We start from the raw sequence: 72,089 nt of genomic DNA, 5'->3' as shown, positions 1-72,089 counted from the left end.
AAAAATAGTCCAGCACTGGTACAAATACTCAAGCAAGCACATTGCAGCACTGTGAGCTGGAAAAGTACAAGAAGATCACTAATTTTATATAAGCAAGTACTTACATGTCTCCACTCTGGTCTCCAACTGGCTGCAGAAGCTGTGCCTGTTTGTTGAGAAAAAATGCTGAGCTAGAAAGTTGGATAACTCTGCTGCATCAGATCAGAGAGAATGAGGTTCTTCTTGATTCTATGATGACTGTGGCTAATGCTAATGTTAACACCTGTGCTCCCATAGCTGCCGTGGACACCACTACCCTGGAGCCCCACAATGCTCCTACTCAGATCACAGAACCTTGGCTTCAACTGGGGGTACAGCCAAAGCTGGTGAGCCACACCGGGTATGCTATAGACATGGACAACAGCCCGCAGAGGAAAGCTAGGTGGCAGATGTTCTAATCATCATCCTCATTTTCTGACCAAACCTCACGGTATTCAACTGGGGAATAGATTCTCTGTTTTTAGAAGACCATGACGATGATCCTATGTCTACATCTCTTCCTCCTGCTTCACCTGCTGCATGGTTGGTTGTATCCAAGTCCCCTCACAGAGGGGACTCACAGAGTTGAGTGATCGCTACTACTACTCAGTGCTCCCCATCTCTTGTGCTGTTACTGAAGGCCTCCCCTTCATGTCCTTCTGGGCGGAATGTCCACAAGGCTGCACCGCAGCGTCTCCAGCTATTTACACGGATCGAGAGGGATTCAGTTGTCAGAAACATCAGAAGAAGATTCACTATTGTCCACTGTTTATCAGGAGCCAAAGTTTCTGATATCATATATCACCTTCCCAGTTTACTCAACAAGTATGTATCTGTGTGAAACGTGATTATTCATGTAAGGTGTAACAACATCCACAACTACAAGTCTGAGATTTTAAAACATGATTTTAACGAGCTTTGCAGCTTTCTCCAGTCCTGTGGCAAAACTGTTTTTATTTCTGGTTCAGTTCCACCCCATGGAAAAGGATCTGGACGTTTTGAGTCTGTATAATTGGCTCCAGGTGACTTGCCCTTCATTAAATTTAGTTTTTATTGACAATTTCAATCTTTTCTGGAATCGTCCTTCATTTTTCAGGAATAATGTAATTCACCCAAGTTCTTTTGGTGCTCAAGTTTTAGCAGATAATATATTTTACTCATTGTTAAACTGCTCTATGATGTGACTGAGCACCCATGGTTTTGACAGTTCCTCATAATCGATGTGTTGATCCACTGCCTCCTTTACCTTCTGTCTGTTTTACCAGCTCCCCCTACTGTCAAAGTGATTCTTACGACAATCTGGAGAGCCTCCCTATCATCCTTGTTATAATCAAGACTAGATCAAATAAACGTTACAATGTAACACACAAAATGAATCTTGCAAAACCCGCTAGTCTCCTAACATCAAAAACTATAGTGCAATTCAGCTTGAAGCAGCTTAACTCTTTAACCTCGCATGCCATGAAGCTTGCACTATTGAACATTAGGTCACTCTCTAGTAAGAGTTTTTATATCAGTGGTTTTATTTCTCAATATGGTCTACATTTTCTGTTTCTTAGTAAATGTTGGCTCTCATCGACTGCATAAGCTATACTTATTGAGGCTTCTCCTCCAGATTATAGCTCCTTATTTTCTGCTAGACAAGGCAAGAAAGGGGGTGCACCTGCACTGATTGTACTGCTGGAGAGTCCTCAAGTTTTGAATACTTAGCTATGGTTATCAGAACTCAACAACATGTTCTTGTACTAACTATTTATAGACTCTCAAAGCATAACTCGAGTTTCCTATGATAAAGTCATTCTAATGGGTGATTTTAACGCATATAAATGACTATTCAGATTCTAAAGCAATGGAATTTATAGCTCTTATTGCGAATTTAGATTTTACCCAACATGTGAAGGATGTTACTCAAAACCATGGAAACACACTGGAGGTTATCTTCACAAAGGGAATTGACAATGATGTTTCATCAGTTTTGCAGGTTCCAGTTTCTGATCATTTCTGTGTCTTTTTCAATATACCTCTCTGTGCTACAATTAAGTGTCCCGAGCCTGGTACATATAATTATTGCCGTATTTACAGTAAAGCTAAGTCTATATTGAATGAGCATCTACCAGATATACTTGCTGCATGTAGAGCAAATAATCCGACAGATATTCTGAATAGCACATCGCTTAAATTGTTGCTTAAATAATGAGAAAATGTACCCAGATGAATTCTGTACCATGGTTTTCGGACGACATCCATGCACTCAAACAGACCTGAGCACTGGTGGCATATGACAAAGCAAGAGGGTCTTCATCTTGATGAGGTAGAAAGTTTTAAAAATTATAAATGTGCCCCTTCAGCTGCTATGACAGCATATTTCTCCTAATATGATTAATACTAATGGAAATAATCCACGTTTTTTTGTTTGATACGGTTATGAAGCTCACACAGAATGCTATTGCAAATAGCTTTCTATTCAATGCTGATGAATTTCTGAGATTTTTCATAAATAAGATTGACTTGATTAAAGATAAAATCAAGGGACTACATTCCTCTCAGAAGGATGACTATGATAATAATAATAATAATAATTCATTACATTTATATAGCGCTTTTCTCAGTACTCAATGATCTCTCCAGCACTTTCATGAATGCAGGTACTGTGGCTTGGACCTCTGGCAAGTTTTAAATTTGTTGCCCCTGAGGCTTTGTCCAGCCTGATAACTGCTTCCAAACGTACAACCTGCATATTAGACCCGATGCCGTCTTATCTTTTTAAGGGACTGTCTCCTGTTTTAATTGGTCCTAGTCTGAATATTATCAATAAGTCACTTTCCATGGGCTCTGTGCCCTCCACTATTAAACTGCCATTATTAAGCAATTATTTAAAAAAACCTAACTTGGATCTGAAGATTTTGAATAATTATCAACCAATTTCCAATGTAAAGTAAGCTGTCGCTGATCAACTTACTGCCAACTTGTCTCACAATAATCTTTTTGACAAATTTCATTCCAGCTTTCAGTCCCATCATTGGTGGAAACTGCTTTGACCAGAATAATCAATGATCTATTGGTCACTGTTAATTTGAATTTGATGTTAGTGTAGATGCTTCTTGACACCGTAGACCATGGCATACTTTTAAGCCGCTTGGAGAAATATATTGGCATCCAGGGGATGGTACTTTCATGGTTTCATTCTTATTTATCAAATGTCAAATAGTGTCAGTTACAACAATACAATCTCTGAATTTTCAGAAGTAAAGTTTGGTGTACACAAGGGATCAGTTCATGGCCCATTGCTTTAGTCCATAGATGTCCTTCCCATAGGCGATATCATTTGTAAATATGGTGTAAATTTTCGCTGCTATGCTGACAATATGCAGCTACTGTATATATACCTGTAAAGCCAAATGACCTTGCCCAACTGCTAATTTTAGTGGCATGTCTGTCAAAAATTAAAAGATGCTGATAAAACAGAATTATTAGTTGTTAGACCTGCCAAATATGGACATTTGTGTGAGAGCTTGAGTGTTAATATTGATGGCTGTTCTGCCTGTGTAAGTTCAACCATTAAAAATCTTGGAGTAATTTTCGGTAATTGTCTCACACTCCAGTCTTATATCTAGGCTTTTACCCATCTTAGTAATATTGTAAGAATCCAATCTCTTCTATCATTTGTGTGATGCCTAAACAATAATACATGCATTTGTTTTTTTAGACTTGATTATTGTAATGCCCCTTTCTCTGATCTTCCTAGTAGTGTTATTAGAAGTCTTCCGCTTGTTCAGAATGCTACAGCTGCAATCTTGACAAAAAACAAAAAAATGTGAGCATATAACCCATATTTTAGTTTCTCTTCACTGGTTACCAGTACAAGTAAGAGATGATTTTAAAGTTCTTCTTTTAATGTATAAGACCTTGCATGGACTTGCACCACCTTACTTAGCTGAGCTAATTACAGCAACTCGTACACTCCGGTATGTCTGCTTTGCTCTCTTAATGCTGGTCTTTTGGTTATTCCCACAGTTAAGAAAACATCACAGAGTATTTGCCTACTGTGCACCTATCTTTGGAATGGCCTGCCATTATGTGAGAGTTTTAAATCAGGACTAAAAACCTACCTTTACTGTCTTCGTTACAATGTGCCCTAGAATTCAGTCAGGTCTGTCACCCTTGAAATATTCCTTATTGTATTATTCCTTTGTTGACATACTTTAACTTTTAATGTTGCAATGTTATTTTATTTTAATTTTTTAATTATCACTCCTTCAAAATTGATGTTTTAATTTCTGTTTTTATTTGCTTATTTTGTCTTCTAATTTGTACAATGCCTTGGGACCATGCTGCAGAGTGATTTTAAACTTTAAATAAAGTTGATTGATTGATTGATTGATTGAAGTGCCTTTTATGGGTCATCTTGAGCTGCATATAAATGTGTTGGATCTCATTCTGAAATTTCTCTGTGTTTCTCTTTAAAACAGATGAAAATAAAATGCACATCCAAAAACACATTAGTGTTAGGAACTTAGTTGGGTTTCTTTGTTTTCTTGTGTTTTGTAGTTTGATCTCTCGGTTCTTTGTATTTAGACCATCTGCTTCACTCTGACCGCAGTCTCATTATTCTTCTCACCTTGCCTCGTGGGATTCTTACCTTCACAACAAATCACATATTAACACCAGTCATGTGGAAAGGTTTTAAACATCTGCAGAGGCAGTGGCTGGAATGAAGACACATTAACATCTGTTCTGTTGAAAGACTTCTCTTTCTGAAGAGTCACGGTCACACGTGTGTTCTGTGACCTGAAGTTAAGAACTTAACAGTTTTATTGATGTAGCTGTTCAGTTATGAAGTGACATTCAAAAATACATGAAGAGCAGTTGATTTGGAGACTCGGATCTTTCAAACTTGTTCTTTCAATAAACACAAGTTACTGAAGTTTGAGCCTACACACTTAACACACAAGGCACAGATGAGATGGCTACTCCTGTGGCTGTGTTTTTTTTACTGTATAGATAAAACATGTTTAATGAAGCAGTGTTGCAAATTTCATTCAAAACAATTCAGAATTTCTTGGTAAACTTCAGGTTCGACAGCTGGTTCAATGTGAGTTTCCCTCATTATTTTGGCATGTTCTTCAATGTTTTGCCATTTTGTGCTTTTGTCTTCCAGGATTCCAAGTTGACGATGCCATCGTGAAGTCACAGACATGGATGTTAAGGTGCAAAAGTGCATATGTACAGTGGATTCAGAAAGTATTCAGAACCCTAACTTTTTTCACACTTTATTGTGTTGGAGATTTAATTTTAAATGGAGAAATGTTCCATTTTGTCCATAAATCCTCACTCAATAACCCATAACAACAAAGTGGAGGCATGTTTTCAGATCGTTTTACCAATTTGTTGAAAATCAAAACCTCAAATCTTTCCTTTGCATATAAGTATCCAGACCATTCACTGTGGCACTCCAAATTATGCGTCCTGTTTGACTTAATTCTACTTGAGATGTAGTTAGAACTTGATTGGAGTCCACCTGGGGCAAACTGGATCAGTTGGACATGGTCTAGAAAGAGACACACCTGTGTATATGAGGTCCCACAATTTACACCGCATGTCAAGACAAAAACCAGGACATAAAGTTCAAGGAACTCTCTGTTGCCCTCTTCAATAAATTGAGGTGAGGCCTAGATCAGGGCAATGGCCTAAAACCATTTCTGAAGCATTGAGTGTTCCCAGGAGTACGGTGGCCTTAATAAATGTGAACTAGAAGACATTTGGAACCACCAGGACTCTGTCTTGGCTGTCCAGCCAAACTGAATAGCCAGAGAAGTCTTTGCTGAGATGAGAGAACCTGTCAAAAGGATGACCTCCTCAGCGTCAGTCTGTCAATCACTTGTTTATGACAGAGTGGCTGACTATCGCTTGGAGTTTGCCAAACTGCATTTAGAAGACGCAGAGAGCTTCAGAAAAATGATTATATGGTCTGATGAGACAAAAGATGAACCCTTTGAGCAGATCTTCAAGCACTATGCCAGGCAAAGACCAGTCACTGCCCATCACCTGCCTAATGTCATCCGTTCAGTTAAGATGGTGGTGGCAACATCATGTTGTAGAGGTGCTTCTCAGTGGCATGGATAGGGAGTGTGGTCAAAATAGAGTAAAGATTAATGCAGTCAAAAACAAAGAAGTCCGTGAAGAAAAGCTGCTCCAGAGTGCACATGGCCTCAGACTGGAGCAAAGGTTCAGCTTTCAGCACAACAATGACCTGAAGCATACAGTCAAGACAACACTGGGGTGGCTTTAGGACAAGTTTCAGACTGTCCTTGAGTGATCCGTCAAAAGTCTAGACTTAAACCCCATAGGACATGTTTGGAGATACCTCAAGATGGCTGTTCGCAGACACCCATCAAATCTAATGGAGCTTGCGATGATATGCTAGAGAGAATGGGGTAAACTGCACTATTCCAGGTGTGCAAAGCTTTTAAAGACTTACCCAAGAAGATCTGAAGCTGGAATTTCTGCTAAAGGGGCTTCTACAAAGAATTGAATTAAGAGTTCAGAAAGATACATGCACAAGAGAATTCATTTTTTGATATTTCTGAAAACATGTTTCAGCTTTGTCATAATTAAATCTACAGCACAATAAAGTGTGCAGAAAGTGAAAGGGTCTGAATGCTTTCTAAATCCACTGTATATTTCAGTGGTACAACCTGTGTGTGCATGTCCAAGAGGTATTGTGGCCAAGGTGAAAAGTAGTAAGACTATAAACCTTGAGATGAAAATGACCAGGGGCCTCATGTATAAACAGTGCGTACGCACAGAAATGTTGCGTACGAACCTTTCCACGCTCAAATCGCGATGTATAAAACCTAAACTTGGCGTAAAGCCACGCACATTTCCATGGTAACTCATACCTTGGTGTACGCAATTTCTCTGCTGGGTTTTGCAGACTGGCGGCACCCAGCGTCAAAGCAGTGCTACTGTTCCTGTGTGATCACCCTTTCTTTCTTAGATCCACATTCCTGACGCGGCTTTATAAATACACTGAAACTAACTGCATATTGTTTATTAGTGTAATGCATCTGATTGTAATTAACCTGTAGAAATATAATGGTCCAGGGAATAGCCATAGTATTCCAAATACCATAACTGCTTTAGCGTTGTTACTCTCACTGCATCTTCTTCTTCTTTCAGCTGCTCCCGTTAAGGGTTGCCACTGCGGATCATCTTTTTCCATATTACTCTCACTGCACCACTCGGAGTACAGTATTTATATCACTGTATCTGAGTGTGAAACACAGCAGCAATTGATCGGAAAGAGAATTATCGGTATACAGTTTCAAGTACACACTACCTCAACCACGGCAAAAATCGTCAAAAGCCTTTCCTGTACGGACCTCGCGTTTCAGAAACAGTTTCATCCCAAGAATTATAAACGCACTCAATCAGTCCATCAAGTGCCCCTTGTAGAACTGTTTGTACTTATAAGTACAATCACCTCACTTTAAACTGACACTACAGTTATAATATTGCACAACCTGCGCCACTTTATAAAGCGCGTATGATGACAATATCATTTTTAAGATGAAATGTAGCAAAATATGTTGCTTATAGTATACAGATAAAACTTTAACTTCATTTAAATAATCTGTATTGTTAATAATTAAACATGTGAAGACACGGTGCCGCAGCGCTAGCTAGTTCAGGGATTGTTCCTGCATTGCGCTGTATTCTTGCGCTGACGCAACACTGGAAGGATAGACGGATAGAATAATTAAACATGTACTACGAAGATATTTCAATGTTCCTTAAAAGTTTTGAAGAATCAGCGTTCTAAGCTTACAGATGGCTTAACGTCTATTACAGAGCTGATTGTGTGGCGATTGGGTATTTGGAGAAAGAAAAGGAAGGACAGGAATTGGAGATTAGTACGTTTGAAAGAGACAGTAGTGCTGTGATAAATTATTTCATTGAAGGTCTCGCATGGCGCAGCAAGCCTCTTGCGTGAGAAATGAACAATCACTGCGCCACCGTGTTCCCATGTTTAATAACATGCTTTCATTCCTATCATCATGAAAAAGATATCATGTATACATCTCAGTATTTTAATTATTCAGAGAGCTGTAATATCACAAATGTAATGGATTCTGTGTCCTGTCGGAGAAAGAGAAAGAACGGAAGCACGTAGTGATTCACACACATAGAGCACATAGAAGATCAAATACAGAACAAAGCATTTAATGTGCTACTTGAGAAACTAGTAAAATAAACGATTTTAAGATGAAATTTATGATGTTCTACTTTAATGTCAAAATAAACTATGTGATTAAAGTGGAAATTTCGAGATTAAAGTTGACATTTCGTGCTTTTTTTTCCCACTGTGTGCCTATTTTTTTTGTCTGTTCCCTAATAAGCTTTCATATGACACTAAGACGGTGGGCTACGACTTGCTTTTCATGGCGACTTTGATATGTGATTTCTTTTTTATTTCGGGCACTGTGCGACTTTGTGAATTTGATCTTTCGAGTTTCTCTGACACACTGTCACTCAATCAACTTTCTTTTGTTGATTATACCACTGTTTAAACCAACAAATAGTACGTTTTTCCTTTGCCTTCACTTGGTATTCGCTGAAATTCTTATATTTTCCCCTGTGCTTTTCCCATTGTCTTTTTCACAGAAGGCTATTTATATCGATTTGCATATTCAAAGAGGCGTAATTCTGGGAGGAGTTGGGGTGGGACAGAAGGCGCGTGCACGTGCGTTACTTTTCACGCTGATCGGGATTTATGTAGTGGAAGAACGTGAAATTTTGCGTGCGCACAGATTCCTGCATCTGGATTTTTCTGTGCGTACGCACAATCCCGCTTTTGTGCTTACGCCATGTTATAGTGTGAGTTCTACGCACGGCGTTATACATGAGGCCCCAGGAAACAAAAAGCTATTGTTGTTTAAGATAAACCCCAAAAAACTGAAACAAAGGTCAGTAGCAAAATAAACCTGAGAAAAACCTATGAAACAAAAAATAAGAATTAAAATAAATGCAGCCAAAGTAAACCCTTCTAAAGTCCTTTCCCTACCTAAAACCATCCAAATGACTATAGTACTGAAATATACCCAAAACTTGATACAGCTTACAAAGGGCCGCCATCTTTTATAGAGGAAGTGTAATGACATCACAAGGTTGCAGTGGTGTTGATGTTACTAATAATATGGCAGCACCTAAACAGCTACTTCTCAGAATGGTGATGCCAGTATGAAAAACAGCAAACGAAATGTGGTAGGACCTAAAGTAATGAACAAAAAGAAAGAGTGAGAGGCCACCAAAATGGCCATTCAGAGCATTTCAGAAACCTTTGGTGTTCAGCCCAGCTGAGGTTAACTCCAGATCCTGCCAGTCACTCACTACTACGTCCAGGCTTTGGCCTAGTAAACCCAGAAAAATAAAGACTGGCTTTTCAGTTCAAAAAATAGCAATAAAGTCTAAAGGAACAGTCAGTCAATATTGCAAAACAAGAGAGTGAAACTGTTCATAACCTTGGCTTGTTAATAAAAGGAAGTAAAATTTATTTACAAAAAATAAGAAAATGCACAAAATGCAGTGATGCCAGGATGTCCTGCCTATTGGGGTGCCACACACAAAAAGCAAGAAAAATAATCACATTTAAAGAAACACAACATAAATAATTTTAAATATAACAAAAACAATAATAAATTAAGAAAAGCACCTAAATGATAAATAAACAAAAAAAAAATAATCATAAAAATTACCAAAAATGAAAAATGAAAGGAAAAGACAAAGAAAGGGAATATAAACATAAGCCAGAGAAGGGATCCTGGGTAAAACATAACAAAATGGTGACACAATGAATACAGAAAAATAATAATTCAAGGTTCTTTGTTTATGAACTAGCGACCAGGTAGAGCTGATTGACTGCTAATAGGCTATATGCACAATCTCTTCCGTATTCTGCGTCAGCCGACTGCTTCAGTTCTGGTGCTGAAATCAAAATGGATTAGCGATGGCCTTTTTCACCCAATTGCTTCAAGACTTGCCCAGATTTACAGTAAACGACATAAGTCGCATTATTCAAACTTTGTGCCAAACATCAGGAGCTAAAAATGAGAAGGCTTCAAATTATATATTTCAAGCTACACCCATAATCACGAAGGTAAGATCCGGACGTATTAAAAACTTGTGTCTACTATGGACTTACATGGGACAAATATGTGATTACATTAGGCTTCTTTAATAAAAACGGAATTTCAATAATTAGTCATTAAACTAATGTATTTAAGCGTAATACATAATAACATGAGTCTGTTGGAAATCTTACCTTGTAAAAAAGCAAATGTCTCTGTCTAAGCCAGAAAAACAGTGAATGCCAAACCTCTACTTCATCATAAGGGTTTCAATTTGTTTTGTCAGCTGATGGAGCTCCTCTCTGAGAGACATGTTTTCATCAAGCGCCAGGTTGACAACTGCTGGATCCAGAGTCGAAGCGTAGTTATGCTCCTCAAAGATTTTATCATCCTCCTCCTCACCTGGTGTGTCATTCTCCATTGGTCGCTTTCTTCTTTCCCAAACCCCCAGTCTTGAAAGTGGAACGGAGTAATTATTCCGCTCAAACAACACAGGGGCCGCTCCTTTCTTCAACTGTCTCAGACCCTAGCTTTTGAAAATCCTCTATTTAAAAATGCTTGCTACAAACTCAAGTATGGCAACTAACCGTAAAGCTCTCTCTCCAGATAGCGACGATCCATTTAGATCAGGTTTTCACATCGGAGGGAAATGTATGAGAGCGAAGTACTTTGGTGTACTTACAGTAATCTAACCCCTTCCATCTCCCCCCCCCCCCCCCCCCCCCCCCCCCCCCCGCCAGCAGTACGCACTGTTGTGAAGAGGGGGCCTGAACGCATCCCAAGGAGAAGCAATTGCTTCTCTGAAACTCCTCTTAAATGGTGATACAATGGGAAACAAATAACAGTTGTTTTTTTACCTCCTCTTTGCTCAATCAGCTGCTGGATTGCATAAAGGTGCATAACAATGTTCAGCTGTAGAGCTATCTGTACGCTGAAACTTAAACTTCTTTTTCTTAGGCATTCTCACTACTAAACAAAAATTGCAACTGCAGTTTGGACAACGGATGTGACTGAGCTGGCTGAGATTTCACTGAAAGTATGTCGGCACTACTGTGTGCATATAGCCTACTGGGGCTGCTTAGCACTGTAGCTCTAGCAGGCAATAACCAGCATAAAAGATTAGAGAAGAACCTGTTTCGCATGATCTGCATTTCGTTTCTCTTCTCCCCCAGACATCATCAAACACTATTCAATCTCTTTTCACTGTTCCATTATTTCACCGAGTAATATTTTCCGTTTGTTTGCGCTAATGTGATCTTTACTCTCCTGTTTTTGAGACTTTCGAATTTTCCTACTTCCATTATCTCTAACCTGCTCTGCATGTGTATCATGGGACTTGCTTCTAAAGGTTGTAAGCATGACATGACTTGACTGTATCGCGGGACGTGAAAGTGTCCCTGTCTCTCTGTCTCTCTTCAAAAGATAACATCTCATCACAAGTTTTTTTTTTTATAATATAGAGATATATAAGGCACCACAGCATCTCATCAGAAAATAAGATTAAACTAACCAACAGGTATACCTTGCTCCAAAAGTCTGAAAAAATTCTGCCTTCAAGCCAAGTTAAAGAGAATGAGGGGCAGAAGAGTGAAGTACATGTTGCAGATTTAATCCTTTGAAATACCACCAGCTCAATATGTGCTAGACATCGGGAGTCAACCACAGTATTCTGCTTACCAGAAGTGAGAGTTTCTCACATAACCCAAAGAGTGGACCAGTTACTGCCGAGGACAGGTGAAGATGCTTTGGTTATAGCTCATACTGAAGCAAATAATATTGGAAAGATAAGTACATATTCTCTGAAGAATGCATTTAGGGAGCTTGGAGACAAGCTAATGACCATCAAAGTCAGTAATTTTCTCCAAAACCCTTCCAGTACCAGGAAAAAGACTACACATGCAAACTTAATATTCAGCCATAAGGCAGGGATGAAGGCATGGTGTGAACAAGAAGGATTTTCTTTTCTCAGCCACTGGAATGCCTTTTACCATGAACATTTCCTTACCCAATGAGATGGACTACATCTATGAGAGAAAAGGACAAACATTCTAGGAGCGAGAATCTTCAGGGAAGTGTGTCGACATTTAAACTAGATTATGTGAGGGGAAAAACTGAGGAAGACACAAATAAACAATCAATGCAACCTAAAGAAAACTCATCTGAAAACACAAAAAGCAACTTTCCACATTTAAAATGTTTACTTCTTAATGCGGGAAACATTTGGAATAAAATGCACGAACCAGAGGCAACAGCATTATCTTAGGACTAGGAATTACGAAGTCATTGCTAAATGAGAGTGACAGAGAGGAATATACTGTAATATTAGTGGCTACACAAGCTTCAGGAGAGAAAAACAGGGAAGAAAAGGTGGGGGTGTGGTGCTATATGTGAAAAATAATAATTCAGGCCCACCTCTTCAAGATGGAAGAAGGAAATGTGTCAGAATCACTGCGGGTTAAGCTAGTAAAGAAGAAATGCAAGATCTGATCACTGGTGTTTGCTACAGGCTGCCATACTCTGAATGTTACATAATAACATATTATTTAATCAAATAAGATATTTGTAAACCAAAAAGGACATACAGTAGTTGTCATGGGTGGTTTTAACTTTCCAAACATTGATTGGCAAGCCCTTATCGGTAATACAAATGAGGAGACTGAAATGGTGCAGATGGTAAAGGACTGTTTTCTCACCCAGTTTGTCTCAGTTGATGCCTGTTTAGATCTCATCTTTTCAAACAATAAAGATGGAGTAACAAGAACAGATGTTACTGATACTTTAAGCAACAGTGATCACAACATGGTAAAATTTGAAATAATCTTTGAAAACCAACAAATATACACCAAAATGAAGATTTATAATTTGAGGACTTTATGGGGATGAGGAAGTCTTTACTAAACCACAACAACTGTAAATGACAGCTGGTGTCACTTCAGAGATCTTCTGATCCAGGCTCAAAATAATTTTAAAAAGCGACTAAAAAACCTGCCAAAATAGATAAATAGGAGTATTATTAAAAAAACAAAACTGAAAAGATCACTGCACAAGTAAAATAAAAAAGCCAGATAATTCTGACATAGAAGAATGCTTGAAACTACAACAAGGGTTCAAAAAAAGCATTCAAAATGACAAAAGAGAAACCAAAATAAAAATTGCTAGAGAAGCTAAAATGTACAGCAAGCAATTTTTTCAGTACTACTCCAGTAAAAAGATGATAAAAGATTATTTAAGAAACCTTAGGGATGCAAATGGGGAAATCATTAAAAATGAGCAAATGAACTGAACAAATACTTCACCCAAGTATTCATAAAGCAAGAAAGAAGTGGAATGGCAGAAGTGAAACCAAACTCTGAAATCACAGATTTTCAAATAGAAGAGTCAGATGTGTTTAAAGCCCTCAATACGTCGATGACCAATAAAACCACTGGACCTGATGAGATCTTACTAATTGTATTGAAGGAAATGAAAGACGTCATCTATAAAACCTTTGTCAGGCATATTTCAGCAATCACTTCAGAACAGAGAACCTGCGAAATGTGACTCCAATCTTCAAGAAGGGAAACAAAATAGATCCTAGTAATTACAGACCAATCAGTCTTACTTCGGTGCCATGCCAAATTATTGAAACTGTAATAAGAAATTAATTAGAAAATGACCTAAATGAAAATAATATTCTAAATAGCAGCCAGCCTGGGGTTATGAGAGGAAGGTCCTGCCAAGCCAATCTTTTAGATTTTTTTGAAGAAGCAACCGGAATAAATTTCAAAAACAAAGTATACAACATAATTTACTTAGACTTTCAAAAAGCATTAGATACAGTCGTCCCAAACCAAAAATTAATTCTGAAACTAGAAGCTCTAGGCATCAGAGGTAACCTACAAAACTGGATCTCCAGTTGGTTAACCGGCAGGATACAAAGAGTACAGATAAGAGGAGAATGCTCCACATGGAGCAGGGTCATCAGTGGAGTCCCTCAGGGGGTCTGTCTTTGGACCATTGCTTTTTCTAATTTATAGTAATGATAATGGTTCAGGTATAGTTTGTAAACTTGTCAAATTCTCAGACAACACTAAAATTGAAGTGATGGCAGGCACTGTGGAGCCATCAAAAAGAATTCAGAAATACCTGAACAAGCTTCAAACTGGGAAAACATTTGGAAAATGCAATTTATTATACAAAAGTGCAAAGTGCTACATGTGGGCAAAAGGAACATCAATTATCAATACAAGATGGGAGACACTGTCATACAGGAAGCAACCTCTGAAAAAGATTTAGGGATTTATATTGACACAACATTTCCATTGACTAAGCATTGCACAGAAGCAATTAAAAAGGCAAATAAAATGTTAGGTTGTATCATAAAAACTGTTGAATTTAAGCCAAGGGACGTTATGCTCCAACTATATAATGCACCAGTGAGACCACATCTGGAGTGTTGTGTGCAGTTGTGGTCACCACGCTACGAGAAAGGCATGGCAATACTTGAAGCTGTGCAGAGGAGAGCAATGAAGTGCATCCCAGGACTTAAGGACATGTCCTACTCTGACAGACTCTGAGAATTAAACCTGTTTAGTGTCAAGCAGAGGATACTGTGTAGGCACCTAATCCAGGTACTGTATTTAAAATAACCAGAGGCATTGATAAAGCAGATCCAACAACATTCTTTCGGCTTAAGGGTGAATCACGTACTCGAGGACATCATTGGAAATTATGGGGAAGTGCATTTAAAACTGAGGCCAGGAAGCACTTCTTTACAGAACTGAGACATGTAGTTGAAGCAGAAACCTTGAGAACCTTTAAGAACAACCTGGATGAGATATCGAGACAGCTTAGCTATTAGCTAAAGAAATTGGCTCGATGGACTGAATGGTCTCCTCTTATGTCGAATTTCTTATGAAAACATTGTAAAGGAAAACCAACACCAATTCTTGACAAAATATTTTATATGCAAAAATGTATAATTTACTTTAGGACATTTGAGTGAAACACTTACGCTCAGCTACTTAAAACTAAGTAGAATTTTCTCTGCTTTTTAGCTTGAAGGAGCTTCACTCTTATAGCAGTGATCCCTTAAATCAGCGCCATTCCAGTCAGCCTGATTATCATCAGGTTGCTTTCTTCTTCTTTTTTGGCCAAAACTGCATTTCACACTACTCTTGTTTAGGCAGGGCCAGCTCTACCATTTAGGCGAAGTACGCGGTCACATGGGGTGTCACAATTTGGGAGGCAGCATTTTTTTTATGAATTTTCAGACGGAATAGCAACTAAATGACTTCCATTTTGCCCAATTATATTGGTTTATATTATTTTCACAAACTAGCAATGATTGGTCTTAACGTCTGATGAACTGCACAAGCTCTTTACAGGTGGTTTTGCAAATCCAACGATGCATTGCATTCAGCTTCACAAATGTTTTTCTTACGCTGAACATCCTTGTTTCTTTATTTTCTTCAGCTGCAAGTCTGTAGTTTGCGTTTTAGTGCTGTTTTTGTTTCAACAAATTTGTTCACCATTGGATCCATTCAGATTTTTTTCTTTAATTTTGGTAGAGCAGTGCATTGCCATTACAAGTGGTTTTTGAAGGATTGTTCATGTACCTAAACTAGTCCAGACATTGATTTAAAAGATTTTAAAGATGAAATTTCTAAAAAACAATTTTGAAATTCATTGAATTGTAAATTTTTTAATTGTTAAGAAGTTTAGTAAACATATTACTATTTACTTTCTTAAACCTGGTGGTGCAGTGGTAGCACTGCTGCCTTGCAGTAAGGACACTAGTCACACTACCTGTTGAAGACTAGGTAATAGAATAATTTAAAAGTATTTGCTCTCTCTTGCCCTCTGTGTGCCTTCAGTACTTGTCTTCGGTATTCGCACATACCTGAACCTTTCATCATTTCATCGCTCCCCTTCTTGTAAAGCCTGCTTCTCAGACTCTCTGATTATTTTCAAAGCAGCTTTCCCATCTCCTGTCCACTTTTATACACACCGTCTTTGAAGGTGACTCTCCAAGCATGCCTCCTATGCCGGTTCTCCTTTTCCTGTGTCTAACACTCGCTCTTCCTCTTTTGATTGCATCACCAAAGCCAAACTGACCAATCATACTGCTCTAAGCAACAGGACACACACACACACACACACACACAGACCTTAGTGTTTTATTACACATTAGATTTGTATTTACGCAATTTTTAAATATACACAGGTCTAAAATTGCTAAGTCATATTTATATTCAATTACCTAATATCTGCAGTGAACTGCTAGGTTTCTTTGTCATCTTTTACTAAGAATTGTGAAATACATTAAAACAAATCCTCTTTGTACCTCTAGTCCACAGAAAATGCATAAATAATAAATTTGTAAATATAATACATAAACCATTTAAAATAAGAGATTGCAAACAAAATACTCTTTAGATAATACCATATCAAAGAACAAAAGAGCAATAATCCTGCATTTCTGAAATAATGTTATATGATTGGTGGGGGCGAGATTTGGGGGCACCATGTTCAGTTTCACTTAGGCCATCAAAAATGCTAGAGCTGGCCCTGAGTTTACGGCTGTGTGGTGTATGGCGTCAACTGTTCCAGACTGGTTATTATTTTTGCCAGAGATAACTACAGTATATAAATAACTGAAAATTGAAGAAACTGACTTAATGGTGGGTGAGTGTTCTGCTTTCTTTTCGTCACTAAGTAGTTTTCAGGCTATTTCAAGTGCAACCACAGGTGCAAATGCGAACACAGGCAACACACTAAAGGCAGGTGGCCAATTAATGGCTGGGGTTTCCCAGGAGCACATTAGGAATCACAATTTAAATATATTTTTAAGACAGTTTATTACGCACATTTCAATAAGTCGGCATACATATCAATACCTTACACAGTTTATGTGAAAATCAACCTCTCTTATTTAACATTCAGGTCAAAGTAAAAAGGCAGCTTTTCGGTAACCTGTGATGAGATTATGAACAGATATGGGTGTTTTACTTTCATTACGTAATTAATGAAATGCTACAAAAATTTTGCTCCAATTTCCTGAAAATGTATTTTGTTTTTTTAATTTTCAAAGCTCACAAACATAAATATGTCCAAGTAAAGGTCATGAAGTTTAGAGCTGAAGTCAGCAGCCTCGCTCACATTGGGCCAACTTGGAACCATCAAGTAACCTAACGTGCAAATCTTTGGGATGTGGGAGGAAACCACAAAGAAGTACCTGGAGAAAAGCTCACATTGATATAGAAAGAATGCACACACTTCATATAGACAGTTCCTGGGCCAGGATTTGAACCCAGGCTTCCTGCCAAAGTTAAGAGATATGTTTAACTCAATTTATTTTTATAGAGCGTCCTTCATTGCCTTCTGGCACAGAGTGTGATGCAAGATAATCAGTTTACACAGAAATTAGAAAACCCCAAACTTGGCTCTACTGTAATGCCATATATCATCTGCTTAATTTGCTTATTTTCTATATTATATATGTTTTTATATTGGCTGTGTTATAGACAACTGTAAAATGGTTTGGAATTGTGCCTTAAAGTTCAGAATTTTGCTTGTGTTAAAATGAAAACACTCACTGTAAAAAATCCATCTCTATGCCCACTAGGTGACTCTTGAATATCCCACCATAACTCACTTATGTGACAAATGTGCTACCTGTAAAGTGAAAATTATGCCATTTCTATACAAGAATTGTGGCTTTCAGTTTGGGACTCAAACCATTTATGAATTTACGTAGTGTTCTTGACCTTCTGCACTCTAAATAATTACAAAGCTTTCCATACAGCAGATGCTTCTGATTTATTTTAATTCCAGACTTAAATACCCATTCGGTGTGGACATCTAGACATTTTGAGATCTTGTAAAAAGTTAGGTGTATTTTACAGACCTGCGCCCATATTTATCAAGTGTCTCAGAGTAGGAAAACAGTCCGAACTGGCTCGAACATCTCTGAGTGATGCAAATTTGGTCCTACTCTTAGGAGTAGAAGTAAAAGCATTTTATCAATTTTCCTAATTTAGTAAAGTACTCCTAACTTTACCATTGTTTAGGAGAGTCTGTGAACTGTCCTAACTTATTAGGAGCTGCCTAAAGATGGTGTTCAGGCAAAGATCAGTGCGCACATCCTGTTTTGGAAATACTGTAGATAGATAGATAGATAGATAGATAGATAGATAGATAGATAGATAGATAGATAGATAGATAGATAGATAGATAGATAGATAGATAGATAGATAGATAGATAGATAGATAGATAGATAGATAGATACAGGCACCAGCTCACCAGGGAATGACACAGCCTGAGGGGGGATGCATTTTGAATTAAGCACTTGAATAGAATAACAATTTTTTTATTTTTACTAATTCTGCCAATTTGTGACAAATTGTTTTATCCTGGTAACAATCCTGAAACACATTTTTTAACTTGTGCTTTAGTAATGTTTGACAAACTTCATGATAAAAACAGAGAGAGATTCAGAAAATGGTATAACAAAGAGTTAGCTTTAAAGATTCAAGAACCATGCATTTAAAATAATCATTTTGTATGTTGCCATGTATAATAATTACTTATTTTGAGAAGCATTTCACAAAGAAACAACACATAAAAAATATTTCAGAATCAGTGGATACATAAAGCTCAGTGTAGTCAACAAAAGCCCATTAGGGGAGCAGGCCGCCTTCCTAACAAGAGGATGACAAAGTAGAAAGAGCACTGTGGTGGAACAAGCAAAAGGAAAGGCCCACTGGTGAATACACTGCACATTTATCGTACGTGACAGTGTGCAAATTGGAGCTACCGTTGTCAATAAACCCAATAACAGAACCAAGAAACCATTTGGGCTTTAATCCAAAACTACAGATGGCAGGAAATGCTCAGCACATAGATTAGGTGGCATCCAGCTGTCCATTATATGGAGCAGATGGTCCAAAATTGCTTGTCCATTTAAGAGGAGAAGTAGGCATCAATTGTACTGAGGTTCCAGAGGCCAAAAGAGGACACACAGATATGGTGGCATTGGGATTTTTACAAAGTATCCTGTAGCAACCCATAGGGAGAACGTAAAGGTCACTCACTGCCACCAACTCAATTCAGTCATAAAGTGAGCTGATGTGAAAGGATTGATGAACAGGGACACAGTGTGGCCAGAAAGGTGGAGAAAAAGAACAACAAGTGGTTGTTACAGACATAAGAAATAATTTGACATGAATATGTGATTAGTTAGGTATGTGATGCCAGTATCGGAATGCTCTCATTAGGTGTGCATGGACTTCTAGGGTTGCTTCCCTAATCCCAAAAAGGTACAGGCTCAGGAAACAGACTTGAAAGTGACCCTTACAATGGACTAATGTCTCAAGTAGGGCTGGTTTCTGCCTTGAGCTGTCTGAGAACTACAGATAAATTAAACAATTTGTGTGAAATTGAATTTGCAGTGAAACTCTGTGTTTTGCTTTGCAAAAATAATTGAAAATTAATTGAAAATTGAATTTTGCTACCAGTGAAATTTGTGCCATTAACAGAAGAAAGGTGTTCAGTTACTGGCTGCTAGCATTCATTTGATTCAAATCCACAGGAATCTGCCCGTCATTAAGTATTAAAATAAAGATTTCTAGTCAAAAAAAAGCTGCCAGATAGGTTTTGGTAGTACAATACCCACTTTGCCAGTTATAATGAGAGTCTTGCTGATCGTAATCCTAAGGATGCAGACAGAAAAGAAAGTTGAAGCTCCACAGCACTTGGAGAAGGCATATCCTCAAGCTCTGCTGCCCAAATCAAGAAATTAATTTGCCCAGAACAGCCTGATATAGCAAAGAAGCTATCAGTTATATGCTGATTAACCCAACTGTCTTAGGATGTCCATGTATTATAAAAACTCATGCATTTCAGTACTGTTTCAGTTCAGCCTAAAACCTGCTTAAGGTACAGTAACTGTGCAGGCCCCCTTTGACATCTTGCTATAAATAAGGAACCACTGAATCATCTAGAACTTTGACTCATTATTTAATAAAGAGAAACCCTTGTCACTAGACGATAAAGATTTTGCTTCCTGAAAACTCTTCATATAAAATTTTAACTGATGAAAAATTTTGTACAGTGTAAATCATCACATAGATTTTCGATGATATTCAAGTCAGGGGACTGTGACGGCCATTCCAGAACATTGTACTTCTTCCTCTGCATGAATGCCTTTCTAGATTTCAAACTGTGTTTTGGGTCTTGTTGGAATAGCCAACATTATCCTGAAGAAAATTATCCTGAAGAATTTGTTGATATTGGGGTTGAATTCATTCGACCCTCGACTTTAACAAGGGCCCCAGTCCCTGAACTAGCCACACAGCCCCACAGCATGATGGAACCTGCACCAAATTTGACAGTAGGTAGCAGGTGTTTTTCTGGGAATTCGGTGTTCTTCTTCCGCCATGCAAAGCACTTTTTGTTATGACCAAATAACTGAATTTTCCAAAGTCCAAAGCACTTTGTTCCAAAATGAATCTGGCTTGTCTAAATGAGCATTTGCATACAACAAGCGAATCTGTTTGTGGCGTGAGTGCAGAAAGGGCTTCTTTCTCATCACCCTGCCATACAGATGTTCTTGTAGAACGATGTACAGATACACCATCGGCAGCAAGATGTTCTTGCAGGTCTTTGGAGGTGATCTGTGGGTTGTCTGTAACCATTCTCACAATCCTGCACATATGCCGCTCCTGTATTTTTCTTGGCCTGCCAGACTTGGGTTTAACAGCAACTGTGCCTGTGGCCTTCCATTTCCTGATTACATTCCTTACAGTTGAAACTGACAGTTTAAACCTCTGAGATAGCTTTTTGTAGCCTTCCCCTAAACCATGATACTAAACAATCTTTGTTTTCAGATCTTTTGAGAGTTGCTTTGAGGATCCCATGCTGTCACTCTTCAGAGGAGAGTCAAAGGGAAGCACAACTTGCAATTGACCACCTTAAATACCTTTTCTCATGATTGGACACACCTGTCTATGAAGTTCAAGGCTTAACGAGCTAATCCAACCAATTTGGTGTTGCAAGTAATCAGTATTGAGCAGTTCCTTGCATTCAAATCAGCAAAAGGGGACCCAAATTGTTTCACATTTGATTTAAGTTCATACAACTAAATACTGCTTCACTAAAAATCTTTGTTTGGAAAACACCCCAGTACTCAGATGTTCCTAGGAAATGAAAGACATACCACTGTTATCTTTTTTGTTGAAAGTAAGTTATTATGCAGGCTGAGAGAAGTTCCCAAACTTTTTCATATGACACTGTATTTCTTTTAGTGTGCGTCATTGCTAATGAACTGTTTTCATAAATGATTGTATGATGTTGCACATGGATTTTGACACTTGTTAATAAAAACAACAGCCGTTTTGCACCTTCTACTATTTGTGGGTATGTATCTCTACTCTCTCACTCACTGGTCTGGTCAGTTACGACTCCAGATGCCCAGGGACCAGGAATGTGCAGGATTTCAAAAGCACAGGGCATCACATTGCATCAGGCACATTAAGTAATTAAGTAGTTTCTCCGAGTTCCTATTCCTGAAATTATATTTGTGTTCAATGTGAAGCTGTCTGTCACAATCACCAAAGATTTTTCAGGAAGCAAATCTTTCAAAAAATTGTTGTCCTTGGTATTATGAGTGGAAGAGAGGTTGAATATGACTAGGTGCCATGTTCCTCATTGTGCTACACCGAAGTGACAGTGCACATACAAAAGAGTCAGTTATATCGTCTAGTTTGAGGAACTGAAATTTTACCCAACCCTCACACTTACGTTGTTGGTGGTGGTCCATAATGAAGCTCTACACAGCTTCTTTGAGCTCTCCCAACCTCTAGACATACACCATGCGTAGGCCAGGCTCCAGTATTCCTGGTATGGTTTTCTTTATTTTGTTTTTTCTTATTTGAACCATTGCGTGAGTCTATTTTTGGATCGCATGTTGTCTTAGTCCTCCTTTAACATCAGTATCCTTGTATGTGAAATATGGAGTGCTCAGCGTTTGCAGGGACGGAACACTAAGGATCACTGGGACACACAAGTCCATTTTCTAGGTGTCAAGTGAGCTGCAATTAAGAAACTCAACGGAATCTTGGTGCTGTTTAAATAAAATAACTACTAGGTCTTTTTATTACAGCATTTACGGTCATTGACAAGAAGAGCCATTTTAATGACTAGAAACAAGCATTTAAAGAAAAGACTGAACTCCAACACAAGCCAAATGACTGAAAGGGAAGACAACTCAAGAATAAGAGGGACACTTTTTAACACAATAGTACAGTTATTCTCAGGTAGCTATTTATTCGATGACAGTAAGATTGTATGATTGTAAATAAAATGCATAATTATTAAATCATCTGTAGTTAGAACATACAGATATGTAACTGAATGAAAAAGAAAAAAAAACTCCAAAAAGGAGAAGTAAACATTTAACATGGGCACACTGAAAAATAATCATTAGAATAAATCCAATCTGCAGACTAAAATGAACAAAACGTCACTTGGCAAAGGTAAATATACTGGAAAGAAATGCACCAATTCAATTGAGAAATAACACATCACAGTAACCACTGGACCTAAATGAAGTGTATAAAACTTCAAGAAACTGTATGGTAAAAATTCTAGAAGTCTGTCTTAAGGCATATGCATCTGATATTTATTATTTTTACAATTTATACCGTCCCGATATTTCTTTAACATTTACATTGGCAAATAATGATTTTCTAGAGTGTGGCATAACTGTGAATTATTGTGTGAAAATAAATTAAATAGAATAAAAACATACAATAATTTTTCCCTCACCTTATCACCTTTCTGTATAGTTTCTTGTTGGTAAATATTATAGTCTTTAAATTATGCTACAATATGTTTATTCCGGGTGTAAACATACCGAATATCAGTTTCAGCAATCTGCCTGCTTGATAGTCTTTGGATGAGCTGATAATTGTTTTATTTCACTCACTTTTTTTAGCAGCAGGAGTCATAGATGATAAAGTACGAAAATGTACAAAGTAAATTTATAACTATAAAAACTATCAGGATAAAATATTTTTAAAAACTTCATGCCAGTGGCAGAAGACTCTTATGTTGTAGCAGCAGGATTTGTTGTAAAGGATAAGTGTTGCTGTTTGTATAATAGCATTTTTTTTTTAATTAGTCATCATCATCCTCATCATCGTCGTCATCATCGTCGTCATCATCATCGTCGTCATCATCATCACCATTATCTTCATCATCATTATTATAATCCTCATCTTCATCATTGTTGTTGTCATTTTCATCATCGTCATCTTCTGTATTTACCTTGCCAGACAAGACATCTTCAATCCAGTCTTCCAGGTCCTGAGCTGTGGGTAAATTGTCATCATCTGCAAGATCCATCCATACGCTATCCGCCTGCAAAACATGTTCAGATAATTTAAGTAAATGTCTGAAGGGCTCATATTTTTATGATGCAAGCTTAATTTAAATACATTAACCAATTTGGGTGTTGATAAACACATTACCAAAATGTGTGCCCTAAAGTCAATATCACATTACGCAACTTCTAGTCACAGTATGTGCCAGTCTTGCTGACTGCGATTGCTGATCTCATCGCCCCACCACGTCAATTTAAGCAACTGAAAATTGCTGGCCATGTCAGTTTATGTGACTGTATGAAGACCGTCCAACACAGCACAGTTATGCTTGCCCCTTTTTTGTGTCAGGCAAAAATGTTCTGCCCAGTGGGGCCATTGTGGTATGAAGGGCTAATGGCTATGGCAAGTTCAGCCACAATCTCTACCATTTTTGTCCTTTTTTCCATTCCATCGTTGTACATTAAACATGAGACAGCTGTGATGTGTAGGTTACTTGCAACTGGCATCACACTTTCTTGCATTTGGAAATTGATTATCATGCCCAGGATGGACTAATATAACATAATAACAAGAGTTGGCTTTGTGCTTTTATTCTCCAAACATAATCAAGGTGCAGAGTGCTTCAATAATAAGTAATCCATAAACAGTGTTCAAATAAAGGTTAACAAATACAAATAAATTATCCATTAGTAATGGTAAAAAGCTAAAAGTATGGTCCATAAAAACTCAAACAAAGGTTGAAGATATTCCCTTCCTTGACTATAGACTCTCGCCTCTTTTGGCAATCAGGTGTCCCCACAATTGTCTACCTTGGCGTTCTAGTGTTCTAAAAACCTCAAGGCTCTTGGCCATCTTTCCCCCATGGTCATGGATGCTCACCTCAGGCAGCGATCCAGCATCCAGAATCTTACCTCCATCTGTACACTAACGATCTGTAGCCTTTCAAGGCCCTGGTCACCAGCATTTGCCTCTTCTGCAATCTCTGCTTATTCCACCTACTTGTTAACTGCTCCGCTCAGCAATCCCACAACAGAGGAGCTGTCTCAGGGACCACCCTTCAGGAGCTCAACAACCAGTTCCTGTTTGTTCTTTTTTTTTCTTCCACCTCCTTTGTCTTTCTCAGGCTCTTTTATACACCTACTCTACATAATGACCTATGGAGTGTCACAAGGAACAGTCCAGTCTGCTGTTCTCTTCACTCTGTACACCTCTGACTATAAATATAACACCAGGTCAGGTCACTTGTAGAAATTCTCAGATGAATCTTCACTTAGGGGGTGTATTGACAAAGTGCATGAAACAGAGGAGAGGAGTCAGGTGGAGAACTCTTGGTGTAATATTTATGTGTCAACAAAATATTAATACATATATGTGCAATTTTGTTTTAAGAGATGTCATTTAAATGTATTATTATTATCAGGCATTGTTTAGGGTCCTATGTCATAAGGAAAGCACCAGAAAAAGGGACCTCGATTGTTTTTTTAGAGTTAATATAGAGCACGGATGCTGTGGATGTAAGTCAAGTCAAGATGGGGAGCATGCACTGGTACAGTGCGTTGCCGCACCCACTACACGTCGAAACAGCTCAGAATCCCGGTTGGCAACCCCCAAGGCAGACACACGGTCCAGTCCTACCCTCCGGAAATGACCCTCTATCTGCCACAGCCAGGTGTTATGTGGGCAAACCCTTGGCCTGGTCCAGCCACTTGGGTCCCCAACAATGAGGATCTTATGAGCCAGATCACCCTCGGGGAAATGCGCCACATGGCTGTAGTGCCATAATTGATACTCCCTCACAATGCAGGTAATGTGCCTCATTCGGGACTCCATGAGCTCATTCGACACAAAGTCAAACCAACGGTACCCAAGGATTTTCCGGAGAGACACAGTACCAAAAGAGTCCAGTCTTCGTTTCAGGTCACTGGATAGCATCCATGTCTCACAACCATATAGTAAGACAGGAAGCACCAGGTCTCTAAAGACTTGGACCTTTGTCCTTTTGCATAGATATCAGGAGCGCCACACACCCCTTTCCAGCGACCTCATGACCCCCCATGCTCTCCCAATCCGTCTACTGACTTCACAGGAAGAGTCACCAGAGACATGAATGTCACTGCCAAGGTAAGTAAACCTCTCAACAAGGTCAGCACTCTCTCCGCAAACAGACACACTGCTGATGGCTGTGTCCTAAAAGGTCATTAAAGGCCTGGATCTTGGTTTTTATCCAGGACACTCGCAAGCCCAGACACTCAGACTCCCCATTCAGTCTCTCGTGCGCCCCGATCAGAGCCTCCATTGACTCCACGAAGATCACAGCATCGTCAGCAAAGTCAAGATCCGTGAATCTTTCTTCACCAACAGATGCCCCACAACCGCTGGACCCCACGACCTTGCCCAACACCCAGTCCATACAAGCATTGAACAGAGTAGGAGCAAGAACACACCCCTGACAAACCCCAGAATCAACTGGGAAATTCCTCCTTACAGAGGAATCGAAGCATTACGCACATCTGAATCTGTTCGTCGGAGATTCGCAGTCAGGGCGGCTGATGGAATGGTCCTTACAGATGACACTGCAGTTGTGACCCGCTGGGCTGGCTACTTTGAGCAGTTGTTCAAAACTAATCCTCCGGCTAGGACATTGGATATCTCTGGGTCCACAATTCTTGAGGCTGATTCTCCAATTAGCTGTGAACCACCCAGTCTCACTGAGATTGCACAGGTGGTGAACCAGCTAAGGGGGGGAAAGGCTGCAGGGATCTGTGGTATCTGGGGTGAACTTCTCCAGGCTGGTGGTAAGGCTGTCCTCCTGGCATTGCAAGCAATCTTTGCTTCCATTTGGGAGACTGGCATCATCCCAACTGACTGGAAAACGGGACTTGTCGTTCCTATCTGAAAAGGGAAGGGTGATCGCCTGGATTGCAGCAACTACAGGGGGATAACACTGGTCTCGGTGCCGGGTAAGGCCCTTGCTAGGTTCGTCCTCAATAGGATCCGTGATCAATTGCTCACCTACCAGCGACCGGAACAGTCCGGTTTTACGCCTAAGAAGTCTACCATTGACCACATCCTGGCACTGAGGATTTCCATAGAGTGCAAACGCGAATATCGGCAGAGTTTCTTTGCAGCCTTTGTCAATTTTTGCAAAGCGTTCGACTCAGTTGATCGAGCTGCCCTGTGAGACATCCTGTGGGTTCGCGGGATCCCCCCGAGGGTGCTGGATATCATGGCTAGCCTGTGCACTGGTACTCTGAGTGCTGTGCAGAGTGGAGACAGGACCTCTGCGTGGATGTAAGAGCTGTGATAAATAAAGTTCCCCTGCATACTTAAAAAAACGTCTTGCCATCATTTCATTTTGCACAATTTGTGAAAAGAAGACACTTGGTGCAAACAGAATCATCTGCATCTTAACATCAGCAATACCAAGGAACTGGTTATTGACATTTATTGAAGCAAAGAGCCTCTGTGTCCAATTACTATTCAGAAAATTGATGTAGATGTGGTCCACTCCTACAAGTACTTGGGGGTCCAAATGATTGGTGGTCTCAGAACACAGAGAAACTATATACTGTATGAGAGGTCAGAGCAGGCTCTTTTTTCTTAGAAAACTGCATTCCTTTAATGTGAGTAGTGACAACCTTCACATCTTCTATAACTCTGTAATGGTCAGTGTGATTTGTCTACACTATGGTGTGCTGGGCTGGTAACGTCACTTCAGGAGAGCCCTACCAAATCAACAAGCTAATCAAAAAGGCAAACTCAGTTGTAAGATGCACTAGGGACTCCCAGGAGGTTGTAGCAAAGGAGAGAATTACAACAAAACTGAGTGCCATCATGAACAATGCTGCACATCCTCTCTCTGACACAGCAACACTGAGGACTTTCAGCCAACTGATCATTCAGCAGAAGTGTGTCAAGAAACACTGTGGGGGTTCCCTTATACCAACAGCAATATGTCTGCATAATGCCTCACTGGGACTGTGACAGCCAAGTCAGAAATTTTTTTAATTTTAATTTTCTTCTTTGTTCAGACCAAAGTGTCTTTGTATATTTATTTTTTTTATTTGCTTACTTATCTACCTATTTATGTATTTATTTATTTAAAGAGCTTTTATAAAAAATTTCCCCCTGGGACAAATAAAGTTCTATCTATCTGCATATTACTAGCAATCAATTTGCCTCCTACGTGAATACCCCACGGTCTCCCGCCTATGCTACGGCTCGTGCTCCCACCCACTCAGTCTGAGTGCACTGTTTTAGTTCTAAAAGTTATGCACAGCCATGGACCCCAAACTCACTTCCCCACAACATCAGACAGACATCAAACAGCAGTAAAATACACATCTCCTGGTATCTCCTCCATGCTCCTGAAACTGTGCTGGGAGGCACAGTAAACCTTCTTGCGACGGCATGTATGGATGTGCCATCCTGGAGGAGCTGGACTGCCTATGCATCCTAAATCGGCTGTGGTTACCGCCTAATGCTACCAGTAGTGACAAGGACACTAGCAAAAAGCAAAACTAGAGAAGAATCAGTCAGGAAGGATAAGGAGAGAGCAATTGTCTGTGGCCTCTACCTGCAAAAAAATTCCCTTTTTGGGGGTTGACTTGCTGTTGACTCTCCAGTGCACCTGCTGTCACTTTCATTTGCAACAAAGGAGGTGAACTTGCTTCACAATCGCTTATTCTTCCTAAATGGTCAGATTGATATCCCTGAAGCTTAACTGACTTGCTGTTGAACTGTGATGATTATAGGTTCCCTTAATTTTTTTGAGCAGTGTATAATACTTGCAAATGCATATTGCATATATTGTATATACATTATCCAACCCGCTATATCCTAACTACAGGGTCATGGGGGTCTGCTGGAGCCAATCCCAGCCAACACAGGGCGCAAGGCAGGAAACAAACCCCGGGCAGGGCACCAGCCCACTACAGGACACACACACACCCACACACTAAGCACACACTAGGGACAATTTAGGATCGCCAATGCACCTAACCTGCATGTCTTTGGACTGTGGGAGGAAACCGGAGTACCCGGAAAAAACCCAAGCAGACGTGGGGAAAACATGCAAACTCCACGGAGGGAGGTCCCAGGAAGTGAACCCAGGTCTCCTAACTGCAAGGCAGCAGTGACACCACTGCACCACAGTGCCATGTTATGTACATTTTTTATTTATTTATCTTGTATAAACTTGACATGTTGACTTGTTGCATTTGAGCAAACAGATGCAGTATCAAATCAGACCATTTTAGAAAGAGAGATAGCAGATACGTTTAGCGACAAAGGGTCAGCACGGACTAGGATTAATTGATGAAGTTTTTAAGTTTATGTAAAAGAAACATTTAAATAATAAGAAAATTAGCTTCTCTCATGGTTTCCACTAAAATTTTGAATTACTATTTGAATGAATTACGATTTCATTCATATTTCCATCTTGCAAAAGTGTCAGTACTACTTACATCAGTAACGTTGACCACACCGATTTGTGGTTTGTAGAGATCAATTTTGAAGGTTTTCTCCCAGTATGGAATTAACTGAAAGCACAGGACAAAAGTAGAAAAAATATATATCATCAGAGTAAGTCTGACAGTAACATTAAGATAATGAAAATGGCACTGTAGATTCTTACCAAAGGAAAGTCATCTGGGTCGATCAACACAATGCTGAGGTTAGGGTTATTGGTATTATCTCGGGCAACATCCTTAAGGATCTCCAGAAATTCAAAGCCATCTAAAACAGAAATGAATAATGCAGTAGCCAGTAAGATACTCACCACCACCACCACCACCCACTTTTCTTGTCTTGTTACTTTAACGGGTAACCCATTTAAATGTTTCTATTTACTACAGTTGATAGATCCTCCAAAATTACCTGCAAATTGTAAATACGTAAAGACAAGCACAGGTGTTAGGACACACTAAATAGATTGCTCTTTTGTAAAAGAAACAAAAGTTAATTCTTATTATAATATTTTACTGCCTTTTAATGTCAAAACAAGTAACAGCTAAAGCTGATTTCATGTTACATGTTCATGTCGGACTTGACAATTGCCTATGGATAGCTTTACTGATACAGCGAGTTCAGCCTCAATCTCTTCCTTTTTTTTCCCCATTCTGCTGTGGTACATAAAACATGTGACATCGGAGAGATGAGCTTGTCTTCTGTATGTCAGGTCCAGGTCTGTCTGTCGTGTTGCTTATTCCTGGTAGCTGCATTATATGTGTATATTGGTTGTCAGCTCGCATGCACAAAAAGCCCACCCCTGCGACTTAAGGGGGAATTAAACCTGTTTGGACTGAGTTCCCATGTATATCAGACTACATGACATAAGATCACGAGAGCACATCCCGACTGTCTCTGACTCACGAAGATTATGTACCATATATAATCACGGATAAATTCTCCCACAGATAATCTGGGACTTGATTTTACAGTATAATTTCTGGTATTTTATAATGTCGGTCGTATAAGTCGAATGTGGAAAACTCACGCTATTGGTACAAGGGATTAAGATATGCTAACGCCCACTTAAGAGAGTAACCACAGAGCACATTGCCTTTTTTTCCATGTGGGTGCGGCAATTCGCTGTTTCAGCGTGTGCTCCTAATCTCTCTCTCTCTATTGTGCCTACTTGACCACACGGTTATACCCAAACTATTCCGAAGCAACGTTTACACTAATTTGTGTTTTTTGTATCTCACACCCTCATGCACCTTTATCATAAGAGCATTCCTTATCTACAATGGAGCGTTCGATCAGAAGAACATATGAAGCTGGAATTAAATTAAACATTGTTGAAGTAGCGAATGAAATTGGTAACTGTGCTGCTGCAACTAAATTCAATGCATCTGAGAAACTGATGCAAGATTGGAGAAGGCAAAAAGATGTAAAAAAAAAAAATTAAGTATCGCGTTTTTAACGGGCATATAAGTTGGGGTCTGATTTTATAATCAATGCAGTCTACAACTGAAAATCACTGGAAATCTTGTACAGTGTGATAAGGCCTTAAAGAAATTGCTGCGGATGCAAGCTATTGTGCATATTACAGTAAGGTGAAACACTGACTGGAAACTTTCTAGATAAACTGTTTGCATTGTACTGGTGTCAATGCTGTCGTAAGTAAGACCATGTGATGGTTATTTATGAAATATTGTTCTCCATTATTCTTAATGTAAATTTAGGAAAAGCAAACCTAATATTGGAAGCCTGTCATATAAAGGCAGCCATGTGAGAGGAGTGCCTTCTGCCATTTGATTCCTACCATCTTCAGTATTACTGATGGAGCATGGTTGGCATGTGGTCTGGCAGCCGTGTCTCTTAATCAGCCATCTAATAAAGGTGACAAGTGGCAGGGTTTAGTGTGGGTCATGCCATTGAGTTTTGTTTTATTGTTCTTTGTGGTTTTTTTTTGTTGTTCTTAATTATATTGTTGTTAATTATCCTGTTTTAGTTCTTTCTTTTTATGCTGATTTATGTTCTACCTGTTGTTGACCGATTGTTTTTGATGGCAGCAGGGTGAGGGCCCTAATTACAGAACAGGCCCCAGGGGCTGTCAGTAGTCATCTGTGCTACTTAGAGATCGTTCAAGCCAGTCACGCCGTCGGTGGTGGGACATCAACCCTCTTCATTAGTTTTACTTCTGTGTGTCTTTGCGTTGAAGTTTGGTGTTGTCTTTGAAAGTCTTTTGACCATTTGAGTCTCTCATTTGGGACTTTTTGAATTTTGGTTCTGTTCTGTAGGTTAGGATTTTGTATTGGTTTATTCTTTTGATTTTGTATTTTTGAATCTTTTTCATCAGTGCTTTTATTAATTAAAATGTCTGCCATTTTCTAGGAGCTTTGTTTTTTTTGTTCTTCTCATTTCCTTATATTTTGATATTTTATTTCTTTTGTACTTTTGCTTGTTTTTTTATTTTTTCTCTTTTTGTGTTATTTAATATTAATGTATTCTTCTCCTGTTGTCCTGTTTAATTTTAAAGCTGAATTTATAGCATCTTGTTTCTCATTTAATTTTGTTATTTAAACATGTTTTTTTTAACTTTCTAGAGTAGCCAGGGTTTTCCTGCACAGATTCTCTCTCAGTTTGTTTGCGTCAGTTCATAAGTAAGGGCAGTGCCACAATTACAGTCTCCATTGAAACCTTTGTACTCAGTTCCATTGGAATTGCATTGGAATACAGTGAGGCTAGAAAATAAATGAATGGGTTTTTTTGTTACTTTCAAGGCAGTCGGAGAGAGATGGCTGTGGCCTTGTAGGGGGCACTCAAAAGCTGACTGTCATTCCTGCTCTGTCCCTCTTCAGTTGTCTTAGGGTCTTCCATTGTTGGTTGTGAGGGCATCTGCCTAAAGCTAAACATTACTTGCATTTTATTTTAAGAATTCTTCATTTTTGTACTTCTTTAAGTTTTTATAAGTCTTTAAGAATGTCTACTACTACTGAACTTGGACAGAATGAAACACACCAAGAGGTAAACACCAGTATTTGAATCGCATACTTTATGCCTCTTAGCCTCATGGCATATAAATACATGTGAATGAAAATCAGTTTAGGGTACTTTTTATGTTGAAATGTGCCAAAATCCTGGGTGGGCGCTATGATTCTCTCTTTATATTAATCCATCCATCTATTTTGAAACTCATCCAGTTCAGAGTTGTGGAGGCCCACAGACTATGCCAGCAGTGTTTGGCACAAGGCAGGAGCCTATTACAGGGCCCACTCAGTCACACATAATCACATGCGGACAAGTTAGAGACCCCAGTCAAAGTAACTCGCACATTTTTGGGATGTGAAGAGAGAATCAGAGTGCAAAAAAAAAAATCCCACACACTGGGGTGAACATGTACAAAAGCATGGCACAGGATGCAAACAAATTAGTCTTTAGCTGAGGCAGCTGCACGAACCTCTGTGTCTCATTCCTTCATTCTGCTCAGCTAATCACTTGTTAAACTGCTTCTAGTATGTATGAATACAAAGGGTTCATTTTTGTTTTTCAATGGCAAGAATGGTGACCTTTTCAACGTGTGTAATCACGGCCGATTTCTCTCATTAAAAACCAATAAGCATGTTTTAGACCTTTTTCTGTTGTGGCTTAGAAGATCACTTGAATATTGTCTGTGTGACATGCTTACACAGAGCCCTCGCATCTTATCTCACCTGGGTCCTCCTCTTCTGCAAAGGCAACAATGTGTATTCCTTCCATGTCATCTTCCTGTGAAGCACATGAAAAATGAAAACTAAGAGGACAAGAAGACAAAGCAATTGTGATTATGAAGGTGAAGCCAAGCACACAGTCAGAAGTGGGAGTTAGTATTGTGGTGAAAGAAAACTACTGGGACCAGGGAACACCAGCTTTTGCTTATTGAGGTCATAACAGAAGGTTTGATGTAAGGAAGACAAAGGTAGTTTTACTCATTGATCTTAGTGCTGGAGAGTGGTGATGTGTTGCATGTTGATTAGTACATTTTAGTAAGAATTTCACTGTGCTCAGTACAGGTGACAATAGTGACACTAACAACCTACGGGACTGCACAGTATGTGAAGGGTAGGTTGATTGGCAGCTCTAAACTGATCTGGCGTGAGTGACTGTATGTGTGTATGTATGTGTGTATAGTATGTCATGTTCTAGGTCTCCATCCACAGTTGATTTCTGTCTTGCTAATAATGTTGGCTGAGACCATCTTTGACCAGGCATTGGAATACAGTGAGGTTAGAAAACAAATGAATGGTTTCAATGTTACTTTCAAAGCAGTCAGAGAGAGAGATGGCTGTGGCCTTGTGGGGAACAATCAAAAGCTGACTCCAAACCCAAATTAATTTGTCTTTTTACAGAGGATCATTAGATAGATAGATAGATAGATAGATAGATAGATAGATAGATAGATAGATAGATAGATAGATAGATAGATAGATAGATAGATAGATAGATAGATAGATAGATAGATACCGTATATATTTGAATATAAGCCGAGTTTTTCAGCACCCAAAATGTGCTGAAAAACATCACCCTCGGCTTATATTCGAGTCAGGTCCCGCTGCCCCCCCCACCCCGGTATACTAACAAGCCAGTTTCCCTTTTGGTTTGTGCACGCCAATGATGATTTCCACACATGTTCAGTCTCTCCCTGTGCATTTCCTGTGCAGCGAGCGAGAGAGAGAGACAGACAGACACACACACAGACGCACACGTGAGAGAGAGAGAGAGACACACACACACGCACACGCGAGAGAGAGACACACACACACGCACACGCGAGAGAGAGAGAGACACACACACACACACACGAGCGAGTGAGAGAGATACCATACTGTTTTTGTTGACCCTATTTTTCTTTGAAATAAATACTCAAAAACATTTAACCTACTGATGCCTCAATTAATGTACGGTAATTTTATTGGTATTTATTTTGATTATTGAAACTTACCAGTAGCTGCTGCATTTCCCACCCTAGGCTTATACTCAAGGCAATAAGTTTTTCCAGTTTTTCCAGTTTTTGCAGGTAAAATTAGGTACCTCAGCTTATATTCGGGTCGGCTTATACTCGAGTAAATACGGTAGATAGATAGATAGATAGATAGATAGATAGATAGATAGATAGATAGATAGATAGATAGATAGATAGATAGATAGATAGATAGATAGATAGATAGATAGATAGATAGATAGATAGATAGATAGATACTATGGATACTGCTGCTCACTCCTTCACTCCTTGTACCTTCCTCCTTTTTCCCATTTTCCACTTGTTAATTGTACTTATGCCACCACCAGACCTTCCAACTCCAAGCACCACAGGCCCATCATGCCCAAGTGTTCTGGATTTACTATAGTGCCTAAAAGTTACTTGCTGAAGGCAGGACTGGTGCCACCATTAAGGCAAATTAGGCATTTGTCTAAGGCGCAGATAAATGGTGGTGGGGGGGGGGAGTTGAGACTCAGCTTCATGGGTTAGCCAAACAGTTGGTTGGTGCACTAATAAGCTTGGCCAAGGGTGCAAAATAATCTAATATCTCCCCTGGCTATAGGTCTTCATACATACATAATATCAGGCCATATTGTCCCTATTCTTGGTGCATTATGGTCACTGGGCCATGGCTGACCTTACAGCCTGTGCTATGGCAGTTCAATTGCAATTACAGTCCCTGCTAGGCCTTCTTTTATACTGTTTAATAAAGTGCTTTAAGAAGGTCTTTTAAAGTAACAGCTTAACAGCATTTTCAGAATAAAGAATGAGCTTAGACTGTAGGTCATCATTCTCATTTCTGAAGGACTGCACTGGTTGCAGGAGTCTTTCACAGCCATCTCCAAGGCTCGTTCTCATCTGTTATTGCACTCCAGCTTTAGTTAGCTTCTCTTTGGCTAATTGGATCCAGAATACTCCCCTTAGTATGTGCCTAACATTTCCTGAGACAGATGGATGGCAAAGGCCTAGTTTAATACAAGGCTGGGATCAAAACAGTCATTTAAGTCTAATTAAGTGATAATCTAGCCATCCATTTATCAGTTTCCTGCAGCCATTTTATCAATTATAAGATCAGAGAGAAATAGGATTATGTCTCAACAGTAATGGTGACAAGGCTATGAAAACCTTGGGACGGGATGTCAGCCTGTCTCACACTCATGCCAGTAGCTACAGTACATTCGCCACCTGCTGGTCAATTTAATGTTTCACCAATTAACAGTGTAACAGTGGACTTTGGGTTTAAAGCCACAAGAATTTGCAGTCCTGCACCACTGACTCCGAGGACTCTTGCTTAGGAGATATTTATGTTACATGTGTTTAAGCTTGTTCTGTTTCATAAATTCTATCATCACTGAGTCTGATCCAACTGGCAAACTTTAGTGGACCAAGGTGGTCTACCACAAGAGGGCTCATATAACCCAGGATCATATAAGTATACCGTATACAGTATATCAAGCTTCACATCCCTGATTGACTCACTCAGGGGTTGACCAGAAACTTTAATTATTAGCAGAAAAACTAAGGAAAAGGATTTTACTAATGAATCAATCAAATATCCATTAGGCTCAGAAAAACCCAACTTTACCAAAAAGTTATTTGATTTTGAAAAGTCAGAGTAAATAAAGATGATGTTTCTCATTTAACAGTCGGAAAGTTAATCTTAGTCAACTTAGACAGTCTATCAGATTTCTTGGTGCCTCCAACAGCATCATCTTTTGAATCCCACCTGTATACTTTTTTAATTTTGATATTATATCTTTGTATAGAATAATTTATGCAGCAGAATAATTATCAACACTGTGTAAGTGATAAAAAAAATCAAAAACTGAAAAGTATACTTTCTTACCCAAGTCTCAAACATGTCTTCTGGCCTCAACTTTCTTAAAGTAGCTCTGAAAAAAATACAAAGAATATTAGAAACGGCAGAAAAACAGGCTGTTCACACTTAATAATTCTTCATTGTGACTAGGGTCCTGGCATGCTATGCCACTTTGCCTTTCCCATTTTAGTCACCTCCATGAACTTCATTTATTTGTTCATTTTGCACAACTGCCATGACCCCATTTGTAACTTCAGTCACATTTGCAATGATGCAACTTACAGATGTCCATCAACTGACTGCCATTCTTTGGACTGCGGGAAGCAATTAGAAGTCTCAAGAAAATGCTTCATGAGCACAGGCAGAACCCACCAATAACACAAATAAGACAAATCAGTCAAGAATCTAACTAAGGGTTAAGAGACAGACACAACAAGTCCCTCCAAACATTATGGAATCTGCTTGGTCTATCATGAAATTGTTGTTTAGCAGCAGGATTAGGCAGGTTTAAGAAAATTGTGCTATTTGAAATGATTGTAAATCCACTATAAAGGGTATGACAGTCCACCTTCAGTTGTTACTTTTTTTAATAATCAAGACAGAATAAAGAGGTTATTGATCAGTTAAGGCTCAGTGGTCTTAATCTAAGTTTCATAGTGTTCTGGCAGAGAATAAAATGCCACTGTTAAATACAATTTCATACAGGCAGAGTTTAAACAGATGTGCTAAAGTCTTAAAGAAATACACTTGAGTGAGCTTGTGGATGTGCAGGTGGCTCCAGAGCAATCACATAAATTAGGAAGTACAGTTCATCAATGCAGGAGCATTTTAGGTGCAAATGTTTAAGTTAAAAGGTAAGTAAAAAAGTTATTTTTATGTAGTGCATTTTCCATCAAGACACTATGTGCTGCTTAAGTAAAGATCTATTCAACAATTGTTTCCTAATATTTTATACAATCAGTATACAGACAGGGTAGATAACTATACCAGATCACAGAATAAATAAGAGGTAAGGACTGACCCGTTGGACATTACTAAAGAGACTTAAAGGTCCTCTAAGAAATGTAAGAGCACTGCTATCCTTACAGATTATGAGCACAGGAGATTAACAGTTCAAGGGAAAATCTGAAATTACAAAAGGCAAGAATATGGCCAAATATGCAAAAATTAATCCAAAGAGCTTGTTTCAGTGTTTTAGCTGTAAGAAAACAATCAAAGAAGTGGTGATGTATATTAAAATTAGGAGAATCATTTAGAAATAAAATATATTCATCCATTGCTGTAATTGCTTAATCCAGTTCAGGGTTTTAGTGCTTCTGCCTCACAGCTCCAGAGCCCAGGATTCAAATCCTGACCAATGCCTGGATTTATGAAGCATCTCAGAACTACTCCTAGGAACTGCACTAAATGTCTGACTAGGATAAGAATATGTCCTGTCTTAGAGCAAGATATGAGTCGTAATGAAATATCCTAAACCCACTTCCAGCAATGAATAGGAGTTCACATTTGAGAACGAATTATGTCACAATGTTACGGCACCCTGAGCCACAAAATGGCACTCATGATGTTTTATAGTTTTCGGATTCTAATGCTAAGGCTTCACCACAAATATAATAATAATAATAATAATAATATTCAAAGTAGTTAGAGAAGAAGAAGGAAAGCACAATAAGATAGGATATTGTGCTAAGATGCACGTTATTGCTGCCACTTAGCAACAACATCAAGAAAAATATTATAATCAGACTGAGACACATACAACAAATGAGAGTAAAGCCCAATAATTGGCATGCTTATTTAACAAAGAATGATCCACATTCTTTAAAAACATTTCACGTCCCACTGTTATGGCCATGGGAAGTGTCTCGTAAAGTAACAGTCACTGAATAGCCATGGCTATAAGTCACGTTCGCTTTTCCAGTGTGACCTCCCCTTATCTTCTCCAGGGAGAAGAGTCTTTGCCTGCCATCTTGAACCTTCTTGTAAAGTGTAACATTAAAGCTCAAGAGGTTTGTGGAATGCAGAGCTCTACGTACTTGTGTGACATTTCACTGTCAATCACCCATCTAGCCCCACCTACTGTATCTTCAGGGTAATTTGCTGGCTACTACAGTACAGTTTGGATCCAAGACCACCTGTGTGTTAATACTGTTATTGCTTGTAATTCACATATACATGCATCCACACTTGGGGCAGTGCTCTTTGTTTGCATGCTAATTTGTATGAATGCAGCTTGCTTTAACAAATTATTACCTTATGTGGAATGGTGGGGACATCTATACAACTATGCACTAACCGGGGCCGTCTTAAAGTATGGGTACAATGGGCACTGACCGGGGGCTCCAGGAGCTTAGGGGTCTATGATATGTCTGTTGCCTATGAATGTTTCTGTTTTGCTGTTAAAACAGGGGTCCAAGTGCACTACTTTTCCCAGTGGCCTATGATGCTGTTAAAACAGCACTACCTCACACATTATTAGGCTATTTAAAGTTTGGTGCAAAATTTGAGAAAAACATGGTTGTGGCATACCCAAAGCAAAGGTATATTTTCCCACTGACCAAAAAACAACGTTACCAACACTTTAATTTTGGCTGACAGCACATGGTTTCTCCTCGTGTATGGAGCAATCATGTAACATACAAGATTTGTTACAAATACTATTCCATCACTAACGAATCAATATCTTTTTATGAAATCACTGTTGTACATAAACATTCTGCCTTTCCCGGGATGTACGTGCCGACCCTTATCTGAGTGCCATCTTCTGGAAGTTCCAAGTGAGTTAGGAAAACTCTCCTAAATCCTGGTTGAAGCTGGGAGTAGTTTTCCTAAATTAGGAAAATTGCTAAAATGGTATTTCTGCTACTTCCAAGAGTAGGTATTTTGTTTAGGTATTCCTCTTTTCCTCTCACACTAGAAAGGACAGGCCGAGCTGATTGGTAATTGTAAATTGGATCATTGCTAGTGAGCTGACACCTATTCCAAGGATATGCTCCTGCCTTACGCTCAGGCCCCCTGTGGCACTATATTAGGTTATGTTTGAGAGAAAGCTGAAAGAACAATAATTACACAGTGGGGAGTCAGAACTGAAAAACTTCACTTTACGAGAAAGACTCATCTGCTTAACCAGATGGTTTACAGAAGTGATTAACTTCAAATTTTTCTTTCTTTCTTTCTTTCTTTCTTTCTTTCTTTCTTTCTTTCTTTCTTTCTTTCTTTCTTTCTTTCTGTTCAGTGTTCTTAACTTGCCTTTTAATGACTGTGTATTTATTTATGGTAATAATGGAAATAACTATAATCAAAATGAATACATGGCCATTTATAAGTCCCAAAAAGGAAAAAGTGAGGTCAAACAAACAACGTGACATGATCAACATATTTCATGGACTGGTAAAAGCCAGAGTGTTTTTAGAAGATAAATTCTACAGAATGACTGAAAATGTGAATTCTTTTGAGGAGAAACTTGAAGATAATGAATTGTTTTTTCTTACTTAACACAAGGGGGCCCCCCTGCTCGCTTCGCTTGCCAACCACTCCCCCCTCCCAGCCAGCACTATGCGTCGACAACTTCACGTCACTGCCGCTCACGTTGTGAAGAAGGGGGGGCTGAACACACCCCAAGGAGACGCGGTCGCTCCTCCGAAACACCCTCTTAAACGGTGACACAATGGGAAACAATACAGTTTTTTTTTTACCTCCTCTTTGCTCAATCAGCTGCTGGCTCGCTGCTGCTGCTGCTGCCGTGCCACTTGATCTGCATCTTGCGCAGCACACTTCTGTTGATCTCTTTTCGCCTTTACCTTTTCATCAGTATCGCATTGAATTTTGATTCCGTGTTTGGAATTACATCGTGACAACGCAACATATAACTGCCCATGAGTGAATATCGTTTCTTTCTCTCTACAAGTTATATGTCTGACAGTATCCCGTGGGACGTGAAAGTGTCACTCTAAGAAAATCACGTCTCGCCTCCTTCCAAAATTTTTTTTTTATAATAGAGAGATATAAATTAAGTGTTGTTTTTTTGGGATGAGTTTGGATTTTCTTTGTTTGCGTTACTTTTGTTATTGTAAATGACTTGTTGAGTATTGATTAATAAAGTTCAATTCAAAATTCCCAAAAAAATTCTCTTTCTTTCTTTCTTTTTCTTTCTTTCTAATTTATTAAATGTAATTATTAAATGTAATGCAATTTTTTAATTGTATAAAAAAGTCAAGGTAGTTATCTTATATGTTTGTGCAGACTTATTAGACATATCAGCACTAGAAAAAGTCCCTGGAAGAGCGACTAGGCCGATTTCAGTGGTGTGAGCTATGAACAAAGATTAAAGGAATTGTATCTTCTCCATTGTATTATACAACCAAGTAAAGCAGTTCACTTTAATAATAAAGCAGCTGAATGTTTTCAGTTTAAGGAAACAATTAGCAACATGGAGACAGAGATGGAGGCCATTTAACAGTAAATTTTACACATGTTAAGTGAGTATTCTTTCACTGGTACCATATATGAAGCAAGTGACCTGGCAGTTTAGGTGGAAACTATCACTATGAGACATTCAAATCTTAAGTCAAACATATTTTTGGAAATATTTGGTAAACAGAACACAATGAGCTACTTCTATCTTTATAGCTATAATCTAACTGAGGTGTTGCCTAACATTATTCCCTAGCAATGTACTTTTAAACATTCACGTTCGAGCACAAAGGTCAAAGGTGAGTATTTTATATGCAGATGTTACAGTACAGTATCAGTTTCTCATTCTGAGTACTGACTATGTTGTCTCGTCCAGATGTCACTTTGAAACACAAACTCTCCCCTGTCCACAATCACAGCTGTTGGCTTCAGCAGCAAAAGAGCAGAATGGCTTAATCACAGTGCGTGTCTCTTTGAAATGACCTTGGAAAATTCATCCACTGAGCTGCACCACAGAGAAGACAGAATGACATTAACAGGTTCTAGCATTTGGCAGGAGGAACAACATTCAGATAAATCAAAGTATGTAAATGCCAAACAAAGACCACATCCTCGCCCATTTGGTGCATTCACTTTTAACATCTAGCATAATCATGCAAGACCAGTAAATAACATCAAATGTTGAGTTTACAACGCTACAGGAGGAATCCTAAGGTATGACATTTTACTGCCTCATTCAGACTAGAGTGCATGCAAAGTCCCCACCGAACAGAATTAATTCTCAGGTTTTACAGAATGACATGGGAATGCAGGATATAAGGTGTGGACTGCTTGAGCTTACTGCCTCTTACATCCTGGTGACAGGATTCAAATCCCAACCTTGTCACTGTCTGTGTACGTTTGCACGTTCTCCCCCTATGCTTCATCACCCCAAAGTCTTGCAAGGTAAGTGGATTGGCAGCTGTGAGTTACTGAGTTCCACACACAGGTAGTCACCCCAGGTACAGATTTGGACATACTGTTGGATGTGTTTTTCCACCTGGTGGTAGCATGTGTTTTATCCTAACACTATCCATTCCGGACAACAAAAGAAAGGTCACAAAACACAAAAAGGTATGGTTCAAGGGAGAGAGAAAGTCAAATGGGCAGAGGTCTAAACCAAAATAAACCAAAACAATCTTGTAACCAATATGCAAACCATATCTTGCAAAAATCTTGCAAAAATGGCATAACTACTGGAAATTTTGAAATACTAACTACCACAATCCAAAAACTTGGACAAAGTGGGGACTGCTGTGATATGTTATGTTTGGGATTTCTTTTTTTTCCCAGGCTCTAGAATGAGTGATTCTGATGTTTCAAAGCTCAGAGATAGCGAAAATATTCTCGTTCTCCTTCCATAATAAGTTTAGAATAAGGTTTGTATGTGTTAACATCCATCCATCCATCCATTATCCAACCCACTATATCCTAACTACAAGGTCACAGGGGTCTGCTGGAGCCAATCCCAGCCAACACAGGGCGCAAGGCAGGAAACAAACCCCGGGCAGGGCGCCAGCCCACCACAGGGCACACACACACACACCCACACAGCAAGCACACAGTAGGGATAATTTAGGATCGCCAATGCACCTAACCTTCATGTCTTTGGACTGTGGGAGGAAACCCATGCAGACACAGGGAGAACATGCAAACACCACGCAGGGAGGGTTCGCTTCCCGGGTCTCCTAACTGCGAGGCAGCAGCGCTACCACTGCGCCACTGTGCCGCCCCATGTGTTAACATTATGTTTTGTATTTAATATGGCACTATTTTGTTTTTTAGTGGATATTAACATTTTATGGCCTATTTGTTAGAATGCAATGGTTTGCTACTAACTGACATTACTGTTGAAACACTTTAAAAGCCTGCTCTGCAGTATTCAAAATTGTGGATACTGTATGTGAGAAAACAAGCATAAATATTTATTTATGATCTAGTGTTTGACCCTTTGCGAAATATCTTTGACTCTGATTTTGGTTAGCACTTTGGAATTACATAATTTGACTTCTTGTCTTCCTGGTATTTGACTTACACTTATTATTTTGTCCTCTGTTAAACACACAACATTTGGCACGTTCAATTGCTGGCTTGTTGGGAGGATTATATCTGCCAAATGGCCTGGGAACATCTTAGGATCCCAAAATATGCATTGGCAAGTGTGGCTGGGAAAAGGGGCATATGGGCCTCGTTGCTAAGACTGTTGCCCTCGCAACCCGGTTTCAGACAAGCTGTGGAAAATGAATGAATGAATCTCTGACATTACAAGGATGGCCAGATGATGAAAACTGAGATGTTTTTCAGGACTTCAGAAATTTTTCTTATTGACATTTATGTCTGTTTTCTACATTTTTTAATATGAGGCTTTTAAATATTTGATTTCTTTTGTTATGAATCATTGTTTTAACCAGAAATTAATTATTATTTGTTTTGGATTTGCCACAACTCCATTTTGTTTGTCTTATGGACACTGCCATTTTTTGGACCTGTTGCCATGATGTGACAGCTGGTTGTCAAGGGGCGTGTCCTAGAAGGCATGTCATGTGAAATCATAATTGCAGTCATACTGTAAATAAGCAGTTCTGCATTGGGGCACTTCATCCAGGAATGTGAATACATTCTCAACAGTTAACCATTCACAGCAAACAAATTTGCAACTTACTGACTTAACATTTTGGTTTACATTCTGGTTTTGATGAAAGATTGATTCGATTTATTGGTTACTTCTGATTTAAGTTTCATCTCCTGAGCTGTCATTCTCTCGCAGAACACAACCTAGCACTCTTACTGAAAACAAACAGCTCAAAATGGTGTCATGAAAAATAAAAAATATAACAGTATCATTTTTAAACAGAAATTATGAAAAGGCAAGAAATTAGCACCGTGTTATATTTCAGTCAGGATTTGTCATCTCAAGAGGTTCAGATTCTTGTGTTACGCTTGTTTTGTTCATTCCTGATATTTTTATTTATGTTAATGTTACTTTTGTTGATTATGTGCATAGTTCTTTGTTTTTGATTTTGACGATGTATATAGATTGCCTGTGTTATGTTCCAAGAGTTTTATGGGTGGTCTCCCACTGGGCCACCTACCAATCACCGCTCAGCATCAGCCCTCTATAAATCCCCCTATAAATCCGGAGGGTCTCCCACAGATCTTGGTGGTTCATTTTGAGTGTACCTGTGAGTGGTGAGTTTATGTGAGTCTTTTTTGTGCTTTGTGATTTCTGGATATTTTGAACCTGTGCTCTGTTTTTTGACTTTGCTTTGGATATACTATTAGGACTTTGTTGGCCTTGGATTGTCTTTGCTGGAAACTCCTTTGTGCTCTTTGGAGCTTCATAGTGTAATAGGACATTTTATGAAAATAAACTTTGTGTTTTATGAAGATCCTGTGTTTGCCCTTACATCTAGTCATTAAATTTGACTGTAAATCCCCTTATGTGGGCAATTTTGGAAGTGTTTTTTAGGACTTATGTGGGACAGAATAAACATTTTTTATCTTCAGAAATCCTGAAATTCATAACACTGTCATTCTTCATTCACCGATGCTGTGGTAGACATTGAACCATTTGCTTTTGTTTTGTAGTCAGACCTGGAGAACACATGCATGATGTATAGTTCATGAAGTAAGTTGTCCACACCTCGCAGCTCCTGAGCCATTGCTTGATTATAGCTCTTTGAATGAAGTTTGCATTTTGTGTTATTGTTTAGGTGAATTTCCACCAAGGACTCAGCATTTTATATATGCAATCCGAAGACTAGCAGGCTGCGGACTTGTCAGCCCTCAAGTGGTCCAAGTGAGGCTGCATGTACTGTAAGTGCTCCCTAAGAGGGGCAAAGAGCCCAACATCTGCCTTGTGCCCTCACATACTGGGATAAACTTTTGTCAGCCACAGGATTCTTTTTAAAGAGATAATTTTAGCAATTAATCTCCAATCAGATGTCCAAGAAGTTCCGTTTTGTTTGAGGCCTACTTTATTTTTAGTCTACCTATAGTACTGTACATTTTGTACTCAACCTTGAATGTTGTTCTCTAAAGTTTGTTAACTTTGTACTTTTGAGTCAGATTGTACATACAATAGTTTATCTTCATAAATCACCTTCAATAGCATGACGGTACAGTGGTTAGCACTGCTGTCTCACCGCTCCAGAGCGCTATGCTTGAAGCTTTTGTATGGACGTGTTTTCCTCTGGGTACTTCGGTTTTCCTTTTATATCCCAAAGATGTGTTTGATAACATAGATAGTGTCAAGGTGTGTCCTAGAGGTAGACTGACATCACATCCAGGGTTGTTTCTTGCATTGCTCGCAGAGCCGCTGGTGTAGACTCCACTCTGTGTTACTTTCCTACTGAGTTTCCACCACATTTAACCTCTAGGCTACATTTTAAAAACTAGGCCAATGGATGGGCTTCCTAGGAACATGTTTCTCATGTGCACTCACATTTTTTTCTGTAATTTATAGGCTTTTAGAATATGTTCTCCTATTTTTCATTAACCATCACCCTCAGTACACCTACTTTCTTAGCAATATATAGTATTAAGTACTTAATGTTGCTTTAAAACTACAGATGATTTACTGTGAGGTGTAATACAACAATGACTTCTTTCTTTTGATTTTTTCCTCATTTAACATTCTCAGCCAAAGAGCTCAGTGTACTACAGCTTCACTTGATGTTAAAGACGGGAAAGAAGACTGTACTGTACCTTTTGTGCTCATTTACAAATTCCACAATATCATTTTCAGTGAGTGGCTTTCCAGGAATTGTGACAGGTTCCGCCATAAAAGGCTCGTAAAAGTCCACCTCATTTATTTTTAACGTCAGCTTCTTTGCAACCTGTGGCAGAAAAAACAAAGTTACATTGAGGCTGGAGAGTAGTTTTATTGGACTAGATGAGATGATCTCGATGGAAGAAACACTCCTGCAGCAATAATGTCGTGACACTTTAGATCTTATCATATAATGGAGTAATGTTGTAAATAGCAGAGATTTAAGGAAATGCAGTAGAGAAATTATGGAAGTGCTATTTGATATGTAATAGCAGTAGACACAAATACCTTACTGAAAAAGATAGTTCAAGACACTTAGTCAATAGAATGGGCAAAACTTTGAGACCTGTAATATTATTAAAATGTTAGAGCAATGAATTCATTTTAATTATTAAATGTATTTTCTCCCTTTATTTAGAACAAAATGTCCAGCAGATCCTTAAATATGTTGGCAGTTCCTAAATAAACTGACCACCATGTAAGGATCACTTAGAGGCAACATACTCTCCTAGAAATTCATTTCTTGAGAACTTTTATACACAAAAGCAGAAAAACTAACAAAAAATAGAATTAAGTACGTCAATATCCTAAAAAGAGATAATTCCTGTGAAAAAATCATAAGTAACCAAAACGAATTTCTAACACTTCCATGGTTCATTGGTGTACTTCACCACTTTTTACTTAAGTCCATATTAGGGATGCCAAAACTGGAAATGATCAGGTCCAACCTATGTCATCATTTTCTGGGCAGCATCTTTAATCGTGAGTAGTAGAACCAGATGATGTATTGACACTAATAATATAGGATTAAACAATTATATGAACAAAAAGCCTTCTGAAGTGAACCTCTTCAGTTTTTTAATATGAAAAAGAGAAGGCCTCAGAGAACAGTCTGTGTCTGAGCCGTGAGCCTTTTACAAACTAAAAGCACAAACATCATATCTGTCTCCTACCCAACACCTGTAAACTCACTGGAGAGGAGGCATGTGGAGTTTCTCTGATAAGGAGGTTGTGAGGAATTCCTGCCTACATCAAAAGTCAGCATCTAAAGCATACTAACATAATATAACAAATAAGGCCTGATGTGAAATCAGTCTAGCCACCATTATCCGGATGAATGAATGTTGGCCAAATACCCCCAATCTACTTTCCTCCACTTTCTGTGGTCCCAGTCACCTTCTTCACCAGTTATTTTCTGTGTTTTACCCCATATGTCTAAACCACTTCTGCCTGTTTCTGTCCATCTAACCAAGCACAGCTATCTGAAGGACCCGACTAATGACTTTGTCTTGGCTGAGCAGTCCCTTCCCTCTTATCTGTACTCCCTTTTTTGTGCCTGTGCACTTTGTCTTTAAAACAGTTTTGTATGGTTGTTTGATTTGCTGATGCTACTCATTCTAACTTCATAATTAATCTGGTTGGTATAACGCTATCAAAACTTTTGGTAAGTCTAATCACCCATGTTACCATTTTTGTTTTTGTCTACAAGTTTAAAAAGACTGTCTGACAGCAAATAAATCCTGCCTATCATTTTGATTCAGATTTTTTGGATTATTATTGCACTTTCATGTAAAGTGTTACCTTTGAACAGCATAATAATGAAATAGTTAGCTCTGCTATGTTATAGCTCAAGCAAAATGTGTTTTGATTCCTAGTCTGATCACTGCAGACAAACATCCTCCACATTCTTCTTCATCCAAAAGACGCATGTGTGTTAATGTGGAAAGAAAGTATGCTTGTTTGTTTGAATGCATCCACTATGGACAGTTGTCCCATTTTGTACTGTCTTGAGCCAGACCCTTCCAGGGAAAGTCACCCTGCAGTCTTGTATTAATTGAATAAATGGATGTGGCAAATACACAAGCCCAAGGAGCATCTTACAAGCTCTAAAACAACAGGAAATACAGGGAAAGAAAACGGTGCAGCACCAGAGCTAATAGTCTTTCCTTTTCCACTCTTAGAACAGAAAAAGAGTTTTTCAGTGAACCATGATGTCACTTCCATCCCAGCACTGACAGTGCACCCCTTGCACTCCAGCTGATATTTAAATCTAATGGAGGCCAGATGTCAGCATTAATTTGCAAGCAAGCATCCAAGTGTGTTGCTTCGGATCTCTTGGAAGTGTTTCTCCCAAGTTGAGGAAGCCCGTGCCAAGACCTTAGGGTCTTATTGTTTTCTCTGTATTTCCATCTGCTTGATTTTTTTTTGTTGTTGGCATTAAATGGGCCTCAGAGACAAACCCCAACCCTTTATATGTTTCTTTAGTTACTGTTTTCACAGATGGAAAAAAACAGATAGCCTCCTTGCATAATCCTATCGCAAAGTTAGCAATGGTATACAGTACCTCCCTTAATAACAGTAGGACTGAACAATTATCAGAAAAGAATACATGAACAATGTGAACAAATACTTACAACTTTATCAAATGTGGCAAAGAATTTTACGTAGGGTTGAAAATGCTCAGCTGCCTCTTCAAATGCCTTATAGTCTGTGAGTGAAAAGGAAACAGCATCATTGACAGAAATCTAGATGTATTTAGCTTGCTCACATATTCATTATGCTTAGGAAAAAAATGACTCAAAATTATATTCACAAAATTAAATATATAGTTTTTACTCGCATCTCATCTACTACTTCCCATACAGGTTGCAACTCCCCCATAAACCTAAATGAGAAAAAGTTGTGCCAGAATGTACACAGAGATAGTTCTTCATCACATGCCCTTTTCACTTCTTGTTTTAATTAGAGTTTTATGAAGCATATACTGTAATGTTTCAAAATATTAACAGAAAAATCCCAAGCTGCATATTTGCATACTTTTAACCTGAATTGAATCAGATCTTCAGTCAAAGTAAAACACTAAAAATGCTTGAATGTTCACGTCTATGCAAGTGACATAGACATACAAGAGTCTGAGCCACTAATGTCTTCCAGATCTTATTGCTGCTGAAGTAACACAAATAAATTTAAGATGGTTTATTTTTATAGAGCCTTTCAATGGTGAACACCATTCCACAGCACTTGACCAGTAATGTACAATATAAATGTTTTTAGGCTGCAAGACTGAAGGACTAGTCAAAGAGTCCAAGTTGCTCTTCTCTGCTGCACAACTTGCTCTCTTCTTCTTCTTCTTCTTCTTCCATGTGTCGATAATTCTGTCTGTGAAGAATTATCTCATAGCATTTGTGACAAATTTACCATGAAAACACTTCCACCTGTGTCACCATTAACTTCTTGGGAAAGTGATTTTAAAGCAAGAGCAGGTTTCATCCTTCTAGATCATTTTCAGCACATCTACTATTTCACTTCCAGTCTCCGTTTTCTTCAACTTATGCACTGCAGTCCTGGAATCATTCTAGTAGCTCTTGTATTCACGAGAACTTTTCTGTCTTTTGTCCTGTTTTTCTTCTTCAAAAATTACTCCAGAAGAAGCTTCACATGTCTGCACAAATCATTCTCAGATTTTAAAGTGACACAGCTTGCTGTATACCCCAACATCATCTTGTTATTTCTTAAATTTTATGTTAACTTGCATTAGACATTATTTGCCACATAGCGCATCCACCACTACCTGAATTTTGTCCGGCATTTTCTGGTGGGATTCTACTGACTCTAGGGCTCTAGCTATTCTGCAACCCTGGCCTGGATTAGCAGGTTAGAAACATGGATGGATGGATCTATCAGCAAAAATGGTTAAAGTAATCAGGCTTCTGACTGGTACTCACGTTCTGACTCTTCATTCTTAAAATATCCAATTAGCTTGATCTCCTCTTCAATGTTCTCAAAGGCCCGCAGTTCATTAGGAGTGTTGATGTGATCTACTGGTTCTTCCAGCAGCTGGTGAAAAATGCAAACATACATAAACAAAAGAACAAATGCAAGCAGCTTCTTTATCATTGTCTAAACTCTCTATTGAATAAACAACCTCTGTGAGAAGGACAAAGCTGAAGATCAAGAATAAGAGCCGTGGCCTAACCTTCAATGCAACACTGGATATGTCATGATACAGTACATCAGTACAGTTTATCATGTATACAGTATGTACTTTTTCGCCAAGAGGGTCCCTACTGAAACGGCAGTATATTAGGAGACCTAGACAGTCATCAGAACAGAGCAAATTTAAAGTGGCTACCAAAAGTTGAAGAATTTTATGTGATGTAATGCAATTCATCTTTAACTCGAATCTTTTAAAAAAACAAGACTATAACATACGACAAAATATCATAAAATGGTTAGTAATGCAAGATAATTTAAATATAAAAAAATAAAAAAGATGAAAGGCATTTGAGCCTGCATACACCTTGAGCTCAAGCATGGAAATAATAAATACGTGGCAAACATTAGGAGATTGTATTACAAATGAGTGCATTCATTCATTTTCCAGACCCAGTTAATCTAATAGAGGTCCACAGGACCACATAGCCTATCCAGTCCATTCAAACACACAAACCAGGCCAATTTAGTGCCAATCAGCCTTAACTTATGTGCTTATAGGATGTTGGAGGAAACTTAAAAATATTTTTATAACCATTAACATTTCCTTAACACTTCAACGTCCAAACATTAACATACTGAATGCATGTCCAGAGAGAAAGAGAGAACTACAGTAGTCCTGCAAGTCGTTATTTTTTGCCATGTACAGTATTTACAGGGTTAATAAATATGACAAAATTAAGAGAAAATGGGACAGGCACAACTGGGCAAAAGTAGACCTCAGAACATTACCAGCAGGGTTATCTGGTGCTGGCCAGTGACTGAACACCAGACATGGCAATAAATTGGTGGCTGGTAGAATGCACAATGTGCCAGACGAAAAACAATCAAGGACCATAACTGCTGTCTGATTCTGGGAGCCTTGCAGGTATGGCATTTTAAGACTGACAGACTACAGTATACACAGTAGGTGTACAGATACTGCACTTTGAACAGACACTTTGGTGACAGAATTAACATCTTTTGGTATCTTACCAGTTTCTGACTATTTCCTAAAATTAATCTTCTGGTTCAATATTTCATTCATTTTTCTCTCAGCCTCACTACTGGATATTTTTTCCATATTTTGTTTCCTTAGAATTAATTATTTTTGTTCACACTTTCTTGATGTTTGTGTCATTTTTTGATTTTCCAATTGCAGAGTGCATATTACCCATGCATCAATTAATGATATATTAGATAACATCTAATTTCAGACTGAGAGGTTGCTAGAATTAACCATCTTTACTTTATTCAAAGCTCTGTCAATTTAACAGTATCAATATAAATTATTTTGTTTAGGACATCTGTTATTAGTTCTTTCTGGTTTGCCCGATCGATTAAACCAAATTTGAGAATTTGCTTTCTTATTTCTGTTACCTGAGATTTAAAAATAAAACAGCAAATGATATAATCTTGCACATTAAAGATGCTCTTGTTGGTCATAAACCTTGATGGTGGAAAATTCATATTAAGGACCATGTAAGCAGAAAAGTACTACTGTTTGACAAGAGTGCCTTTAAATATTGACATGACACTATGATTCCTTTAGGACAACACGTTAATGGGTATATACAGAGTGACTGACATGACCATCTTTGTTTAGAACAACAGTTGAATCAAACCAAGAACAGTTGAGGAAATGTGGCCTTTAACATTCTTTCTGTCCTGTTTTCTGTTTTATTAACATACTTTATGCTTTATTTTTGTGAGCAAAGTGGCCTTGTGGTAAAGGTGTGGGAATGTAGGGTGCAGCTGCTGACTTCTGGGTGATCTTGATTTAATTAGTTAATCAGTCAGTGTTAATAATGGAGATATTTGGGATTATTGTACTATGTCTTTGTGCTTTTTAGTTCACTTTGCATAAAACCATCAGAAAAAATAACCAGTAATTTGATAGTACATTTTTAGTTTGTTTGGCTATTGTGTTTTGGGTCAAGTTATTACTGTATCTGCACATTATCGTGTTAGTGTTTTGTTATTTGATTTTTACCACACACCGATTAATTGATGACTCCAACTTGAACAGATAACCACAATTAAAGTTTTCATATCAGAGACTTCAAAGGACCACACACAGTGGACCACCAAAGATTACTCAAATTTTCAAGGCCAGCAGCCTGATAACTCAGGAGGTAGGTGGGCAGATAGGGTTGGAAATATGAGAGGAGTAAGACTCGGAGTGTCCTTGGAATGATTCCCAAAATAAAAAGCAATTTCCCAGAAAGTAGTACCCAGTGGAAACTGTCAAAAGCTACTTAACAGCTGGTTTCTTCCCTGAAAGGTTCTTTTAATTTGTATTCCTTTAGAGTCCTGTATTGACAATATAATGTATAACAAGGAAATTCAGCTGCACAAATGAAAGTTGTTCATAACATAGTAACAATAAAGTCTGGACACTTTTAATGTAACTAATATTAAAGTTTTGATATTAGCCATCAGCTCAGCCATCTATTTTCCAACCTGTGTAGGCCTGCAGAAACTGGTGTACATCCCATAAATACAGTGTACAATGGTGGAATAAACTTTGGACAGAAGTCAGATCACTGTAGAGCACGCTAATGGCCATTCATACTGAGCCAAATTAATGTCTTCCATCAGATAACCTAATAAATGCATTGTTAGCACATGGGATGAAAAGCAGACTATCTAGAGAACAATCCAGGTTGATAGCGGGCGTATGTGCAAACTTTGCACAGGCAGTTTCTTTGCTAAGCCCTGTAATACTCACTTGTATAGTTTGTTTCAGGATTTTTTTTATAAAATATTGCAGCTTTTCAGCAGGACTGTAACACATCTATCAGTGTGGCCAACACAATGTTGGCATCAGGACTTGGGAGAGAGGATAGGAGAGAACTGAATGCCTGGGACCTGTCAGCCATGCAAAAGGAAGTCACTGACAGAAGCTGTGGTCAGAGATGTGGCTCCATGTAACCAAGGGGGCTTACAAGAAGGTCAAGGGGAAAAGACTTCCTGACTCAGTATGTAAAAGAGTATCTCTGGAAGCAAAGAGGTAAAAAAGGGAAAATGAACAATGATGAACATTGCAGAGTAAACTCCGCATGCTGTGGGTCCTGGGAAAACTAAGTGGAAGCTTCATTGTTTAGTTATGGCATGTGTTGGGTCCAAAGAAATACACCAGAGTCGACTTAGTTAGGGTACTCTCCAAGGCCTCAACAATGGAAAGGTATTATTTAAGGTCATAAATAGTTCCATATGTTATTCTCCTGATTATGTTTCAGTTGCATGGCTTCCCTTTTCTAAGTTAAACCTGGGAAATAAAAACACTTTTTACTAATTGTATTTCTTGTCGTCTGCGTCCTCCTTCACTCTCCACCCACATGTCGGGTCACTACAATATGTTGAAATCAAACACGATAGCTAATCCTTTCTTTCAATTATTATTTTTTTTATTTTTGCAACTACACAAAACAAAAACTAACAACGTGGAATTAGAGTGACAGGGAAAGAGTAGAGACAAGGAGAACAAGACGAAACAGTATGATCCAGTTGATATTATACTACACATGTATAGCTTTAAAAGCAGTGTTTCTTATCCATCACCATTGCCTCCTTCATGCTTGGATTGCTTCACTTCTATTTGTTGCTACTGGCAAAAACAGGGTGAGCCCTGTTGCTCATCATGTTGACCATGACAGCTCTAAAAGGAGATCTCCTGTACTTTGAGATCACCAGTAGAATCTCTGCTCAAGTGCAATGAATTGGTTCTGGTAGCCAGGGCCGGATTTATATGAAAAGAGGCCCTAGGCTATTCCACTTATGAGGCCCTTTCACCTTCCATTTTTAAGTTTGTAAATTACATGAGAGATAATAAAATTTTGCTAACAATTTGAATGTAGGCCCCTCTTGATCTTGAGGCCCTAGGCTGAAGCCTAGTTAGTCTATAGGAAAATCCGGCCCTGCTGGTAGCCCACGGTGGTCCACCACTCGATTCATGTTTGTGTTTCCTCTATATTGAAAGTTACGCTCATGTAGTACTGGAAATACTGAATAATTTCTAATCTCAGTACATCATTCCAGTGCACCATAAAACTCCAATCAATCACAACTAAATCATGTCTAGTTTTTACATACTTACATCTAAAAGAAATTCAACCAAAACATCAGCAGAGAGCTCTCCGTCAAATTCAATGACATTGTCTTCCTTGAATACATACACACTTCCTTCCTCCTCCAGACCTAGAAAAGAAGATGACAACCAGAGTGAGCATTTGTGCCTGTCTTTGACTCATGAGGTGCTATTTAACAGCAGGTTAAATAATTCATGATAACCCTAAAATTGGTTAAAAGGAGCGGGATGTAGCAAACTCCCACTATCCATTTGAAGACTAGTGCCTTCTTTTTTTGAATACACTGGTTCATCTTTCATTTGAGATATATCTTTATCATTTTTTCTAACCTTTTGTCATTTCCATTATATCACATCATTGGTGTAAAGCTCCAAGTTGTTTTTTGACAAAGTTAGTTAAAAGGTAACTTGTGTATTGCACTGGGACAGTGAAGGGCTGTAATGGCAAAGGGGAATATGGGAAGTGTGGGGCATATAATACATGTAAGAAAAGATGATAATCAAAAACAGGCCTTCCCTTACTGTCTGGCACTGTGTTGAATTGGTTCTGAATTTAAGACTTGCGGGAATCAAGAAACTGCGTCAAAGCAGGATCAATTTTTATTGAATAACTTTATGACAGTACCCACAACTGGGAGAACAATAAGAATTTAGTCACATTGTTTCATATTCACATCACTTGAACCTTCTATGATTTTTATATTTCATTACATGTATGATATGCTTCTTAACCACAAAATAATGAAGTCACATTCACGTATGCTCACTCTTGTTAGTGTGACAGACTGTGGCTCCCTGTTACTCTCCTCAAAAAAGAAAATGGAATGAAAACCGATGGACAAAACATGTGGAATGAAAACTCTTATAAGAAAAACAAAGATTACAGTTATAAAACATTATTTGTTTTACTAACTTCAAACCTACTGTAATCACTAACAAGAAAAACACTAATAATAAGGGAGGAATTTGTAAACTGCACCTTCCAAGATGTTAAGCATCAGACTGGAAAGGCTAATACCCCATGGGGAAGACAAATACAGAAATATAAGCATTTTTCATGTCATTTTCCATTTGGATTATAACAGAGTTTACTTATCCCCTTTTTGTCATTCAGCTTATCACTTCTCTTTGAAGTTTGTAGATGCTGCTGGTGGACTCAGGATTAATCAAGTCAATATTACTCATGCTTTTCAGATTATCTAACTAGTCCTGTAGCAGTTCCAGACCTGCAATATGGGATAAATACAATTTTTCTAAGACCGCGCAATCGTATGAAAAGAGGAAGTAGGTTTTTGCTTTTCTTAACTTAATTGCTTAGAATAAATAATGAATATATAAGTAAGACCTTGGGGTCTGAATGACTTTAAAAAAGAGCAATCGGCCAAGCACAGACCTCTGGGTCATCACATAGCTTTCTAATAAAGACATTTATTTATATGGTTTATGGGTCTGTGCTTAAACCATTTCTTTTCTCACCTTACCGAGTTTTTTGGCCACTTTAGCATCTTTTCTTGAATCCACCATTCCAATTCCAATTCCTTTGTTCTCCAGGACCTGGGCAGCAAGCTTTAGAGAAAGTATTAAAAAAGATTTCAGTAAATCAACCATATTATTTACTTTATTTATTGTGTACATACAGTACAATTACACATACATTATGATGATTTTCTCTATAGAGAGAGAGAGAGAGAGAGCACGTGCTGATACAGCACATTGCCGCACCCAACAAATGACAAACCACTCAGGATCCCAGATTAGGACCTGAGTGCAGCCATGCAACAGGTGACACCTCAGCACCATACTAGTTCAGGTGGAATGGAACCAGTGTGAGGTTTTTTATGGTGACTGGAGTGCCAATTCTGCCACCAACCCCCACGTTTTTCCCTACAGGTTGGAGGGCCTACATTCAGGGATGGATGCAGAAAAAGCCAGTTTTTCATTGGACCTGGAAGGTCCTTCATTGGACCTGGAAGGACAGAAGCACTTCCGGGTCAAGGACTATTTAAAGGACTGGTGGGAATCCAACAGGAGAGCCAGAGTCAGGTGGAAGTGGACAAAGCTTTCTGGGAGGTGTGGAGGAAAGAATTGAATTTATTATTATTGTTATTTGTAATTTAATTGCTTGATTATTGTGGCTGAGGTGCTTAAAGCATTGTCGCTGAGAAGGAAGAATATTAAAATACATCTTGGGACATTTACTCGGTGTCCAGAGCGTCTGTCTGTTGGGGTTAACGGGGCATCAGCGACCCCTAGCGTTTTACACAGTATATTTTTAATACAGTAATCCCTCCTCCATCACGGGGGTTGCGTTCCAGAGCCACCCGCGAAATAAGAAAATCCGCGAAGTAGAAACCATATGTTTATATGGTTATTTTTATATTGTCATGCTTGGGTCACAGATTTGCGCAGAAACACAGGAGGTTGTAGAGAGACAGGAACGTTATTCAAACATTGCAAACAAACATTTGTCTCTTTTTCAAAAGTTTAAACTGTGCTCCATGACAAGACAGAGATGACAGTTCTGTCTCACAATTAAAAGAATGCAAACATTTCTTCCTCTTCAAAGGAGTGCGTGTCAGGAGCACAGAATGTCACATAGAGAAAACAATCTCTAGCAAACAAATCAATAGGGCTGTTTGGCTTTTAAGTATGCGAAGCACAGCGGCACAAAGCTGTTGAAGGCGGCAGTTCACACCCCCTCCATCAGGAGCAGGGAGAGAGAGAGAGATAGAGAGAGAGAGAGTTTGTTTTTCAATCAAAAATCAATACGTGCCCTTCGAGCTTTTAAGTATGCGAAGCGCCGTGCAGCATGTCGTTTCAGGAAGCAGCTGCACAAAAGATAGCAACGTGAAGATAATCTTTTAGCATTTTTAGACGAGCGTCCGTATCATCTAGGTGTGCGAATAGCCCCCCTGCTCAATCCCCACACGTCAGGATCAGAGAAAGTCAGCGCAAGAGAGACAGAGAAACGTAAGCAATCTAGCTTCTCAGCCATCTGCCAATAGCGTCCCTTGTATGAAATCAACTGGGCAAACCAACTGAGGAAGCATGTACCAGAAATTAAAAGACCCATTGTCCGCAGAAATCCGCGAACCAGCAAAAAATCCGCGATATATATTTAAATATGCTTACATATAAAATCTGCGATGGAGTGAAGCCGCGAAAGGCGAAGCGCAATATAGCGAGGGATCACTGTATATGTTTTTGTTTTTTACTTGGTTGCTGTTCTATCTAGGCAGTCATTGACTATTCAAAATGCCGGTTTGTTTATCTACTGGAGTTCATTTTGATATATCTGGATAGAGTAATTTCTCTTTTGACTTGTACAGGTTAGTTCTCCGTGTTTCCGATTTCCTTTATATACATATTTGTTGTTGCTTATGATTTACATGCAGTATATGCAGTATAATTGTGTGTGTAATTATTGTTTTTTGCCACCATTTTACTTTTCTGAATAATTTAAATTTTTTAATAATGTAAATAAATGTAATAAAAAAATTATATTTCTTTGCATGTATTGGCTATTTTATCATAACATAACTCTTTAGTTTTGCTTTGATCCATAATACATTTTGGATTTTTTTATTAGCCTGCTCCTATGACATAGATAGATAGATAGATAGATAGATAGATAGATAGATAGATAGATAGATAGATAGATAGATAGATAGATAGATAGATAGATAGAAAGTGTCACAAGTCCAATATATTTGTTAAAATAACTGGGTAATTAATGCATTTTCTGATATTTTTGCTGTATCTCTAATAAAACGTTAATGGAAAACATTATCAATGTGATAAAAGTTAAAGTGTTTTAAAGCACAAATTCTTTATTGTGGCCAAACTGCAATAGCTTTAGTTACACATGACCAAATCCTAACTATGTGGTGTTTGAAAGTTCTCAAATGTATCTTCTGAGTTTTTGCCTGGTTCTTTGGTTTCCTTTCACATCCCAAAGATGTGCAGATTAGTTTAACTGATGACTATAAATTTAGACTATGGATTAGTGTATGATGTATGTTGGTAGCGCTGCTGCCTCGCAGTAAGGAGACCTGGGTTCGCTTCCCGGGTCCTCCCTGCGTGGAGTTTGCATGTTCTCCTCGTGTCTGCGTGGGTTTCCTCCGGGCGCTCCGGTTTCCTCCCACAGTCCAAAGACATGCAGGTTAGGTGCATTGGCAATTCTAAATTGTCCCTAGTGCGTGCTTGGTGTGTGTGTGTGCCCTGCGGTGGGCATGCGCTCTGCCCGGGGTTTGTTTCCTGTCTTGCGCCCTGTGTTGGCTGGGATTGGCTCCAGCAGACCCCCGTGACCCTGTAGTTAGGATATAGGGGTTGGATAATGGATGGATGGATGTATGCTGGTGATCATAAAAATGTAATGGATGGTGTTTTATGCTAGAATATGAAATCTCATCTGGCCACAGAAACTGAAAAAAAAATCATGATGAGTTAAAAATCATATCTGTGACCCTAAAGAAACACAGTAGGCAATGGGAAGTGACAAGTCCATATATAAGATTATGGTTACCACATAAGGTTATTCACTGTTGAGTGAAACACAAAAGAATCACAGCCTAGTCATGGCACTAGTGAGTTGTTTCTATTATTTTTTTTTCCATTGTGTCACAAAGAATATATTTGAACATCCTTCCATTTAATTGCTGAAGCCTCTCTATCTGTACCACAGCCATGGCACATCAGTGTTCTTTTTACATCACTGTGCCAATAAATATCGTTGCTGCTGGAACAACAGTGAAAATATTGATTCAGGATTAACAGTGCAGCTGGGCCAATCACTCAGGCTTAGTGAATATGAGGTAGAGACTGTATCAAAACCTTTTTTTAGATGCTACAATATAATGTTGAAATTTAGAAAATAAAATCTAATAAAACCGAAAAACTTCAATATGTTTACTTTTTAAAGAATTAATAAAAACAAGAGACTGGTGTCCTTAAGTGAGTTGATTTATGTCTTACAGCCAAATGCTGCGGATATAGGCTTTGACCAGCTGCAATCCTCTCTGACTATTTTTACAAACATGATGTTAACTTTGACAAGGAAATGACCATAGAGTTTAAAGGAGATTGTTCTTTTGGTAACTCAGCTGGCTTGATAAAGAAAATTAAAATTCATATACTGTAGTTTAACATGTGCCACTCAAATGTCTTAGTCAATGTAGTAATATGGAGACCAAAAACAACAACATTGTTAAAAATAATTGCTAACAGGCCCAAACAAAAGCCTGAAGAATTCATGGTCGAGCCCACTATAGCTTGCTTTTTCCATCTGTATCAATATGTTCTGCATGAGTATTTACATAATATATACTAGTGTTTGAAAGATTGATTCTATTTTGATAGAAACTGATCCCTCTTTTATCAAGGAACTATTACATTCATTTAAAAATATATCCAAGACCACAAGGGCCCAGTTTCAGCAGCCTATTTTTCAGTGTCTTAATGATAGACTCTCTTAGTTCGTTGTTAAATAATCATATTTAAATGTTGTAGAGATACCTTTGTAATTGTATTAGCATAGTTGAAACCTGTTATTTTGTTCAATAAAGCAACTAAGTTGTCTCATCTGGGCTGAAAGTTCCATTCTGTGTTTAAAAATGGCAAAAACAAAACACAGCCATTTTGTTTTGCTGCCAAGTCTGACAGACTCCATGGTTAGTAGATGAAACATAAGTCAATAACATTTTCAAATCCAGAGAATTTCTCTTATCTTTAATCTAAATTCTAAAAGGAGAAATCAAAAATCCAAGTCATAAAATAAGTAGCAATGATCTTTAACAAAATAAACCTAACCAACAAAAAGCATACTAGCTAATAGAGATTTATTAGGATTAAACCCAAACACACACAGAGATGGATATGTTGTGCTCCCTAGCAACCCAACATCTCAAGATGGTGATGCCCAGATCAATATAGTTAGCTATTATTCAAATAAAAATAAGAAGCAAATTTTGTGTATAGCAAAAACCGCAAAACCAGGAGAAAATATAAAAGAAAACATAAAAGAAGAAAAATAAAGATGGCAAAAAATGATAACATAAGTATACTGTACCATAAAACATTGCTTGGCAATTTGTTAATGGTATCTTGATAAAAAGATAACAATTTCTACCAAAAACAGCACACATTTTTGGTGATTCCAAACTTTTGAATGCTAGTGTAACTCTAAACAATACTCTACATGAAAAAACTAAAATGGACACAAACCTGACAAAAAAAGTTTTAAAATACAATATGCAAAAAACATAAGTTATGAAGGTTCAGCTGTAAATCTATACTCCAGGAAAGTGACCTGAAAATTATCGTGTTTACATGCTCTTCAATAACCCAATTATCCATAGAAACTCCATTTCTAAAATGCCACATAGACCCTTATTCTGATTAGGGAAATCAGTTTATTGGCCTCTGATAAACCTGATTAACACAAGTAAATTTCTCCGTGAATAACCCAATTATGTGGCCATGTAAACCCTTAACCAGGTTACTGTTCAGGATTTTGTAGTCTGTTACACTCTGTCAGCCTGCGCATGTATTTACTTCACAAACTCTTTCAGCAGCCCCGGGTAGCAGCATCCACAGAATACATTTCCAGAGGCAAATGTTTAGCTGATCACATTATTCCTTTGTCTGGCTGAAATAATCTGTCTCAATGATACTCTGGTTTTTCTAACATTATCAGAAATAGTAGGGTGAGGTACCTTGTTAGCCATTATGAATGCAATGAGAAGTGCAGCAAATGAGTCAATAAAAGGTGTCATTTTGCTTCACTTCTCATAACATTATCAGAGAAAATTATAGTCTGATCCCATTTCTCCATGTTTTTGAGATGTTGTCAAACCCACCCATGACTATCTTGTGTCCTAGAAAGCAATGGAGTATCACAATTCTATTAAAACACACACCACCACATTCTGAAACACACTCTGTTTAAGTTACGTTTGGATAAGGAGGTGTTGCAGCATTTTAGGGCGCAAGCCTTGGAAATTGTACCACTCCATCACAGGTCTAAAAACCAACCAAATGGTAAATGAACAACAAAAAAACATCACACAGTAGTAAGAAACCCTTCTCAACTGAGCACAGAGTGTGTTAAATACATTTTAGTGTCTTGAAGAAAACACTGACCTGCTATTTAGGTTATTTGGAATGTTGTACCCAAATAAAGCAATGCATTCAAAATGAATTCATGAGGGTCTTTTTATCCAAACACTTCTCCACAATCCAGTCCAGGGCCTTATGATAGAGGAGAAGGAGCTCAACAAAATGAAGCTGTGAATTGAGCCTGTTAAATTATTATTTATATTATGTGTCCAACTGGTCTCATGATTTCAGATTTGTGTTGTTGCTTCTGTTGGATTTGCTCAGTTCACAGTTGGCAAGTGGTTGCTCATCTCATCAAGCTATGAATGTAACATCTTATTGGGAAACTATGCATTTGGCTGACCTCCTAACTGGACTGGAGTGCTAATATGAAAGCTGATTTACCATACTCAGCTTTTCAGCTCTTTAGCTTCTCTTTATGGGACACTTACAGCATGTAATCTTAGGAAGTGATGAAACCCTCTAAAGCTCCCCTTCTCCTTATTTAAAACTATCTCCACTATCATCTCGACAAACAAAGAATAGTACCTCATAAACCAGTGTGGACAAACAGGGGCAAGGGGGTAAGAAGTGTCACATGTACTGTAAATCTATAGATAAAAAGTATCTATCTATCTATCTATCTATCTATCTATCTATCTATCTATCTATCTATCTATCTATCTATCTAAATGCCTAGAAAATACACATTTGACAGAATATTGGGATACCTACAGAACTAAAAGGAATTTTTTTCAAAGCTGCCAAATATGGAGAACATAGGAATACTCTGGCTGCCTTGTTCATTACCTTATTGGTACCAGCCAGTGGCTTAAAAACTGTGAATTTGCAAAAGATAAGCCATGAATTTCTGGTTTACAATTAGTCCTGTGTGTACAACAAGCAAATTGCCAGCATGTAGCTGTGCATACAAGAATATAAGAAATGTTTGGACAATAAGTTGCCATTCAGCGCAACAAAGCTCACTATTAACTTTAAGCAAATACTGTATTATTAAGTCGAGGTTTACACATCGTATAAATTTTACCTACAACAGGGGGTGAGCAACCTCAGTCCTGGTAGGCCACAGTGCCTGCAGATTTTTGTTCCTGTCCAGTTCCTTAATGAGAAGTCATTTATCGACACACATATTGCTTAAATGCTTCATTTTAGTTGTCTCACTTGTTAAGATTTTAAACCCTTAATTGCTTGTTTTAGTCTTAAATAACTTCACTCATTGTTTTAATTGCTTCTTATTAGCAATAAGATAGATGCAAATGATAAATGAACCAGCAGTTCTCCATCTATCTTGTTTCCATTTACACCTGTGTGTATTCTTCATGAGCTGTCTGCTTTAATTAATTCAATTCTGATGTTTCTGCTGCTGTATGCATCTAAGTCTCCCCTGGGATTAATAAAGTGTATCTAATTTAATGTAATAAAATATTTAGAAGAGAAACTAAAGAGAAAAAAGTGAAGAACAGAGAATTATTCATCCATTTTGGGCTTCAAATCATTTGGATGATATCCTTGGAAAGGAAAAAATCTATGAAATAAGAATGTCTTGACATTGCAGAGTTAAAACACTAACAAGGTAAGAAATTACATAAGATCTGGTATTGGCCAGAATTGGTTTCTAACTAATCCACTAGATTGGAACAAAAACCCACAGCCACAGTGGCCCTCCAGCACTGAGGTTGTTCACCCCTCATTTACAGCATTATTTGTTAACATCTTCCATAGATCTACGAGTATTTATGTGAAGAAGTACTTTCTAACGTTGATGTCGAATACGCCCTCTCTGTGCCTGTGTTCTATCTGAACTCCTCCTTAAAGCAGGTGTCAAACTACCTGCCTGTTTAATTGCAAGTAACTGAAGTAGCTTTGTACCATCTGCTGTGTGGAATCATCGAAGACCACTTGTTCCTTTAAGGCAGGGGTGTCAACCTCAGATCCTGGGGGGCCACAGTAGCTGCAGGTTTTTGTTCCAGTCACTTTCCCCTTTAGTAACAAGTTGCTGCTGCTGCTAATTGAACAACGTTTGATTCATTCGAATTGTCTTGCTTGTTAAGACTCCATCCATCCATCCATTTTCCAACCCGCTGAATCCGAACACAGGGTCACGGGGGTCTGCTGGAGCCAATCCCAGCCAACACAGGGCACAAGGCAGCGACCAATCCTGGGCAGGGTGCCAACCCACCGCAGGCTTGTTAAGACTCAGATGTCTTAATTGTTTTGTTTTTTTGTAATTAACTAGCAGCTAAACAAAAATGAGATGAAAAGTGAGCCAACACATGCACAACCTCAGAATTCAGCCAGTTTCTTAATTAGTAGCCAATTCTTGTTGTTAGTTAACCAATTTTTTAATTTCATTGTTTGTTGCTGTTCAAATTCCGCCACTCATGACATTCTCAAAAGTGTTGATTTTCATTTTGCTGAGGGTACCACCAAAATGTTTTGCACAGATGCAAATTATATCAGGTTAGCTTATCGTGTCAGCTCTTTGTGTATCATTATTGTTTGATTGCTGATTAAGGGTTTCTAGTCTTAAAAAGCAAGCCAGTTTGGCAGACGGCTGGGTCCATGCCCGGCCGGGACGCCCCTTCACTGTATATTCAGGGGGAGCAGCCCTGGATTGTGCAATACCTCCCCCTGGATGCTAGATGGCCTCCCCCCTGGGTTGGAGCAGTGCCTTGGTTTCACGCAGGGCTCCATAGGAATTGGAGTTGAGTGCAGACCTCTTGGGTCTCGTAGGCGCCACCAGGGGGTGCTGCAGCTGGGACTCCTGAGCCCGTATGGGCAGTGTATTCACCACACCCTGAAGTGCAGCTGGAACTTGGCAGTCAACCACCTGGTGCACTTCTGGGTGGACTATAAAAGGGGCCAGCAGCCACCACTCAAGGGCCAGAGTCGGGAGGAGGAGTGGTGGTGCCAAAGAACAGTGTGTTTTGGGTGTTTTTGGTGTACTTGGGACTGTGTTGTGCCTGTTGAGGTCATGGAGAAGATGTGCCCCACAGGTGAAGAAAAATAAAGAGTTTCTATCAGGTCAGGCGCCTATATAGCACCTTTTACTCCAGTTACAATTAAGGTACAAGAAGTGTGCTTCATTATTACTAATAATTGACAAGTAAAGAGGCTGTAATGAAAACCTGTAGCCACTGCATCCCCCCAAGGATCTGGGTTTGACACCCCTGCCCTAGGCCTAGAGGGACCAGTGGCCTTCTATTGATAACAGACAACAGGTGGTACTTTAGCTGTTTCAGTTAAACAGGCAGTTAGTTTCTCCAGAAGTGACTAGAGGTTACCATGGGCTACTGACCCTGGATTTGTATAGGAAGCCCCCAGACCTGGGACTGATTCTGGGGTCTGCTTGAAGGTGAATTCCTAATGGGGATTATAAGTAACTGCCTGCCAGGAGGGTTTAGAGTTGTAAGGTTAGCTGTGCTAAGACAGAGATGAATGAGGAGATTTGAGAAACACAGGAAGGTGGGAAAGTGCAGAAGAAACCCCACCAGACAGACAAGGGAACAGCCGTACAGTCTGGTCCAGTGAGGCTGTAGGATTTCTTTAGTGCTCTGTTTATTTCGATAATTAGTATCCTGCCTGGGCGGCACGGTGGCGCAGTGGGTAGCGCTGCTGCCTCACAGTTGGGAGATCTGGGGACCCAGGTTCGCTTCCCGGGTCCTCCCTGCGTGGAGTTTGCATGTTCTCCCCGTGTCTGCATGGGTTTTCTCCGGGCGCTCCGGTTTCCTTCCACAGTCCAAAGACATGCTGGTTAGGTGGATTGGTGATTCTAAATTGGCCCTAGTGTGTGCTTGGTGTGTGGGTGTGTTTGTGTGTGTCCTGCGGTGGGTTGGCACCCTGCCTAGGATTGGTTCCTGCCTTGTGCCCTGTGTTGGCTGGGATTGGCTCCAGCAGACCCCTGTGTTCGGATTCAGCGGGTTGGAAAATGGATGGATGGAGTATCCTGCCTTTGTTAATCCCTCTGTAATGTTTGATTTAAATAAACAACTTTATTTTTGTTCCACCTGAATTCTTGTTGTAAGTAACTATGGGTTGAAATAGTGGTGCACCCTTTGAATTCTGACAAATGGCAATTTAACAAAAGAAAAAGCTAGGAAAAACTACATGGCATGCTGATGGAATAAATTGGAAATTATTTTATCATTTGTCAGGGTTTATATTTTGCTCTTTAGAATGCTAATGTTCAGTAAATGAAGCCCCAAGATATGTAAGCCCTTCATGATGTCAGGGAACAGAAAGCCTGGATGGCATTCAGGCATCAACAAATGGCAGAGACTCAACCATGTGAGCTAAGAATAAAGAGATCAGCTTTCTTCTCCTTATAGGCACAAAGAAATGAAACAAAATCCTATTTTTGTCCTCTGCAGGGTTCTTTGCTGCTGAACAAAATCAGGAAAAATATGCCACTTTAATTTCCATGGCTGAAAAAGAAATCAAATTTAAAAATATGCATTTGCTTCTGAGTGGTTATATTAAATATTGAATATGTAATTCTGACAAGTAGCACATAGGCATGTTATATTTATTTTAAAAGGTAAATAACATCTGAATAATAGGCATGTGCATGAGATTTGGTATAGACATTTTATGACTGTCATACATAATTTGGTTTTGTCTGCTGAGTATTCCACTTTCAGTTGAGGCAATAAGGTAGGATGAAATATCCATCTATTTATTCACTTCACCCACATTTTCCATTACAATAAATGCCTCATCTTGGAAGCTTCAGGCACAGTGCTTGATGGCGCAGTTAATCTAAGACACAGAACTCTGGGATGTAGCAGGAAAGTGAAATTCCACATCAATGTGAAGTAAATTTACAAATGTTACATTGGATGGGCCAAGGATTGAACCCAGGTCCACTGAACAGGGAGGCAGCAATGGTAAGAAAAGAGCACAGGCATGAAAAAAATACCAATGTAGAGAAGCAGGACTTTTTGCTATGCTAGGTAATTTCAAAGGCAGTGAATACTGTTATAATAACAGTGGTGTATGGTATGGTTATTTTTGTATGTCTTTTGCCCTGTTGTCTACTGTTGTCCTAATTAAACAATGTTGTTGTGTGTTGTATCATTTGTGTGTGTGTACATGGATTAAAGGTGGTGGACTATCTGCTCACCTCTTAAAATAATCCTAAAATCAGTAGATATTGGCTAGCAGCCCCTTGGATTCCCAATCTAGGTTTCCGATCCTGTGCCTGGCTGTTGTCTTTAAGGAGTCTGCATGTTTTCTCCAGTCAGTGCAGGTTTTCCACTGGGTGTTTCAGTTTTTCACCCACAAACCCAAAGGCGAGTATGTAACTGGATTGGCAATCCCAAATTGGTCCTTGTTTGGATGTATTTGTGAGTGGGCACTGCGATAGACTGATGTTATGTTCAAGGCTGCTTCCTGCCTTTTACCCATTTTTGCCAGGATGGGTTCCAGCCCCCTGGAACTCTGAATTTGACTTAGTGGGTTTGAAAATGTTATATAGATGTAGGCATTTTGAAAATAAACCGAGGAACTGCCTCTATCAGTTTACTGCATACACAAAAGCAGACCTCATATACTACGTGTTAAGGATCTTTACATAAACGTGAGAACATCCATTGGTCTTTCCATTTCTTGTCCCTGTAGCACTACATGCAAGACAGAAACCAGCCCATAATGTGATGCAACCCATGTCAGGGCACTTTTGCAGCACTAACCCACACCAGTTCATACTGGGGCACAAGTTATTCTCCTGCTTCGTCCAGATCAGAGTCACTGGAAGCTACAACCTGCCCTGACAGCATTGAGTGTAAGCAGGAAGCAGTCCTGTCCAGTGTGCCAGTCTACTGTAGGAGCAGCTCATGCGTATACCCACACTCACTGAGCGCCAGCTTCAAATCTCCAAGTCACAAATATTTATTCATTTATAAGATACCATTCCCAAACCCAGTTACTCCCAATTAAGGGAGCAAAAGTCTACCCTGGTAGACTTGGCATAGAGGAGGATACAATCCTGAACAGGCCACTAGTCGATTGAAGGGTCCTCTCAAGAAAACACACTCTCATGGCCAATTTGGAACCAGCATCTTACCTAATCTTGACAGGAAAACTGGTGTACCCAGTGGAAATCCACGCAGACATGGGGGAAAGTGCAAACTCCATACTGACAGTGACAGGAGGTAGGATATGGTTCTGTGAGGCAGCAGTGCTACCCACTGTGCCACCATGCCACCCATTATATACTATATGTGTGTATATATACATACTTTATGCATATATGCACACACATACACACACTTATACAGGGGTGGGCAAAAATAGGTTTACAGTTGTGAGTATGCGAGGCCAGCAGTTTGAGCACTTTGTGACATTCTTTTGAGTTGCTAAAGTTATTGAGTAAATAAAGCTATTGTAATAATCATACCCTGCATCTCTTTTTCCATATGAACAACTGTAAACTTACTTTTGACCACCCCTGTATATACTGCTATTTATATATACATGGTCATTTGTTACATTTATTGTTAAATATCCAATTTTCTTTGCTTCGCATCATCTTCTTACTTACGCAATCTTATCTCCTACTATCAAGTGGCCTAAGCCAGTCAAAGCTACAGTTCTTTACCAGTAGTGCAGTGATGCACCTTGGATGTCAATGGAAGCCCCTGAGATAAGTGACGATGAGTAGCCACATGTATTTATTTAATCTTTGAAATCGTACTGGGCACAACATGACAAAAAAAAGGATAAATACTGGTCATCTATAGCAAAGTATCAAGTAAGCTGAGTATTGGAGTTCAGTGTGAAGTCTGTTGTAAGTTGGCAACATCTTCTTCTCAATTTAAAACTTGAATTCTCATGTGATGACAGCCAACTCTTAACACCTTAATAAATACACATAATACATGTTTAGAATGAACCCATTTCATAATATTGCTTATTTTCATCAAGTGAAGAAAAAGAAAAATTAACACCGTTCCCAGAGGACTAAGAGTGCTCAGTCTACCCTCCTCCTCCTCTCCGTTCTTGAGGACAATGCAAAGGATGAGCTGACCAGGCCACCTTCCTCATTTTTCCTCACCCTGACCTGTGACTCGCCAGCCCTGTTTTGCTCCTTACCTCCAACACCAGCTCCGTCATCTGAAACTGCTTCTGCCGCTCCTTGTTGGAAGGTGGGGGCTCATGGTACAGGAGGCAAAGCATGTCATACTTTTTGAAGGCTTTTCTGTAATTCTGCATATCAATGTCAATCACACGGTCCTTCCCATCAAAACTAGGAAACTGCAGCCCTTTCTCTGCATCGCAAAACGAAGCCAGATAGAGGCAAGCCAGGACGAAGCAGATGACCCTCATCATCTTGAGACTTTTGAGGTCCGAAGTGCTGGATTGGAGCAGCAACGGTGGGACTCACAAAGTGGATGTGTGTCCCTCTTTGCTTATTTTATTATTTAAGTTGGCTTCTCTTTGGGCTCCAGTGGCTTGAAGGAGAACACCGGCTTACTCCTCTAGCAATCTGCCCAAGACAAAGAGAAAGACAAAAAAGAAATGCAGTGTAAGGCTGAACTCTGGATACCTTACATAGCTACGCCCTCTCCCGTACCATTTCAAAACCATTTTTAGGAAGCAGTTGTTTCAGGCTAAAAATAAACCCAAGCAATGAAAGGAGGACAGATATGACACCATTAGGGATTTTGCCTGGGCCCTTTATCAGCTAAACTGATGGACTGTGGGCATGAAGGGAGTAAAGGAAATTAATTGACTAATTTATTAGATGCAAGCATGCTTGGGAATATGTACTTCTGCGGCACCTGACACATTTTTGATTGTCCGCCTGCTTTATTTTGCCCTGCAGCACAGAGACAACTGCACTTTGAGACTATTAAGATGTTTCTGAAGAGCATCTGCTAATGCATGAATGCCACAGCGGGACAGACTGTTTTAAACAACTCTACACTGTAACTTAATCTTTAGTGAAGCGGTTTGGTACATTAGAAAGAAACAAAAGTAAAATTTGTTGATGTTGTTCACTATTACTCTTCTACATCTGTTCAGAGCAGCCAAGAGGGCAACTGTGCTCTGCAGATTAAGAGCCAATGCTGCCATCATTTACCAGACTCTGGGTGTTTTTGACAGAAGGCAGGCAGGCTGAATTTTCCAGCTTGCTTGCTACTATCTTTACAGTATGTATGGTGTTGTGGGAGTCTGGAATAAACTACCAAGATATGTAGTGGAAGTAGAAACCTTGAGAACCTTAGAGAAACATTTTGAAATTCTGGGACAGCTTAGCTCTTAACTAAATAAATGAGGTTGACAGAGTGAATGGCCTCCCTTCTTTTCTCAATTTCCTTATGTTCTTATTTGCGTTTTTTTTTTTGTTAGATGAATGCAGAAGACCCACACCAGCTACTGTCCATCAGAAAACTGTGGTTAGAGCAGCGGTCGCATGCAGCCTGGCCTGGGCGCTAAAGACTATTCACACTGAAACAAGTGCACCCATTTTGACACACAGCATGTCATATCCACGTCCATCCATCCATTTTAAAACCTTCTTATCCAGTTTAGGGATCATGTTCACTCACACTGGGTCAATTAATATGGCACGCATGTATTTAGGGTACAGAGGAGAAAGTGCAAAACTTCACAATCAGTAATCAGGCTAGGATTTGAACCCATGGCTCTAGAGCTATGAGGCAGCAGTGGTGACCACTGTGCAATTACACCGGACTATAAAAAAGGGAAAAAAAGCAGCCATGCATATACAGTACATGTCACACGCCCTTACATACTATATCAGCAGAGGCTGCTTGGAGGACAAAAGCATACAAGGAGATCGGTCAGTCAGTCGTAATGAAGCACCTTAGCATATGTGTTTCTATAGCACATTTTTATATTAAATATGTAGCTCAGGGAGGCACAGTGGCGCAGTGGGTAGCGCTGCTGCCTCGCAGTTGGGAGACCTGGGGACCTGGGTTCGCTTACCGGGTCCTCCCTGCGTGGAGTTTGCATGTTCTCCCCTCATGGGTTTCCTCTGGGCGCTCCGGTTTCCTCCCACAGTCCAAAGACATGCAGGTTAGGTGGATTGGCGATTCTAGATTGGCCCTAGTGTGTGCTTGGTGTGTGGGTGTGTTTGTGTGTGTCCTGCGGTGGGTTGGCACCCTGCCCAGGATTGGTTCCTGCCTTGTGCCCTGTGTTGGCTGGGATTGGCTCCAGCAGACCCCGTGACCCTGTGTTCGGATTCAGCGGGTTGGAAAATGGATGGATGGATAAGTAGCTCAGAGTAATTTACAAGAAGTTAAGAAAAAGTGACAAAGAATAAATAACATTAAATACCAAAAAAATACAATATATTTGAAAGCAGCAATAAAATCAAGTGCAACACACAATAACTAAAATGCATGATATACTAATAAACATGGAAGGTAAAAATAAAAAGGCCTTACATTAGAGTATCCAACCATCATTTTTACTGAATCCACATAATCCAGTTTAATGGTCGCGAGGGGCTAGAGTTGGCTTTGGAAAGACTGGGTACAAAGCAGGGTAGCATGCCCAGTCCATTGCAGGATCCGGTTAAGTACACTCGCTCACACTTTAAAGATGCCAGTCTACATAAAATGCACATCTTTGGAATAAAACTGGAGTAGTGGTAGCTAGCAAAGGTAACTGAGATACCAGGAAAACAGGTGATTACTGGGCAGGGAGTAAAAACCAGTCTGTTGGAGTTGTGAGGTGGCAGTGCTGAGCCACCCTGCAGTAGCAGTAGGATGCAAAAGGTCACATCACTTTGGAAAGTACAAATAAAGCAGATAAAAAATTAAATAAGCTCTATTATAGTTTTAAAAAGATGGATTTTCATATTCACTCTCAGGGGGAGCTCAAGGAAGAAAGTTCCAGATAGTGCTACACATTAGAAGACGTGTGCCAGAAGTGTTCAGGCATCTTGTGTGTTGTAATACCTACATGTAGGATACAGGATCACAAAGAGCTATAATTTAAGTGCACCCCACTAGCATCAGAACTCCCTCCAGTAGTCTGTAGATGCAGCGGTAACAATATCAGCATTCGGTTAAGTGTACACAAACTGGACATGCTTACAAAAGTGACAGCACATGCACCACAGTCCCTCAGAGGCAGCTTTCCAGTAGGAAAAGGCAAACTTCTGGACTGCACTGTGGCACAGCGCCCTGTTAATTGTGCTGGTGGCACATGCCTCAATACTGGTGCAGATTGGGATAAAGCAACAAAATGACACAATAAAACACAATTATATGTTAACAAATTCAGTGATCACAAAGAGTAGTGCAAACTAGACAGGTAGATGGCCATACAGAAAACAGAAGAAGGGAAACAAGGCTAAGTACCAAAAGGCCTTAGGCAAAAGCAACAGCCAAAAGCTGACAAAAAGGTCAAATTGTTAAAAGAACATAAAGATCTCAAAATTTCTAGAGAACCTGACAAACATTTTCTCAAAGGCAGGAAGAACAAGGGTTTGAGCAAAGAGCTTCAATCAAGCCCTCTCTTTAACCAAGGAGTTTATACTGTATGATAGATAGATAGATAGATAGATAGATAGATAGATAGATAGATAGATAGATAGATAGATAGATAGATAGATAGATAGATAGATAGATAGATAGATAGATAGATAGATAGACCTCTAACTTGGCCGTCACAGTCCCAGTAAGGGGCATCATGCAGACATATTGCTGTTGGTATAAAGGAGCCCCCGTAGTGTTTCTTGACCCACTTCTGCTGAATAATTCATCGGCCAAAAATTCTCAGTGTTAAGTGCGATTATGTCCTGTTGAGAAGTGCTGTGACTGCTGTAACAAGGAATCCATCAATCTAACCAAATATTTAGGAATGCACTCCACTTTTTAGGCCCTAGAAAGGCTTAGTCTATCTGCCAGAATGTGGTACCAGCATTGGCTGGGTCGCCACACTCAAGTACCTGCAGTCACACATACTGAGCCAGTTTAGAGTCAAAAGTTAACCTAATATGCAATATATTTTGATTATTGTAAGCTGTGATAAAAAGATAAAAAAAATGACAATTTCTATGATTTAATAAATGCTCATTTAGGACAAAGTGTCAGCCTGCAGTTATTCACAGCCCACATGACAGGACACAACAGGGACCAGAGAAATACCGTGCACATATGGAAAAACTTGCAACTGCCACACATTGACCAAAGATGGATTCAGCCTCTAATTCCTGCACTGCCATTCCTTCCATGCATAGCCTACCACTTAAGATAGTCACCTATTGCCTTAATCCAGGCTTACTTAGCATCAGGCAACCGACAAGTGGTCTGCATGAAAAAGAGCGTCATTTCAAAAAGAGTACACGTGTACTGTATGTTTGGCAGGGCTTGTGTTTTATCCAAGCGAACAGAAATGGCATCAGGGCCAGGTGTCTATTGTTTGGTATTCTGACTTCTAAAAATACCCTGATTGTTAACATTAGATTCTGCTTTCCAACAGAAATAAACTGCTGAACGGTGGCAGGCATGCACACTGCAGACATTTCGGTATGCTTTCACTTCATAAACAGGGCTTTGTGAAAGAGTAACAAGTTCCCCCTGGAATGAATTCCTGTTACGGTACAGCACAGCTGATTAAAAAGTTATCTAGAACCAATATAAAACAAAAAAAACTTTAAACAGTACATACATTGAGCACTTAGAAAATTTCCACTAGATGGCAGATTTGAAAAGAAAATGTGAATAAAACACACAGTATACATGTGTTCTGTAGCTCTTTACATTGCACACTTGTAACTTTTAAGGTGGCTTGGATCAAAGCATCAACTGAAAATGAATGAACAAAATCTCTCCTGCCTTTGAGTTGCTCAGCTGAAATACTAATATACAACATGTTCAAAGAAATATACAAAAGAAGGCAATTATAACGACTAAGTT

The 72,089-nt window shown here is 39.0% G+C and overlaps 1 protein-coding gene across 1 annotated transcript; it reads right to left on the bottom strand.

Annotated features, from left to right (window-relative positions):
* Positions 1 to 22,247: 22,247 nt before the first annotated feature.
* Positions 22,248 to 67,721, bottom strand: casq2 (calsequestrin 2). Its single transcript, XM_028800715.2, has 11 exons — positions 67,288 to 67,721; positions 54,561 to 54,645; positions 53,089 to 53,189; positions 48,743 to 48,854; positions 47,432 to 47,505; positions 44,954 to 45,084; positions 35,822 to 35,867; positions 32,669 to 32,723; positions 29,146 to 29,246; positions 28,976 to 29,050; positions 22,248 to 23,547 (listed from the first exon to the last, which is right to left on the bottom strand). Exons 1-11 carry the CDS (start codon positions 67,522 to 67,524, stop codon positions 23,305 to 23,307), a joined length of 1,260 nt encoding a protein of 419 aa, XP_028656548.1. The 5' UTR covers positions 67,525 to 67,721; the 3' UTR covers positions 22,248 to 23,304.
* Positions 67,722 to 72,089: the final 4,368 nt, after the last annotated feature.

The sequence above is a fragment of the Erpetoichthys calabaricus genome, chromosome 4 (assembly GCF_900747795.2).
Source record: "Erpetoichthys calabaricus chromosome 4, fErpCal1.3, whole genome shotgun sequence".
Classification (NCBI taxonomy): Eukaryota; Metazoa; Chordata; class Cladistia; order Polypteriformes; family Polypteridae; genus Erpetoichthys; species Erpetoichthys calabaricus.
Note: the sequence above shows the minus strand (reverse complement) of the source record. Positions and strands in the feature narration are given on the sequence as shown.

Bases quoted from the DNA above. Each gene is read 5' to 3' on its own strand.
- casq2 (XM_028800715.2), bottom strand. From the start codon at position 67,524: ATGATGAGGGTCATCTGCTTCGTCCTGGCTTGCCTCTATCTGGCTTCG. The intron at 53,190-54,560 runs GTAAGGTGAGAA...CTTCTTTTCTAG, and splicing joins TAAAGTGGCCAAAAAACTCG to GTCTGGAGGAGGAAGGAAGT. The intron at 47,506-48,742 runs GTGAGTACCAGT...TTTCACTCACAG, and splicing joins TAAGAATGAAGAGTCAGAAC to ACTATAAGGCATTTGAAGAG.